Raw genomic sequence first — 72,089 nt, forward strand, 5'->3', positions numbered from 1 at the left:
TCCTGACCCAGGGATTGAACCCGGGTCTCCCACATTCCAGGCAGATTCTTTACCATCTGAGCCACCAGGGAAGCCCCATTGCAGGGGATGTGGGTTAGATCCCTGGAGGAGTAAGATCCTACATGCTGCAGGGCCACTAAGCCCATAGGCCACCACTAAGATCCTGCATGCCCCAACTAAGTTCCCGTGCAGCCAAATAAATATTAATAAATAAGTATTAAAAAAAAAACACACCTAAAATCTATCTACCCATGATTTAGTTTCTGCTCATGTATGCCAACATTGTTCAGCTGGTATTTATAGGACGCTGCTATAAACAAAGCACTGTACTTTATATAGTAAAAAAGTGTAAAAATAAACACAAAACTTGGCAGATGCTCACCCCCAAAACCACAATCTGAGAGCGGAAGGCGAGGTCTGAGTGTCTATGTGTGCCAGGGGCTAAAGGGTCCACTTTCATTTTTGCTGGCTCATTGCATGTTCATACCCAATTTTGTGAAGCAGACTTCATTATTCCTGTTTTACAGATGAGGTTGCCCAGAGAAGTTATTAACTAGCCCCAAGTTGCACAACTACTAAGTGTCAAAGCCAGGAGTTCCCCTCAGGTCTGTCTGACTCCAAAGTCCATGCATGTCTGACTTTCCACACTGCCGTGTTTATGGAAGTCACAAAAACATAAATACTGTAAAATTTCATTTACTCCACACTCTTGGGCATAAGTCATACTGGACAGATGAGTAAGTGAAAGTACGTCCTCTAGGACAAAGGGCATTGCTCCAGGCCTTCCTGGTTAGAGCAGAGAATGCTCCAGGAATCTCTGGGGAAGAGGCTTTTTCTCCCTGTCCTCTTTGTCTTCTTGGACCTCGGTGGGCCTTTGAAGTCCGGCACATGGTGTGTGAATGCATGCTAAGTCGCTTCAGTCATGTCTGACTCTGTGTGACCCCATGGACTGCAGCCCACCAGGCTCCTCTCTCCATGGGATTCTCCAGGCAAGAATACTGGAGTGGGTTGCCATTCCCGTCTCCAGGGGATCTTCCTGACCCAGGGATGGAACATAAGTCTCTACATCTCCTGCATTTGCAGGCGGTTTCTTTACTACCACTGCCACCGGGAAGCCCCCTAACACATGGTAGCTTAGCAGTAAAGAGTCTGCCTGCAATGCAGGAGAGGCAGGAGGCTGGGGTTAGATCCCTGGGTCAGGAAGGTCCCCCTGGAGGAGGAAATGGCAATTCCAGTATTCTTGCCTGGAGAATCCCATGGACAGAGGAACCTGGTGGGCTACAGTCCATGGGGTCACAAAGAGTCGGAGATGACTGAAGTGACTTAGCATACATCCACAAAGGTAGATTCACTGGGGGAAGGGGAATAGGGGGGGATGAGGGGGAGAATACTAAGGATAAGTAACTTCCAAAGTTAGGAAGAAGGAGTTGCATATAGGAGGCTGTGGGTTTTTTTGTTTGTTTGTTGTTTAAGGTCAGTTATACTGCATTGAAACAGTAACTTATAAGTAAAAAGTGAGTATTTTCCCCCATCATTAGGACACTGATTAAGAATGAGAGTTAACAGCAGACAGGGACTGAATTCCAGCAACACTACTTTACTAGCTGTTCGAACTTCTGTGTTTTCTCATCTGTAAACGGGAATGATAATACCTAACATCTAGGGATATTGTTAGGCTTAAGTGAGACAGTATGATTAAGGTGCTTTGTACAGCACCATATATATCACCAGTAAGCAATAAAATACTTTTATTTTTACAACATCACTGTAATGGCTGAAGAGTATCCTGTCTCATGGCTGTGCCAGGATTCATTCAACCAGTCCCATGTTGTTAAACATTTGGACCATTTTCAATATTATCCATAATATAAACAACAGCAAAAATTTCCTATACATTATGGTAAATTCTTTAGGATTAAATCCTGTAAGTGATGTGGTAAAGCAAAGAATGTCAACCCTGTAAGCTTGTGACACACATTATCACATTATTGATCAATATATAGTTTTACCAAGTTATTCTTCTCTATGTTGAAGGTATCTAGTCAACTCTTGCTAATATTGTAGCCCCCCCAAATCATACTGTTATTTTACTCATCTTTTATATGTTTTGATTGCTTCCTTTGTTATACTATAAAGCTCTTAGGTTCTAAATTAATTAAAGTATGAAACTGGCAGTAAAATAGAAAAATAGTGGAATGGGTAGAAATTTTAATGTAGCATATTACAGACATGGTGTTTTAAAGTCATTTATGAGGGGATGAATTACTCCAATGATGTTCAAAATACTCCTTGGAGCCTCCCATATCAGGAGGGTGGCAACAGGTGTAGGCAGTGTTGCCAGGTTGGAATAACTCTCATCCTTCCTCATTTCATCCACATTTAACTATTTTACATATTGAACTTATTGGTAAGTTGATCTGAAGGATTCTGGACCTGAAAACAAAACCAAAAACACACTTAATGCCAGGTTTGGGGACAACTGGTATTCTGCAATATAAAATAAAGAGATAAGTAAAATAAGGTGACTCTTTTGCCCACATCTTATACAAAACCACATATTAACTAGAGCATAGTTAAATGGAAAAAGCCTCCATATCCTAGAAGAAAATATGGGCAAGCAGTTAACTCTTTTTCAAGCACCCAGGTAAAGGTAGACTATAATGAGAGGCAAATTTTGTCTGTGTTGGTTTTTCCTAATGAATGTGCCTCTGACACAGATTCAAAATGTTTTGCAGCCAAAGTAGTGTGGAAACGCTCCATGTCAATAACAGGGTCCCGGTGGCTTAGGCCATTACTTCTTTCACCATCCCCAAATCACCCTTGAAATATACACTCTAAAGAAAACAAACCAAAAAAAGTAAATAAATAAAACTGTGCAAAGAAAGTAAGTGTAACTTAGGATCTTGTGCTGCCAGCAGACTCTGGTCACTAAGTCCTTCCTCTCCCTAGACATTCAGAGCTGTCACCACTGCTCTCTGGAAAGAGTAATGCTGTCATCGGCTTAGAAAGGCTCTGAGAAGTTCTTCGGCAGAAAAAAGAAGACAGATTACTCGACCTTTCCTCAACGTATCTGACTGTAGAACTCCTCCCTGGATAATACCTATTAATAGCCATAGAATTTGGGGAGCACACCTTAGCAAATGCCAGGCTATTTGAAAATAAATATTCAAATGGGAAAATGCTGGCTGAGGTGTCCTTGTCAAGGATATGCTATCCACTTAATCACGCTCTCCATGTTGAGATTTGCTGACATCTAGTGCCGATGCTTTAATTTAGGACATGGGTGTAATTTCTTCAATATATGGCTGCTCACTGGCATAAAAGCCCCCTCCTGCAGACTGCCTTGGATTTAACTTCTTGCCCATCACCATTATGATGCATTTATATCTTGGAATATTATGAATTTACATACATGATGCACAGGGCTAAAAAATGTGTATTGGCTTACACTTTGGCTCTTCCTTGCCTTTTAAAATATGTCTTATGAAACTATACATACGAAAACTGTGTCAAGTACTTCTTGCTCTAACTTTTTGCTCATGAACAGCACGACTGTGTTTAAGGCATGGAGCTAGAAGACTCAGAGAGAGGTCTAACCATTCTACAAAAACTCAAAATTGTTCCTGGAATGAAGATACAAGTTTTTCTTTTAGTAAATTCTTGGACTTTCTTTTACCCTTCAAGTTCTAGATTGAGGGAAAAGAAAAAGAAAGAAGAGGAAACAGTAATATAACCACAGTGATGAACATTCTCCGGCCCCAAGGACAATGGTTACTCGGTCCATCCATTTAAAATTAATGTCAATGTAAATTGTAAAATGTTAGGTTTGTGAGTATAAGACTCAATTTATGATCCACATTATATGTGTCTCTGCATGTTTAATAATGGCAGTGCAAATGATACCTGTTTGCACAAAATATTAATAACTTCCAAGATTTTTGCTACTAGTGCAAGATAATCAGATCTCATATTTTCATAAGAATTCTGATGCTACAAAATCCTGAAATGTCAATTTTGATGAGCATCACTTAATAACTCTGTAATGCAGTCTTATTCACTACAAGATAGGGTTAGTATTTTGAGTGTTTGTAATATGGATTAAATGGTATTTAATCAAATTATTAGGGTTTCCCAGTTGGTAAAGAATCTGTCTGTCAGTGTAGGACCACAAAGGTTAGATCCCTGGGTTGGGAAGAGCCCCTGGAGAAGAAAATGGCAACCCACTCCAATATTCTTGCCTGGGAAATCCCATGGATAGAGGAGCCTGGAGGGCTACAGTCCACGGGGTCACAGAGAGTTGGACACAAGTTAGAGACTACAGAACACAATTTAATTTTTGCTGGGAATCAAAGAGCAGTTCCTCTTTGTGTGTTTAACTAGTTCACTCACAGCTAAAGTTGCTGTGAATATAAGCACGTCTGTGTGTTTTGTGCAATTTCTGCTTCTAACTGGAATGTGGCACTGGCAGTCAACGTGCTGGTTCCATTGTTGAGGTTTCTCTGTGACAAGTGATGACTCAACTCTCAAAATTATATGAAATCTATATTCACACACTTTGTCAGGATGTCCTTTGGTGTTCATCAGATCCAAACAAAACCCTAACTCAGTGTGAACTCAGCACTCGAAATTTCATGTTCTAAGGTGCTCATCTAGAAAAATCATAAATAATATTACTTAGACTAGTATCGAAATAACACAATTTTTTTTAAATTTTGTAGAGAATTTGTGGGTTTTCTATGAACATATACTTGTATCTCAGGCTGAGAAAGTGCCATGGATGATAACCATTCATTCATTCAACAGTATTTATTGAGGCTACTGTGTGCCTGGTACTGGGAATCCAACAATCAACAAACTGCTAGCCTTTATGAACAGCCTTACAGTCTGATGGAGAAGGAGGACAATAGACAAGTAATTATATAATTTCAGATAGTGATTCGTGCTGTAAAGAAAGTGCAAGGGATAATGGAATGGACAGTGACAAGGACAGAAGTGCTGTTGAAGAGAGGTTGGCACGAACGGCATCTTTTTGGACCTGACATTTGAGCAGACACCTAAGTGAATACTGTCTGGGAAGGTTTAGAAGAAGAGCAAATGCAAAAGCCTTGAGACAGGAATGCACATGGAGTGTTTGTTTGAGGACCAATAAGATGGCCAGTTGGGCTTCCTGGGTGGCTCAGTGGTAAAGAATCTGCTGGCCAACGCAGGAGACTCGGGTTCGATTCCTGGGTTGGGAAGATCCCCCGGGGAAGGAAATGGCAATCCACTCCAGTATTTTTGCCTGGGAAATCCCATGGACAGAGGAGCCTGGTGGGTTACAGTCCATGAGGTCACAAATGAGTCAGACACAACTTAGTGACTAAACAACAACAAAAATGGCCAGTGTGGCTGAATCACAAGCCAGGGAAATAATGTCAGGGAAGTAGCCAGGGGTCAGATCACACAAGGTCTTATTATGTCGCAGTAATGACTTTGGGGGCTGTTGGGGAAAAAACTGGGATTGCAGAAGGCATGCTTGAAATAGACAAGAGGTAGAACTCCTGTCTCAGAAAATCTTTTTTTTTTTTCCCCTTTGAAAAATCAACTTTATTGAGGTATAATTTACATGCAAAAATATGTCCCCATGTTAAGAGTACAATCAGATGAGTTTTGGCAAATGTATATATCCATGCCACTATTACCATAATCAAGATGAAGACTATTTACAGTATCCCCCAAAGTTCCCTTGTTCTCTTTTGCAGTCAGGGCTCATCCCCTGACCCCCACCAGAACCAGGAACTCACTGGCCTTGGGGGACTCATTTTTAGTGTGGGCTTTAAGGACCTAGATCTGGGCTGCCCAGTATGGTAGCCACTAGCCGAATGTGGCGGCTTTAATGCAAATCGAATTAAATGAAAAATTCAGCACCTCAGTTGCACTAGCTGTGTTTCAAGTACCTAATAGCCATGTGTGGCTAGTGGCTGCCATATTGGACAGGACGGGTAGGGACTTTTCCATCACTGCAGACAGTTCTATTGGGCAATACTGAGATGTCACCCTGGTGGAATGTGACCTTCACCACATAGAGGTAGGCCAGGCAGCCTGTAAGCTGAGTAAGCTGTACATTTCACATCACCCAGCTGATGTTACTGTGCTTATTACCTTTACTATAAGTAGTCAATAAAGCCATGCTTGGGCTAGGGTGTTTAAGGGTAATGGTATGGTTGTGGTATGACAATGGTAACCGTAACAATGGAGTTGCTCACTCCAAAGAAATTCTTCCTCCATTACTAAGTTTAAGGGATGTCCTATTTTTATTAAGGGAAATGATTTCCCTTATAACTCCTAAGGCACAATCTTAAGTAAAATCAAACCTCAAAATCATAGTCTTACTAAGTCTATGTGTGTGTGTCTTGGGAGTATTCTGATGCAAATATGCTGCAATAGAAACATTTGTTAAACCTAGTAGTGGTTTTTATATTATTTTTCTGTACGTCTTTGAAAGCTTGAAATATTTATTTATTTATTTTTAATTATTTTTTTTTTATTTTTCAGGGGGTTTTGTCATACATTGATGTGAATCAGCCATAGAGTTACACGAATTCCCCATCCTGGTCTCCCATCCCACCTCCCTCTCCACCCGATTCCTCTGGATCTTCCCAGCCCAACAGGCCCGAGCACTTGACTCATGCCTCCCACCTGGGCTGGTGGTCTGTTTCACCACAGATAATATACATGCTGTTCTTTCGAAACATCCCACCCTCCCCTTCTCCCACAGAGTTCAAAAGTCTGTTCTGTACTTCTGCGTCTCTTCTTCTGCCCTGCATATAGGGCCATCGTTACCATCTTTCTAAATTCCGTATATATGTGTTAGTATGCTGTAATGTTCTTTATCTTTCTGGCTCACCTCACTCTGTATAATGGGCTCCAGTTTCATCCATCTCATTAGAACTGATTCAAATGAATTCTTTTTAATGGCTGAGTAATATTCCATGGTGTATATGTACCACAGCTTCCTTATCCATTCATCTGCTGATGGGCATCTAGGTTGTGAAAGCTTGAAATATTTTTTTAAAAGGAGGTGTTCATTTTAAATGTTGGACAAGAATATTTAATGTTACCCAGATTGATCATGACATGAATGCATACAGGTTAAGAACTGTGTGCAGGGGTAGTATAGCACAATGGTCAGAACAGCCTAAGGGTCAGTACAGCACAACAGCTGAGTGTACTCTGGAGCTAGACTGCTGCTGCTGCTGCTGCTGAGTCACTTCAGTCGTGTCCGACTCTGTGTGACCTCATAGACGGCAGCCCACCAGGATCCCCCGTCCCTGGGATTCTCCAGGCAAGAACCCTGGAGTGAGTTGCCATTTCCTTCTCCAATGCACGAAAGTGAAAAGTGAAAGTTGAGTCGCTCAGTTGTGTCTGACTCTTAGCAACCCCATGGATTGCGGCCCACCAGGCTCCTCCGTCCATGGGATTCTCCAGGCGAGAGTACTGGAGCGGGTTGCCATTGCCTTCTCCGCTGGAGCTAGACTACTTAGGTTTTAATCTTAATTATGCCACTTACTGGGCTTCCCTGGTGGCTCAGACAGTAAAGAATCCGCCTGCCAATGCAGGAGACCCGGGTTCGAGAAGATCTACTGAATGTGAAATGTGAAAATCTACTGAAAGTGAATGGCTATCCACTCCAGGATTCTTGCCTGGAGAATCCCATAGACAGAGGAGCCTGGTGGGCTAGTCTACGGGGTGACAAACAGTCGGAAGTGACTGACAGACTAACACTTTCACTTTCATGGCACTCATTAGCAATGGGACATTAAGCAAGTTACTTCTCTGTGCCTCAGTTTCTTCATCTGTAATATGAAAAAGATAATAATAGTACCTGGCTCATAAGGATGTTGTAAGGATTAACTAAATAAATGTAAAGAGTCTGGTGCACAGTAGATGCTCAGTGTTAATAGCTATTATGATAAGGCTGAGAATGATAAATTTTGATTAATTAAAAAAGGATATCCTCCCTCCATATTTTTTTTAAGAAATAAAGGACTTTAATAGTCCATCAAAAATGTTAACAACTGAAAAATCTAATTGATAACAGACTTAATTTTCCTCCTTTAAACATTAATTTTTATTGGAGTAGAATTGCTTTAAATGTTGTTAGTTTCTACTGTACAGTGAAATGAATCAGATATACATACTCATCCTCTCCCTTTTGGACTTCCTTCCCATTCAGGTTCCCCACAGTGCATTACATAGAGTTCCCTGTAATTTTCTTCTTTTTTTACTTATTTTTCTAGACATTCTATGTCAAGTTATTCTTTTTGGACTTAAAACAATAGAAACCAAGACACAAAATCTTGGCTTTGAAACCTTCCCTCAAAGTGCCCTGCAGTCAGGTAAGCAGTGATTTTCCCAGTGTGATCTTTGGATGAGTAGTATCAGCTGTACCAGAGAACTTGCTAGAAATGTAAATTCTCAAGCTCCAGCCCAGATGTATTCATTCTGGAGTAGAGCCCAGCAATTCATATGTTAGCTTTATATTCAATTCTGAAGCTCACTAAAAGTTTGAGAATGACTGTGCTAAGGCATAACATGTGGCCCTATACTTGACCTCTCACATGTTCACACAGTGATAAGTACCGCCAATCACTCTTCCTCAAATACTCTGCAGCTCTTGTGTACAATGTCTACCCTTGGACATACCTTCTTTGGGAGCCTCTTGAGAGCTACTGCTTCTCTGGATCCTCAGTGACTGCCCAGTAATAGAAAATGCAAATGCTTCCTGGAGCCAGGCAGGTAATTTGTCTCAAGAGGGCCTGGTGCATGACCTTAAAGAGTGAATTGCTGGCCACTGCCCAAACATGTCCACATTTTTTGCAAAGTTAAACTGCCTCTGGCCGAACAAAAACACATTTAAGCCAAGTTTGGCTCCTGGCCACCATCTGCACTCTCACGTCTTGGCGAATTCTCTCTCAAATCACTAAGCAGCTATGATGCAGTGGAAAGACTGAGTGCTGAACAAGGAAGAAAACCTTGATTTGAAGCCCAGCTCTGCTACTTGCTAGCAGGGTGGTAATAACGAAAATAATGGTAACTTCTCAGCTTTAAATCTTCTCATCTGTATAATAAGGACAACCCTACTTACTTCACAGGACTGTTTTAAAGATTAAGATAATATACTTAAAACACCTGCCCTATAATAAGTCCTCAGTAAATTTTTCATAGCACTTGTGATTTTTTAATTTTTTGAAATATAATTGATTTGCAATATTGTGCCAATTTGCTGTACAGCAAAGTAAATCAGTTATCCTATTAGTTTTGATTATATTCTTTATTCTGCTTGTATTTGTGAACAATTTAGTTTAGCCTGCTTATTCTCAATGGACGAGTTTGAGCAAACTCTGGTAGATGGTGAAGGGCAGGGAAGCCTGGCATACTGCAGTTCAAGCGGTCACAAAGAGTCAGACATGATTTAGTGGCTGAACAATTCATTCTATTGGGGAAGCCCATGGCTCAGCAGTAAAGATTTCACCTGCCAGTGCAGGAGATGATTTGATCCTGGCACCTGGAAGATCCTCTGCAGAAGGAAATGGCAACCCACTCTAATATTCTTGCCTGGGAGGTCCCATGGACCGAGGAGCCTGGTGGGCTACAGTCCATGGGGTAACAGAGTTAGACATGACTGAGCAATTAAGCAATAACATTCGTTCTATTAGACTTTGAGTTCCTTTGGGATGTTTCTTTGGGACAGGGATTAACTTCTGCAATCTTCTCCTTTTAAGTTCCTATAATACCTACTTCAGTAATTAAGTCCCTCTCACATCTACCCCAAACTTCAATGAAAGCTTGTGAATGTCCAGAGTAGGTATCTGAAGTGACAGAGTCAATTTTCAGTAGAGATGTACCTTTCAGAGGCAAAAACATGAGACCCACTTCTAATAATCCCCAAAGTTATGCTTCCCTTCTTTTTTCCACGTAAAAAACAATGATGATTGTTCTGTTGTCAAGTGGAGGCCTCTTGCTCCTTACATTTACCAGGTTTGTTAAAAGTAATAAAGGAAGTTTAGAAGTGCCATACTAGAAATTATGAAAAGAAAAAAAGAAGAGGGTTTCAGTTTTAATTTTGACAATTCAGCTATAAGTGATGCTGGGATGATGTTGGTAGAAGAGGTGGGTATTATAACAGCTAACATTAGGCGCCCAGCTCATTTTCCTCATCTGGAATACTGAGGCAAGAATAAGAACTATTATGCATCCCACAAAGCAGGTTATTACACAACTATCATGGCATTAGGGGAAATGGGAGGACACATGTGTATTGCCTGCCTATAAGAAGGTTAGATGCTTTCTGCACTCTTATGATATTATGTTTTGTCCTAACAATCTTCTTCTTACTTTATAGGTATCCATGCCTAAGTGCCTGTAAAGAATTCACATATTGGATTTGGCCTGGTTAATATCATTTAATACACAACATATAATAATTTTAATATATTATTTATGCTAGTTTTCTTACCTTCTGAACTTTGCATCTATAGATTCATTAAATAAATGACTTTCAGGTTAAAAGATCGGTTAAAAGTTCTCATTTTAGAATTGCTTGAAAATTTACCTCCTCTCCCTCCCATTAATTATGCTTTAATCCAGGGTATTTCTATTTTTTTCTTTCAAAATTATAACCCTTAAAAGTAGGACAACTATGGTAACAAGTGGGTTTAGATATCAAATTTAGCTTTGGAAGTTTGTTTCTAACTAATCTAGGTTCCATATGGATAAAGAAACACTGGACCAGTCAAATGGATTATGATTGACAAGCTAGTCTTCAGTAAGGAAGAAGTAGTTATTTTGTGAAGGTACAATTTAGAATGAAATATTCAGATGCAATTTTTAAAAATTTCATTTCACTGTTCATATCTATCATCAACAAGGAAAACGTGACTTGGTGATGCTGACATGAAAGTACATGACAATGTTAGAACTGCACACTGGCATTATCTTTCTTGTTCACCTAGGCTTTCATCACGTTGTTGCTCTTTAGTTGCTAAACCATGTCTGACTCCTTGTGACCCCATGAACTGCAGCAGGCCAGGCTTCCCTGTCCTCCACTATCTCCTGAAGTTTGCTCAAACTTACGTCCATTGAGTCAGTGATGATATCCAACCATCTCATCCTCTGTTGTCCCCTTTTCCTCTTGCCCTCAATCCTTCTCGGCATCTGGGTCTTTTCTAATGAGCTGGCTCTTTGCATCAGGTGGCCAAAGTATTGGAGCTTCAGCATTGGTCATAAGAAAAATATAATTTCACCACAGGTATAACTTCTCTGTCGTGGTAGAAAATAATTTCAATTTAAAAGGCATATCTAATTTCTCAACTTAGAACTAAAAATCAGTTCCAAGACCTTTTGTGTAGTGTACCACCAAACTACTGTTAAAATAGAAACAAACACAGTTTCCTGCATGAATCAATTCTTTAAGAAAAACTTTATTGAAGATTATTCCCTTCAAGTTAAGTGACTATCTCTATTATACAAAGATACCATTATTTTTGCACAGGCCAGGTAGAATTGAGCAAGAAAATAATTAACATTTAAAGGATTTCTAAAACGCATTTCTTTAGAAGAAAATTGTAGATAATAATTAGTGAAAGTCAGTACTAATACTTTTTAGGAATGTCTAGTTTATAGACAATTCATTTCAAAGCATCAAATTTTATTTATTCCAAAAAACCTAATCAGGTAAAAATAGCCTTGGCAGCTAAGGAAAACTCCAGTGGGGTCATGGACTATCCTGATGTATCTATTTTGTGTCAAATGTTTCAGAAGTTTTGAGGTGGTGCACTTATCTAAGGTTTCAGAAAGCAAGAGTTTCCAGAATGATAAGGGAAAGGGGCCGACTGTACAGTATTCAAAAAAACACTAGCTTTCAATTAATATATGAAAGTGTTTTGCATGAGGAGACAAGTTTCCTAGCACACAGTAAACATCCTTACAGCCCCTTGAGTCACTAAGAGGAAATCCTGAGGCCTAACAAAAGGTCTGGGCTTAAAATTTTCTTTTTTCTCTGATAAGAAGTGGTATAAAAGCACTCTCTGGGTCTGAGAGATCCTGGTGAATGGACTTTGGACAAGTAACTTAATTCCTTCTAGTCTGTTTCTGTAAATGGAGTCAACAATACCTGGTAGAGGTGTTACAGGAGTGTGGGTGGGATGATCTGTGTGATCATGTTATGTAAACCATAAAGCCATAGTGACTAAAAGTTAGTTACTGTTTTGTACAAGACTAGTCTAACCTTTCCTGCCTATGTCCCTTGTCTGTAAAATGGGTACAGACCAAGGTCTGAGAGCTCCTGAACTTGAGCAAGTCATTTCCCTTCAGGAAGTGTTTCCTAGCAAGGTTATTATAACATTATGAAAATCAAATGTTATCGTGTATGTAAATGCTACGACAAACATATACCAAGAACGTAATAAATGATAGCTGTTATTACTCTCTGAGGGTAAGCAGCAAACAAAACTACTTAAAAGACTTTGGATATGTACTTAAATTCTGTACACATCAAAGGTATTTTTATTTGCACTGTAAACTGCAAAGACGTACATGGAACGAGGAAACAAATGGCGCCTGTGATTCTCAATGGGGGGGAGGGAAGGCAGAAAGGGGGACTCAAGAGCCTCAGCGGCTTGTCATAGAGGCGGGAATGAGAAGAAAGGAGTGTGACAGAAAAAAAATTAAGTAACACTCCGAGAATCAATTCACTATTCTCCCCCCTTTCTCTTATGACCTCCAGCCTTCTTTAGAACATTTCACTCAACTTCCCAGCCCGCCATGTCGCTGGACATTTATTTACTGTACCTTCTTCACTGAGAGCCTTTCATTCCCCTCCCCTTCTAAGAGTCGTGAACTTCAGACCCTCTGCTTCCGACACCCATTCCCTTTAACTCTGTTTTTAACCAAGCTTCCCTGCATCCTTCCCTCCGCCTAAGGGGGAAGTGAGCTTGGTCGCACCGCAGGGCATCCTAGGAAATGTGGTCTCTCACACTCATTTTGCTTGGGCCTTAGGATGGGGACGACGACAAAAGAGATTGAGCTAGAACTACAACTCCCGGAAGGCAACATGAGTGAGTCTCTTCCTGTCTGCCCCCATGCCTATCGTTTTCCTCTTCCTCCTCTCTGAGGGCACCGAACCGCTTTGCCTCACGGTACTTGTAGTTCTTTGTAGACCCAAGCTCCTAGTATTTGATGGCGAGGAGAGAGGCTGAAAGACTCTAATTCCCAGAGGGCAGAGCGAAAGCTGCGCCTGCGCAGTCTCAGGGAGGGCGTGTATGTCTGTGTGTCTGAGGGAGAGCGAGCGAGAGTGAGTGAGTGTGAGTGCGGGGTAGGGTGGTGGCCGTTACGTTCGGGGCAACGGCTACGGCAGTGGAGAAGTAAGAAGAGAAACAACGTCCGGCGCTTCCGCCTTCGCTTAGGAGGAGGAGGAGCTGGTAGGGAAAGGAAAGTGATTCGCCCTGGGCCTGGACGAGACCGAGTCGGGCCGGCGGGGGTCTGGGCTATGAGCCTTTGAGGGTCGCTTGGGACGCGGAGCGAGACTCGAGAGCCGAGAGCTATGTCTCAGCCGCCGCCGCCGCCTCCGCTGCCGCCGCCGCCGCCTCCCCCAGAGGCTCCGCAGACTCCGCCGTCCCTGGCGGCGGCGGCGGCGGCTACTCCGGGGGGGCTCTCGAAGCGGAGAGACCGGAGAATCCTCTCCGGGAGCTGCCCGGATCCGAAGTGCCAGGCGCGTCTGTTCTTCCCGGCCTCCGGTTCCGTCAGCATCGAGTGTACCGAGTGCGGACAGCGGCACGAGCAGCAACAGCTGCTGGGGGTGGAGGAGGTGACCGACCCGGACGTAGTGCTTCACAACCTGCTGCGGAACGCGCTGCTCGGGGTGACAGGGGCACCCAAGAAGAACACGGAACTGGTAAAGGTGATGGGCCTTTCAAACTACCACTGCAAACTACTGTCGCCCATATTAGCGCGCTACGGAATGGACAAACAGACTGGCCGGGCTAAGCTGCTCCGGGACATGAACCAGGGCGAGTTGTTCGATTGCGCTTTGCTGGGTGACCGCGCCTTCCTCATCGAACCGGAGCATGTCAACACGGTGGGCTACGGCAAGGACCGCTCCGGAAGCCTCCTGTATTTGCATGACACCCTCGAGGACATAAAGCGGGCCAATAAAAGTCAGGAATGCCTCATTCCCGTGCATGTGGACGGGGACGGGCACTGCCTGGTGCATGCTGTGTCCCGGGCCCTAGTGGGCCGGGAGCTCTTCTGGCATGCCTTGAGAGAGAATCTTAAACAGCACTTCCAGCAGCACCTGGCCCGGTATCAAGCGCTGTTCCATGACTTCATTGATGCCGCTGAGTGGGAGGACATTATCAACGAGTGTGACCCTCTGTTTGTACCGCCTGAGGGGGTTCCCTTGGGCCTGCGGAACATCCACATATTTGGCCTCGCCAATGTGCTTCATCGCCCTATTATTTTGTTAGATTCGCTCAGTGGCATGAGAAGCTCTGGTGATTATTCAGCCACCTTTCTGCCAGGGCTCATCCCTGCAGAGAAGTGCACCGGCAGAGATGGTCATTTGAACAAACCAATCTGTATCGCTTGGAGTAGCTCTGGTAGAAACCATTATATCCCCTTGGTAGGCATAAAAGGGGCTGCCTTGCCCAAACTGCCTATGAATTTGCTTCCTAAAGCATGGGGTGTGCCTCAGGACCTCATTAAGAAGTACATCAAACTTGAGGAGGATGGTGGTTGTGTTATTGGAGGAGACAGAAGTTTGCAGGATAAATACTTACTTCGGCTTGTTGCTGCTATGGAAGAAGTCTTTATGGACAAGCACGGTATCCATCCTAGTTTGGTGGCTGATGTCCATCAGTATTTCTACAGGAGGACCGGTGTGATAGGAGTTCAGCCTGAAGAAGTCACAGCAGCTGCTAAAAAAGCAGTAATGGATAATCGCCTTCACAAATGTTTGCTCTGTGGTGCCCTTTCTGAACTTCATGTTCCTCCAGAGTGGTTGGCTCCGGGAGGGAAACTGTATAACTTGGCAAAAAGTACTCATGGACAGCTGAGGCCTGACAAAAATTATAGCTTTCCCTTGAACAATTTGGTTTGCTCATATGATTCAATGAAAGATGTCCTGATACCAGACTATGGCTTGAGTAACCTGACAGCTTGTAATTGGTGCCATGGCACATCTGTGCGAAGAGTCAGAGGAGATGGATCTATTGTGTATTTGGATGGGGACAGAACTAATTCCAGGTCCACTGGTGGCAAATGTGGTTGTGGCTTCAAACATTTTTGGGATGGGAAAGAGTATGACAATCTACCAGAAGCTTTTCCTATTACTTTGGAATGGGGTGGAAGAGTGGTCAGAGAAACAGTGTATTGGTTCCAGTATGAAAGTGATGCATCTTTGAATAGCAATGTGTATGATGTTGCGATGAAACTTGTTACCAAGCACTTTCCAGGTGAATTTGGGAGTGAAATCTTAGTTCAGAAAGTTGTCCACACTATATTACATCAGACTGCCAAAAAGAATCCTGACGATTATACTCCTGTAAATATAGATGGTGCTCATGCCCAAAGATTTGGAGATGTACAAGGACAAGAGTCGGAGTCCCCGCTCCCAACTAAAATTATTCTTACTGGACAGAAAGCGAAAACTTTGCACAAGGAGGAGTTAAACATGAGTAAAACTGAAAGAACTATTCAACAGAATATTACGGAACAGGCTTCTGTAATGCAGAAACGGAAAACAGAGAAGTTAAAACAAGAACAGAAGGGGCAGCCCAGGACTGTTTCTCCTAGTACTGTTCGTGACGGCCCATCCTCTGCACCTGCCACCCCTACCAAGGCTGCCTATTCGCCAACCACTTCTAAGGAGAAAAAGATCCGAATCACAACTAATGACGGACGGCAGTCCATGGTTACACTTAAGTCTTCAACAACCTTTTTTGAACTTCAAGAAAGCATAGCCAGAGAATTCAACATTCCGCCATATTTACAGTGTATTCGATACGGCTTTCCTCCTAAAGAGTTAATGCCACCCCAGGCAGGAATGGAAAAGGAGCCAGTTCCTTTACAGCATGGTGACAGAATCACAATCGAGATTCTGAAAAGTAAAGCCGAAGGGGGTCATTCTGCTGCTGCCCACTCGGCCCACACTGTGAAACCAGAAGACAGTGCTGTCACCGGCAGACTGTCATCTAAGGAGCTTCAGGAGCAAGCTGACAAAGAAATGTACTCCTTGTGTCTTTTAGCAACGTTAATGGGTAAGATCAGCTTAACTCAGATGGTGTTTTGTAACTGTGAGTGTGATATACTGAGTTTTTCTCATGTCTTTGTGGGAAAAAATCTGGTCAACGTAAAAACTGATTATATATTTTAAAAGAAAATTCTTTTCTTTCGCTTTTTGACAGTGGATAGACGTTAGTGTGATTATTGCGTAAATACTGGGAAAACATAACTAAGAAAGTGAAAGTAGTCCCTTACTGTCACCAGATTATTGGAGTATAATGTATTGCTTGTCATTTTTTAAAAATCATATTGTAATGGATCCATTTACAACCTTTTTCATTTTTTACCCCTTTGGCTCTACTGAGCGTGCACACCTTGTCCCTTGTCATTTATTTTTAAATTTCATTTTCCTGCGTGTCATGTGATTTCAGGACTTCCTGTTTGATGAATTGCAGTTTCTGGGTTACATGCTCACTGCACTCCCACCTAATAATCTCTCATCCATTTCCTGTTCTCCCTTTCCCAGTTCATCAACTTTTTCTTATTTGTAAATCGGGATTTGTGTTTTAAGTAATTTGATTGGTGACTCTTTGCCATCAGTTACAATGAACTATTATAACTCATGAAAAACATAATAAACAGAGGTAGATGTTAATGGGATTGCTTAAGAAGCATTTCTTTTTAATAATTCAACACAAAGGAAAATATATTGTCAACCAAATAGGTGATTTAAAGCTTTAAATGATTTGGGAAATGATCCAATGGTGTGCTTTTTACATTATTTTTATTAGCTAATCTTTGTTTTTAAATTACTGTTAGTATGCTTTATTGAGGCTTAAAATAGAAGTAAAACTGAAATATATTACATATTAGAGGGGCCTTATTTTTGCTGAGATGAGATCTTTCAAGTAAAAAAGTGATCTGGGTTTTTATTGTGTTTTCTGAGTACTAAATATCAGTGAATTGGGCCTTGACCTTCCAAAATGAAGATAATTTATTTCTGGCTTAAGTTTGGGGGCCTAGTTTAATAGGGGGTCTATTAATAGGGGATCTATCTATGCAAATTTTTAACTTAATATTGCTGACTTTATTTTGTCAGACATAATTGTTGAATTGGAGGATATGTCACGAAATGTACTTACTTTTATATTTTTCTGTCTTTTAAGAGTTTTTAGTTTCTTGGAGACTGTGTGCAGTAAAGGAAAAGACTGTGATTTCTGAAGTCAGAAAATCCTACAATTTGAATTCTGGCTTCAGTACTCAGTGGTTTCAGGCAAGCTGCTTTAACTGCTCAGATCTTCAGGTCTTCAGTTGCCTTCTATACACAGGATTACCCCTTGTAGTTGATAGTTAGGTAACAGTAATGTACTCCCAGAACTCTGTAAATGAAATAATACCAGCACAGATTGGGTAAACTTAGATGTATGCTGAAGGCACGTTTTAAAAAACCGGTAATCTCCAGGTCAGAGATTGGTCAGGATAAGCAGTCTTTCTCGATAGAAGAGGATGTGGCCTTGGATGCTCAGCACCTTGTATAGTGCCCGGCAGGTAGTAGGCACTTTGGAAGGTTTTTTGATTGAATTAAATAGATGACATTAACATAGCTAAAGAAAGGCTGTGTCAGCAGAAATGGAATGGATGGTCAGCATTGAACATTGAAAAACAGTTGAAAAGCAGAATTTGGCACTGTTTATACAGTGCTGTACAAAGGAGAAAGATGTGTCAACTGGGGCTCATGAAAATTCTGGTAACTGAAAGGTAATCTCTGTTGAGGGGCAGGACTATTTGATCAGTCCTCACCATGGCCTGGCTGAAAAATCTGTATCCCTTTCCCGACTCCATAGTCATCAAGCTTCTAGCCTAATCACTCATTTAGCTTCCTGATGTAAGTATTGATGACAGTGAGGTGAGGATTATATTCATTTGGAGGTTGTGTTCTCCATGGAGATTAAAAATGCAGTGGGACCGGTGAGATTATGATCAGTAGTCTAAAATTCTGGCCAGCATAATAATATATTACTATTTCATAATGAAAATTAGTAAAATATAATTCCTGTTTACCATTAGTCACTTTTTGAGTTTGAATTGAGGTTTCTGGACCTTGATGTCTGAGTACAGGACTGTGGACTGTAAGGAATTGACTAAGATGATGTCTTCTTGTTAATGATCTCTTCTCTTTCTACCTCTGGCATTTATGTTGCTGCCCTTAAAAACCCACACATTTCTTTAAATCTCCTACTTCTACTCCTGACACAGAATTTAAGCAGAGTGCTTTGCTAATTTTATGGTGCTGTTACTTGACTTTCTGCTTTAAAGTACAAAGACAGTGCCTGACCGGTATATTAGTCCCTCTGTAAGCATTAGTTTTCTACCTCTAATTCTCTCATAACTGTATTTGAATTATGTAGAAGATACTTTCTTTTTGGGGGCCATGCTGTGGGGCTTGTGGAATCTTAGTTCCCCAACCAGGGAATGAACTTACGCCCTCGGCAGTGGAAGCACGGAGTCCTAACCACATTACTGCTCGGGAATTCCTGGGAAGATTTTCTTAAAAGTGCTATGTTTATAAAAAATCTCAATATGGGGATAGCTAAGTAAGTACACACAACCTTATGTGAATGAGTACTGGGAACTCTTGATGTTTAGATTGGAGAGGGCTGGAAAATGGGAAATGACAGGGTTTACTAAGAAAATTGTAAATTTCAAAGTGCAGAAATTGTGAATTACCAAACGTGAGCTGAGCTGCTGGTGTGTTAGTTTAGCAAATAGCTCATCAAGCTTTCTGCTGTTTGAATAGCTGGCTCCTTCTCATTTAGGTTAAGGCTTTGATACCACTTTCTTAAAAGAGATTTTCTCCTGACCACCTTACCCAGGGGTAAGGGTTTCAGAGACTTTTGCTAAACTACTCCAAGTATGTTCCCTCTGTTATGGCCCCCTGTTCATTTCCCTCATAGCACCTGTTACAAATTTTCCTGATTTTATATGTTGGTTTACTTACTACCCTATCACCTAGCACTGGCCCTGGCACTCATAGGTGTTAAGTACATGCTTGTTGAATGAATGAATGCAGATTCTTTCAGTAAAATGTCTGCTATGAGCTAAAGACTGTGCTGTAGATACAAAGATAAATCACGCATGATCCTTGCCTTCCGTAAATTTACTTGCCGGGAAAAAGAACAGAAAAAAAATTTACTTGCTGGATCTCAACTGAGGACGTCCCATACTTTTATTGCTTTTATTTATAATTTTTATGTATAGAGAAAAAGGAAGCTGGAGACCTGTTGATGAAAGCTATAAAGATATATATATATGTGCGTGTATGAATAATAATTGTGTATTCTCATTAAATAGACTGACTTCTTGATAGCCAGAAACATGTGGTTTCTCTTTCTATTGTTTTTTTAAGTAGGATATTTATTAAATAGAATTTATATCTATTATTTGTATCAAGACAGTGAGTGCATTTAATCTTTTGCTCAGTTCATGGAACGTGTCACTTTGAATCTAATGATGTTAGTTAAAAATGAAATAACAGTGTTCTTACCTGTAATATTTCACAGATTTTAATCTGCTTTATCCAGACCACTTGGACATTATTAAAGAATTTTTACACTGTTCTCTTCATTATTTATACAATATGTGAGTGACTCTAACTCTGGCTTTGCAAAATATGTAATTAAATTTTCTTATAGGCCAGCTTTTTGTGGTAGATATGATAGATAGTACATCATCCAATGTAAATACTAGGCTAATTTCTTTTTTCTTAGTATTATATTCCACAAAACTTTTCATTAATTTTCTTTTTCAAGAGATAAAGACAGATTTGTGAAAAATAGTTGGTCAGTTTTATAAGAGTTTTATACATATGTTATCAGAGTTGCTTTGGTGGAATCAAGCTACTTGTGATATTGACTCCACTTTACTGCAAAGGTTAGCATCCTTTCAGGAGTTGAGAAACTTTACTTTCTATCTTCCTGAAAGAATGGCATGAGTTTTTAATATACAAGTTTAAATTACACAGTTTTTTTTTTTTTTTACATAGTTTTTCATAATTTCATAGTACTGTAGCTGCCTTGGGTATTTTCAGAATCACACATGGTATTCAGACACTTACTTTTAAGATGACTTGTAGTCTGAATATCATTATTGCTTCTTGAATTTTTTTCTTTAAATATTGGGTGAAGGAGACTTTCAAATCTAGATAGTGCTTAATGCATCTATTATTCTTAACATACTATCATAACTTTTCTAATTGATTTATAAACAGCATATTTCATGGGGGAACAGTAATAAAATTGAATAAAAGGAATGCATATAAATGTATTTTAAGGTAAATATTATATTATAAATGGTGATTTTATAATATACTTTGAAGATTAAGTTAAGCATGATTCTATTTCTTTTTTTCTTCATATTTTTTCAATTGTAATATTACTTTTAAAAATTCAAAGAACTCAAGTATATAGGGAGTAGAATACAATAGTTCTCTTAAACACTTGTACTCCCCAGAAAGAATCAGACTCTGTATGTTTGTGTACACATTTCCACACAGTTAGGTTTGTGTGCATGTATGTGTATGATAAGTATATCTTTTAATGCTAATGATTCCTCTGAGAGACGCATAAGGGACTGAGCACAAGGAGAGTAACAAGCATACCTTTCTTAGAAATGGTTTTGACAGTTAGTAAGGTGGATGGTGTCTCAGGTGGTAAAGTGTCTACTTTCAATGCGAGAGACTCAGGTTCAATCCCTGGGTCGAGAATATCCCCTGGGGAAGGAAATGGTAACCCCCTCCAGTATTCTTGCCTGGAAAATCCCATGGACAGAGGAGCCTGGTGGGCTATAGTCCTTGGGGTCGAAGAGTGGGACAGGACTGAGCGACTTCACTTTCACTTTTCTTTCGAGGTAGATACAATTTTAGATGGCAGAATCTGCAGGAAGGGTAGAGAGATGGCAACAATTTTTTCAGCTAATGAACACCTTTAGACTTTTCTAGTAGAAACAGCCCCATGTTCCTAGTTTAAATGTACATTTTGGTCAGTTTATTTTATGGTGATAGGTACTTGAGTTCAGAATTAACTTAGATACTTGGGGGGGAACTCTAAATAATATTTCAAAATTAATTTTGTTTTTCTTTTTTTAATAACTATATTTCACATATATGTTAGATTTTAAAATCTTACTTGCTTTATAAATTGCCAAGTAGAAACTTTAGATTGCCTTTTAAAATATCTAGAGTTAAATAAATAAATAAATATCTAAAGTTAGAAAATTGGAATGATGACCTTTTAGACTCACTTTTAGTCTCATTATTTTATTAGTGATTAGCTGATTTTTTTCTAGATTTTAGGAAAAAATCATATTTAAAAAATAATTTATTTTAACATACTTTAAAAACTTCATTTCTTTTTAAAGAGGAAGAAAATTAGACAACGAAAGGGAAAATCATCCATACTATTAGTGCCGTATAGTAATAACTACTGTCGGGTAGGAGAATCAAAGACTATTAGGAAGGACTCGCGGAAGACAGGGTATGAACAGAGGTTTTCTATGGTTGTATTATAGACTTTTTTGTCCAGTTGTGCACAGCATGTTCAATGTAAGTATTTTACTGTTGTAATATGAAGAAGCAGCTGAATTAAAATAAAATTAAGTGGGGGCTATCAGAAGAATATGAACTAACATCTGGTAGATGCTTTACCAGACTAGGGATTCCCTGGAGGCTCACACGATAAAGCCTATGCCCGCAATGCGGGAGACCCGGGTCTGATCCCTGGGTCTGATCCCCGGGTCGGGAAGATCCCCCTGGAGAAGGAAGTGGCAACCCACTCCAGTACTCTTGCCTAGAAAATTCCATGGATGGAGGAGCCTAGTGGGCTACAGTCCATGGTCACAAAGAGTTGGACACAACTGAGTGACTTCACTTCACTTTACCAGACTAGTCCTCTTCTCTAAGAATTTGCTTTCCAGTGAAATGGTAGAAAGTAATTCTACCCCCTCTCCTTTTTCTTAAAGAGTACTCTTTTAGCAGTTTTCAAATACAGTATTTTTAACTATGGTCACCATGATATACATTACATTACTGTCATTTGTTTATTTTTTAACTCCCAAGTTTTTACCTAAAAGTCTTTACCTTTGTTTTTGCTATTTATTAAATTCATGAAGAGGTATACAGATAGTACCATTAGTTAACATTTTATCCATATAGTATTATAGAACTGTTGTCATTATAGTGCTTCAGCTAAGTTTTTTCATGGACTCCTCTCAGGCATTATTAAAAGAAAAAGCCTCATTTGTACTATTTATTCATTACATGAATTCTAAGTGCTCCTGTTTCTGCAGCATTGTGCCAGGCCCTGGAAGTAGAAAGTCAAATGGGCCGCTGACCTTTTCCTGACTCTGCAAAGCTTCTGGTATAGAAAGGGAAACAGAAAAGTTAACTGAGTCAACCTGCCTTATGATCAAGGCTGTGGTGTTCATAACATAGGAGCAGCAAGGAAGGAACTTCCCTACCCACCTCTGAAGAATCCTAGAGGAAGTAACACCTAAGTTGAGTTTTAAAGAATGCATAGCTATTATTGGCCTTTGGGGAAATGGAGCAGTTTGGTGGTTTGCTTTGTAGAAATCAAGATTTAATGAGATGTGAGGTGAGAGCGAGGACAAGGAATCTTAGGCTGACTTATATGCCATGAAAAGGGACTAGACCTTTTGCCTTATCGTATGTGGGGGAACCATTAAAGGTTTAACTCTGAAGGCTGTGTGGAGGAGGGACTTGGGGAGAAGATTAGAGTGAAAACCAAGGATGAGGCAGTGACAGCCCTTCAGGCAGGAGACAGGCCTAAACCAGGGCAGTTCTAGAAGGGATGGGGAACTGTCTGTGACTGATGGGAGACTTATGCTGTGTCACAGTTCCTGCTTTCTGATCTCTAATCCCTTTCCTTGGTTCTTTTACAACAAACATGCCTTCAGTGGAAGTGTATATATTAACACCAAAGGAAATAATTTGCCTTTCTTTTTTATTCAATCAGTCATTGATGCCGTGGGTTTCTATAAGAAGAGAGTGTGTTATGCCAAATTTGTTCTAACATGATTTGACCTTTAGTAGAGATTTAGTAACTGTGGAAGGGGTTTAAGCTGTATAATGTATCCAGGATTCAAATCCAGGCTTTGCCACTTAATGGCTATTTGATCTTGGGAGAATGATTTACACTCTCTGAGCTTGTCTCTTCTGTGAAATAAGACTCAGTTGTGAGGAGAAAATGAAGCCTTGTGAGGTGCCTGCTCAGAGCTGAGTGGTTGTTGTTGTTTAGTCGCTAAGTCGTGTCCAACTCTTGTGCCCCCATGGACTATAGCCCACCAGGCTTCTCTATCAGTGGAATTTTCCAGGCAAGAATACTGGAGCAGGTTGCCATTTCCTCCTCCAGGGGATCTTCCTGACGCAGGGCTTGAACCAGCAGCTCCTGAGGCTCCTGCATTTCAGGGAGATTCTTTACCACGTGAGCCATCTGGGAGGAATTTAGATGGTATCTATCCTTTCCTTAAAGCAATAGAGTATGCATACTTACTGGGGCCATATAGTCTGAAGGGGGTGAAACTTGGTTCTTGGGGGAGGGTAAAATAAATCTTACTCAGTTTAATGAAACAAGTGTAAGATATACACATAATACATAACCAGATAAACAGTGTGTCTGTAGTATTCAAATGTCATTAGGAAGGCAGATTAGGAAAACAATGTCTAAAAAGAATCCTTAAGGTAGATGACGAAAACACAGGGTTGATAAGCACTTCAGAAGAATTCTTTCTTTTTAGAGTTCTGCCTGCTTAAGTAAGGAATCATCGGGTTTGTAAAGTAGTACTAAGAAACATCATTTTTCTTACCACTATTTGGGTGGTCAGTCCTGAGCAGTTTATTGTTTTGGCACCTGTTTAGATTCTGACCAAATAATTAAGTGCTACCATATAGTTTTTTGATATGCTTTGATATTTTAGATTATTTGACAATTGATATCCTACTTAGTATACTAAGTACATTTAAGATAACGTTGATAATAACTAAATGAAAGGTTACCACCAGAGAAATAATCCAAGTAAAGTTCAATGATAAATCCCGCAGTCAGAACATCTGCCAGAGTTGTTAACGTTCTATATTTAGGGGTTCTTATTAATATTCAAAATTTTAAATTAAACTTCTGTGTTCACCCTTAAATATTGCCATATTCTGGTTGCACTGTATCATTAGTGAATGAAGTGTTTATGTGTAAGTAAATGTTCTAATTAACTGAAACGCTAAGTGCTGAGGCTTCTTATATACTTTAGGCTTTGTTGTACACTTTATACTTTCACCTACTGCCATGCAGATTCATATTCCTGTTTATGAATGTGGGAAGGGGTTAGAGCTCTGAGAAACTGTAGGTATATAATGCTTAACTCACATCATCACAACCTCCATTCAAAGCTCAGATCCAATAGTATCATCTTCTGGTAGAAATCAACTTTAAAAAGTCTTGAGTATAAAAGCAGTACATATACTTTATCAGATTAGAAAATAATGAAACCACACACATACACAAAAAGCCCGTATTCCACAAACCAAAATAACTTATATGTTCCTTCCATTCTTTGTTAACTTCCTGGATAGTGGTTATCATTCTTAACTTCTTATTTAAAACTTCTTATTGATAATAGGCGCTTCAAAGTGTGTTCTTAAAGAATATGTTTCTGTGAAATGGTGGTTTGCTTGTGGCTATTTTGTGGGCTTCTGATATTTATTCCAAATCTCATCATTCCCCCCTCCCCCAAATTTCTATTTTAAAAAGTCAACTTTGGAACAGCAAAATACATTAATTACTTATCTTTAGTCTACCTATTTACTTTACTCCCTAGCCTTTTCCATCTGTTTTTATTAGTTTTAACATAAATATAGAATATATTTTTTATATTCTACTTTGAAAACACAAATATCTTTCTATAACCTTTTCTGTTGTTCTAGTCCATAGTTGTGCACTAGTTTACTTTGAACTGGATTGAGTCTTCATGTATGTTTTGTTTAATATGCCCAGTATTGACTCATGCAGTTTTAAAGACATTTTTGAATTAGTTCCTGTGTTTAAAAACTGGGAGAATTGACATTACAAATTTGGATTTCTGGCTTCTCTTAAAATGCCATTTGTTCTTGAACCATTGGACCTATATTCTTCTGTGACAGCACTTGGCAATGGCTGTCGCATTTAGAGGGGCCATAGTCCCTCATTCCACGTTGCTCCCTAGATGGTATATTACACTAGACTGCATTGCTCATTTAGAATATCTGTCTTACAGTCTCTGTTTGAGGCTCATCCATATTAAAGCAAGCCTGGGTTAACTCTCTGGTTTTCTGCTAATAACTGTATCTTTTTATTTTACAGGAGAAGATGTATGGTCTTATGCAAAAGGTCTTCCTCACATGTTCCAGCAGGGTGGCGTATTCTACAATATTATGAAGAAAACCATGGGTATAGTTGCTTTATGACTTTATTCTTGGATAATATCTCCACTCAAGCTATTATAAGGTTTTAAGAAAGTTCAGATCATGTTCTTCTAAAACGATTTCCAATGTTAGGGTATATATTCTTCACCATCAGTCTGCCTAGTTAGAATGGATTATTGTCCTGATATGGTCAACCATGTTTTCTGCTATAATATTACTAAAAATCTATCACTTTCTTTTTCATATTTTCTCATTTAAATTGTGGAATTAGAGGCCAGTTTGTTGATAGTGCTAGTGTCCATCCCAGAATCAGATCATGCAGCGTTTTATTGTTGTTGTGTTCGACTGTGATTACTTTATAACTCAGTATTTTCTGGAGTCTAGGAAATAATTCACTTTACATTGAACTTCTTTTCACATTGTGTATGTTTTGTTTATAAAGATATGTGCAAGTGTGTAACTGTTATCTTCAGAGTTTTAAGGTGTTAAGAGAGAGATTGCTAGTATGTATGTTTAGACACCATATGTTTTTTCAAAGATTTAATGTAAACGCTTTTGGCTTCTGACTTTTATCAGTCTGGCTTTCTCACTTTTTTACCTACCTGACCTCTTTAGACCAAGAGCATAATCTCTATTTTATGTTTTTTCTTTCTCGTGTACTTTTTTTTCCTTGTTAAACAAAACGCAATTTGGCTGTTGTAGAAATGTTCACACATGTAAAAGTAGCAAGAATAATGTAATGAACCACTACTTACCTACCACCCAGGTTCAGTAATTATTAGTACATTTTTATCCATCCCCTCTCAAGTGTACTGTTTTAGAATAAATCTCAGACATAATTTCATCATATGACTTTAGTATGTATTTCTAAAAGTAAGAACTGTTTTCTTTACCCTTAATACAATTATCACATCTAAAAGATATGAACAATAATTTTTAAAATATCACCAGGCAGTATTTAGGTTTCCTTGATTTTTGATTGTTTAAAAAAAATGTGTTTTTTCTTTTGATTATTGAATCAGGGACCAGAAAATGGCCAGTTGGCTTGCTTCTTTCCTCCCTCCCTCCCTTCCTTTCTTTGACAAGATAATTGAAACATAATTTGCATATAATAAAATTCATCTTTTTTAGGTATACGGGCATGTGAATTTTGACAAACATATATAGTCATGTAACCACTACTGCACTCAAGATATAGAGTATTTCCACCATTCCAAAAAGTTGCCGTATGCCCTTCTTTTTTTTTTTTTGCCTTATGGCCTTCTGATTAATCCCTTACCTCTATCCCTTGGCCCTGACAGCCACCAATTTGATTTCTGACCCTGTATGTTTTCCTTTTTCATATCACCATATAAATAGGGTCATATAGTTTAATCTTTTGTGTCTGGCTTTTTGATTGAACATGGGGGTTGGCAGACTACTGCCTGTGGGCTATTTCAGGCTCACTGCCTATTGTGTATAAAGTTTTATCAAAACACAGCCACCCTTATGCTTACATAGGACTGCTTTCACAGTGCATTGGCAGAGTTGAATAGTTATGACAAAGACTATATAGTCTACAAAACCTAAAATATTTATCATCTTGCCTCTTTACAAAAAATGTTTGTCAATTTCAGTTTTTAATGTAATGCTTGAGATTCATCTGTCTGGTTGCATGTATTAATAGGTTATTCATTTTTGTTTATTTTTTATTGCTGAGTAATATTCCATTGTGTATATATATCATATTTTAAAAATTCTATGACCAGTTGAAGGACATTTAGTTTGTTTTTAGTTTTGGGCTTCTAGGAAGAAAACCACTGAAAACATTTGTGTACAGGTCTTTGTGTGAACAGATGTTTTCAGTTTTCTTTGGTAAATACTGAATACCTAGGAGTGGGATTGCTGAGTCATGTGGTAAGTATATGCTCATCTTTATAAGAAACTTCCAGATCATTTTCCAAAGTGACTGGATCATTTTGTATTCCTTCAGCACTTGGTAGTATTGGTGTTTATATTTAAAACTGTTCTAATAGATTTATATTATTCTCTCATAATGGTTTTAGTTTGCATTTCTCTAATAAGTGATTATATGGAGCATCTTTTTGTGTATTTGCTTGTACAGTGCTGTGCTTAGTCCTCTGTCATGTCTGACTCTGCAACCCCATGGGGATTATTCTCCAGGCAAGAATACTGGAGTAGGCTGCCATGCCGTCCTTCAGAGAATCTTCCGAACCCAGGTCTTCCACATTGCAGGTGGATTCTTTACCATCTGAGCTACCAGGGAAGCCTGTGCTTATGTGTATCTTGCTGTTATTTTTTGGCCCATTTTAAAATTGGTTTGAATTTTTTTTTAATTGAGTTTTGAGAGTTCTTTAGATATTCTGGGTACACATCATTTATCAGATAAGTATTTTGGGTCTATTTTCTCCCAGTTCATAAACTGTCTTTTCATTCTCTCAACATTATCTTTTGAATATCAAAGGTTTATAACTTTGATAACCAATTTAACAGTCTTTTGTGAATCATACTTTTTGTGTCCTAATCAAGAATCTTTGCCTAACCCAAAGTCACAGAAATTTTCTTCTATATTTTCTTACAGGAGTTTTATAGTTTTAATTTTATATGTAGGTATATGATCCATTTTGAATTGATTTTTTAATGTGTTGTAAGGTATGAGGTGAGGTTCACTTTGTGTGTGTGTGTACATATCCAGTAGTTGCTCCAGCACCATTTGTTGGAAAAGGTATGCTTTATACATTGAATTATTGGATACTTGTATCAAAAATCAATCCACCATGAATTAGACACTTGAAAAATCAATTGACCATGAATTAGACACTTTTGAAAAAGGTGAATTATATACAGCATATAATCAGTAAAGTTACCTTTAAAGCCATCAGTTGACCTTATTCATGTGAGTCTATTTCTAGGATCTCTTTTCTATTTTGTTGATCTGTATGTCTCTCCTTCCACCAATACCACAGTCTTGATTACTGTATTTTGAGTTGAGAGTGGATATTCTTGCCTTGTTCCTGGTCTAAGGGGGAAAGCATTCAAACCTGTAGGTTTTTCAGAAATGCCCTTTATCAGTTTATTGATGATTTCTTAGTATTGTGAATGGATATTGAATATTATCAGATGCTCTTTCCCTGCCTCTATTGAAATAATATTTTAAGGATTTTCTCTTTAGTTTGGTGATAGTGTGAATTACATTGATTTATTTTTGAATGTTGAACCATCACATTCTGGATTCCAGCTGCTGGTATTTTGTTGAGTGTTTTTGTGAGCATATTCATGAGGCATACTGGTATGTTGTTTTCTTGTCAGTTCAGTTGCTCAGTTGTGTCCAGCTCTTTGCAGCCCCATGGACTGCAGCACGCCAGGCTTCCCTGTCCATCACCAACTCCTGGAGCTTGCTCAAACTCATGTCCATTGAGTCGGTGATGCCATCTAACCATCTCGTTTTCTTGTTTTCTTGTAATGACTGTTTAATCAGAGTAATGTTAGCTTCAGAAAATAGAGTTGGGAAGTGTTATAGCTTTGATATTATTTTTTTTCTTAAATGGTAGAATTCACCAGTGAAGCCATCTGTTCTTGGAGTCTTCTTTATAGGACAGTTTTTAACTGTGAATTTAATTTCTTTAATAAAGTGCTCTTAAGGTCAGTCCCTTTCTTGAGTAAGCTTTGTTGGTTTTGCCTTTAAGAAATCTGTCCATTTCATCTAAATTAGCAGTCTTATTGGCATGAAGTTGTTTGTAATACTCTCTGTCTTTTTAATGTCTGTAAGGCCTATAGCTCTGTCATTTCTGATACTGGCAGTTTCTGCCTTTCCTGTTTTGCTGACCAGTCCAGCTAATGATTTATCAGTTTATTGATCTTTTCAAAGAAACAGCTTTGGTTTCATAGGTTTTCTCTGTATTTTCCTGATTTCATTTTCATTGATTTCTGCTGTTATGTATACCTTTTCCTTCCTTATGCTTGCTTTGGATTTAATTTGTACTTCCAAGCTTATTTAGGTAGAAGCTTAGATTATTTATTATAATTTTTTTTTCTACTACAAGCATTTAAAGCTATAGATTTCTCTCTGAGCATCCCACTGCCTCCTTCCTTTTTTCTGGCATCCTTTTCTTTTTGACTTTTCACCTGTCACTTCTTTCTTTTTTTTTTTTCCCATTTATTTTTATTAGTTGGAGGCTAATTACTTTACAGTATTGTAGTGGGTTTTGCCATACATTGACATGAAATCAGCCATGGATTTACATGTGTTCCCCATCCCGATCCCCCCTCCCGCCTCCCTCTCCATCCCATCCCTCTGGGTCTTCCCAGTGCACCAGCCCTGAGCACTTGTCTCATGCATCCAACCTGGGCTGGTGATCTGTTTCACCCTTGATAGTATACTTGTTTCAATGCTGTTCTCTCAGAACATCCCACCGTTGCCTTCTCCCACAGAGTCTAAAAGTCTGTTCTGTACATCTGTTTCTCTTTTTTTGTTTTGTATATAGGGTTATCGTTACCATCTTTTTAAATTCCATATATATGTGTTAGTATACTGTATTGGTCTTTATCTTTCTGGCTTACTTCACTCTGTATAATGGACTCCAGTTTCATCCATCTCATTAGAACTGATTCAAATGAATTCTTTTTAATGGCTGAGTAATATTCCATACTGTATATATGCACCACCTTTCTACCTTTTTTTTTTCTTTTTCTTTTTTTCTACCTTTTTCTTCTTTCTACCTTTTGAAATCTATTGATACCAGTTCATGTTTTTTTAAAGTTATTATTTAATTGTAATTCATCATAAGGCTCCCAGTAATTGGGGTCTGTATGCAGTGTCTTTCACAGAACTGAAAATAACTTCCCTCAGTTGTTTTTTGTGTGTAGGAGGGTTGTGGTGGGTGGTATGAGGATGATTATCTTGATTGTTTTCTAAATAGTTTTCTGTTTTCAGTTTGAAATTATTTTAAAAATGTTAGCTGTGATGCTAAGACAATTTAATGGGGGAAAAGAATAGTTTTATCAATAAATGGTGCTGAGGCAGCTGACTATCCACATGTAAAGGAATGAAGTTTGACCTCTGCCTCACACCAAATACAAAATTAACTCAAAATGTATAAAAAACTTGAGTATAAGTGCTAAAACTAGAAAGCTCTTAGAAGAAGACAGAGGCATAAAACATCTTGCTTTTGGATTAGGCAAAATCTTAGATATGACACCAAAAGTACACACAACAAAAGAAAAAAGTACATAAATAAAAAGCAAAGTTTTGTGCTGCAAAGAACACCAACAAGAAAGTGAAATAATCCAGAGTAAGAGAAGATTTTGAATATTGTCTATCAGGTAATAGGTTTGTATCCAAAATATAAAGAACGGAGCAGTAAAAAGACACACAACCTGATTAAAAATGGGCAAAGACTCTGAATAGACATTATTCAGAGAAAGTATATAAATGGCCAATAAGCACATGAACTCATGCTCAACATCATTAACCATAGGGAATTGCAAATCACAGCCACAATGAGCTAGTACTTTACACTCACTAGAAAGGCTGTGGTCAAAAAGACAGATGATAAGAACTATTGGCAAGGAAGTTGTGGTGGAAATGTAAAATGGTATAGTCACTTGGGGAGAAAGTCTGGCAGTTTCTTCAAAAGATTTAAGATGGAGTTACTGTACACCCCAGCAGTTCACTTTCACCTGTGAACCCAAGAGAAACGAACACTGTCCACACAAAACGGGTACACAGATGTTTGTGATAGCGTTATTCACCATAGTCAGAAGTGGGAAGCATGCAGATGTCTATCAGCTGATGACGGGATGAGTAAAATGTGGCATATACATACAATGAAATATTACTTGACAATAGAAAGAATGAAGTATTGGTACAGTCTACATGGATGAACCTTAAAAATATGCTACATGAAACAAGCCAGAAACAAAAGGCCGTATACTGTATTATTTCACGTACACAAAAAGTCATATAAATGACAGAATAGGCCCACTTAGAGAATATATCAGTGGTTGCCTGGAGCCAGGAATGGGATGGGGGAAGGAAATGGGAGGGACTGCTAATGTGTTCAGGGTTTCTTTCTGGGGTGATGAAAATATTCTAAAAGTGATTGTGGTGATGGTTACACGACTCTGAATATACTAAAAAACATTCAACTGTACACTTAAAAATGGGTGAATTGTGTGTGGGTTAGATGTCAGTAGAGTCATTATGTTTTTCAAATGTTACCTGTGGTGTTTATTTTTATTAGGAGGTAGTTTAGAGCTCTGGAGTAAGAACATCTAATGTCAAATTTTGGCTCTACTGCTTAGTCCAGTGTGATTTCTAAGCCTCAGTATCTTTGTTTGCACAGTGGGTGTCATAATCTTGGGATTGTTACTAGGATGAAATGAGGTTGTGCACATAAAGCAGTTAACCAACGGCCTGGTACCTAATAATTACTTAGCTAATCCCAGCTGTAATTTGCAGAATTATTTAAAAATTTTTTGACCATCATGTAGCCATTTGAAATGGGCCACCATCAGAAAATTATTTTACCTCTCAAATATAATTTCATCTGATATTTGTGGTAAAATGTTATCTGTATTTTTAGGGCAGATTCATTTGGCAGATCATTATCCTCATCCCATGAGCAAAGACTCAAAGTGTAACATGCCCTCCTCACCCCCGAAACATACACCCCTTCCCTCCAAAAGCTGGAAAAGAGCGTCATTCTCTTACTTTCAGATTCACTCTTAACAGATAGATGGTTGTATCTATGTTTGAACAGACATATTGCCTAATATAACAAATCAGCTTTTAATATTCCTAGTCTTTATGTTTGGAAAGGTGTTTTAAAATTAATTTGCTTAAACTGTAGTAAGTTTCCTTGCAGATGTTTATACAGAGATAAATGCAGAGATGAATGGCAAATTTAGTTTTAATACTTTTATAGATATCTAACCTTGCAGTATTTAGTGCTTTGTTTGGACTTTATAAACATGGAGTTATGCTGTGTACATTCTCTGTGACTTTCTCTTATGCAGCTCTTTTTTCAGATTCATTCAAATTCATGGGCTCAACTAGTTTGTTCATTTTCACTGCTGCACAATATTCTATTATCACTTTAATATAATTCATCCATTGTTCTGATTCACTTTAGGTAGTCTCCAGTTTTTTGATGTAAGAAAGAATGTAGCTATAAATATTATTATACATGTCTGTTGGTATATATGTCCAATGGAATTGTTGACATAAGATACAGAAATTTTAATGTACCTTGATTCTTAAAATTCAGAGGACTGTATAAGTTATGTAAAGCTTAAATGATTATGTTTAATCACAACACAGTATTTGCATTGATTTTTTGATATGTATTTTAAAGTTTTTTAACAGTGTAAGAGGCCTAGAAAGTATAGAAATGGGGAACATGACCTAAAATTGCTAAATATTCCTCTTATACATACATTTTTTGGCATGATTATAATTACAGTACTTTCCTATTTTACTATCATGCATATTTTACCGTCCATCTGAGGCATCATAGGTTACTTATTTATATCAGTATTAGTAGCTGCATATTACTTTTGTTAGGTAGGTAGATCGCAGTTCTCTTAACCCCTCTCTTCTTGTTGAAAGCTTAGATTGTTTCCATTGTTTCATTGTTAAGTAATACTGTGATAAATGTGTTGGGGCTATGATTCTCTCCAGGAATAGCCAAGGGAAAGCTTCACAGTAGAAACCTGGAAGCAATTACAAAACCTTTTGATCTAAGAGAAATTAAAACTATTGACTGCTTGATGTATTTTAGGCACTGTGGTATGTACTTTGCATGAGTTATATAATCCTCAAGTAATTAGTGAATTAAGTACTGTCATTGTTATACTTACCTGATTGTGTTATAATTATCTATTTATATCCATCTCCTAAGAATTATCTTATTTTTTAATCTTCAGGGTCTGCTTTAGTTCCTGGCACATAGTGAGACTCAGTAGCTGTTATCTGTTGAAATAATTGTGTAAAACCTTTGCCTTGGGGAATCCTTGGCCTTACCATTCAAAAGTCTTTCTTCTTTGCTACCTTTGTTTCCTGGGCCAAGGTTTACAGATCTCTGAGGTAGGGGATTGGTAGAAGGTAAAATTGATTTCAGGGTTTTACTCTGAAAGGTATGATTTAGACATCTCTGATTTTAAAGTTTGTCCATCTATTTTTGTCAGTTCTCTCTGCCAAAAATGTTCTGCTAAGAGGAAATTCTCGTTGGATCTTTAACTTACCGCCAAAATGAATGTTTATTTGAACTTACTCTCATTCTGTAGCTTTTTTAAGAAAGGAAGAAACTATTCTTAATACTTCTAAGACCACCTAATACCCACAAAGCATTCCAGATATCACTCATCCTTCCCTTCTCTGAATTTCCATAGTACTTGCTAACAGTCTCCTTCATTTTAAACTAGTTTGCTTTTGGCTTTATATTTTGCCATATATTATTATAAATTCTCTATTTCATTTTTTTATACATAGAAAAATCTATGGTTTCATAAAATTTGAAAACCCTGATTTTTGCATATTTGGAGTATACTTACAGTGTACAAACTTAACATGTAAAAAGATACTGGATAGCTTAAAACACACATGCAGTTTTTTTATCCCAGGCTGGATAAAGTGTAAACATTTGAAATACCACGTAGTGAGACCAAACTCTTCAGCTGGAAAATGAAGGGAAGCCTGCTTTAAAGTTCTTACCCTCTCCTGCTGCATCAGTTGACTGTGAGAAAGGATATCACACTGGGCCATTTGAGGTGCATCAACAACTCACTCTTATTTTGGTGGTTCTCATCTGCCAGAGAAGAATAAGGGTTGTAACATGGAATACAGCTATTTCAAAGGAGTTGAAGAAGATATTATTAATTTATTGTGACCAGATGTCAATTCTTGCAGTTATACTTAAGTCTTTGCAATTATACTTAAGCCTTAATGTTAACTTTCCTAAATGTGCCCCCACATCGACTACTTTAATTATGGAATATTTTATTTTGAAAGTTCATACTTTTTATATTTGTGAAAAATACATATATACACACAGAGGAAACTTTCTATTCTGGTATTCTGTAATTTAATAGAATTACTATGATTTTTAATTCAGTATTATGCAACATGTGTATATAACACTTTGCCCTTAATGGAATTTTTAAAGTTTATAATTTGAATTTTATTAAATGAAAGTCCATTTTCTTATTGCTTTACTATAAACAAATGCCTTACTAACACTATTGCTAGTGTTTTTTTTTTTATTGAACTCATCTGTTTGTTTCAAGACTAACTTTCCTAACTTTGTAATAGGTTAATGATATATATTTTTCAAACCCGCTGGGGAACTACTTTAAGGTTTATGGTGGTATTTCTTTTTTTTTTTTTGGTAATGTGTTAAATTCTGTTAATAAGTATAATAAATTATTTGCTAATTAATTTTGTTTTGAAAGCTGTTACCTGTAAATTATTATTGGAGGTTTACTCTTTCAATTTTAATTGTCTTTACTCCACCTTTAAAGTAAGATTTTAATGTGTTAAATTCTTTTTCCTTTCTTAAGGTATGATTGATGGCAAGCATTGTACTTTCCCACATCTGCCTGGCAAAACCTTTGTCTATAATGCTTCTGAAGATAGACTGGAGTTGTGTGTGGATGCTGCAGGACATTTTCCCATCGGTCCTGATGTTGAAGATTTAGTTAAAGAGGCTGTAAGTCAGGTTCGAGCAGAGGCTACTACAAGAAGTAGGGAATCAAGCCCCTCACATGGGTTATTAAAACTAGGTAGTGGTGGAGTAGTGAAAAAGAAATCCGAGCAACTTCACAATGTAACGGCCTTTCAGGGGAAAGGGCATTCCCTCGGAACTGCATCCGGTACCCCACACCTTGACCCAAGAGCCAGGGAGACTCCAGTTGTAAGGAAGCATACGACAGGGACAGACTTTAGTCGTAGTTCCATTAAAACAGAGCCTTCTGTATTCACAGCTGCTCCTAGTAACAGTGAGCTCATTCGCATAGCTCCTGGAGTAGCTACAATGAGAGACAGCAGGCAGCTTGATCCTGATATGGTTGAGGCCCAGCGGAAAAAATTGCAGGAAATGGTGTCTTCTATTCAAGCGTCGATGGACAAGCACTTGCGGGATCAAAGTACAGAGCAGTCACCATCTGATCCTCCTCAAAGGAAAGTGGAAGCTGTGAGTTCTTCTGTGAAGTCTGGGAGTCTTCAGACTGGCTTACCTGAATCTTTTCCTCTAACTGGTGACACTGAAAATTTGAATATAGAAACAGCTGATGGCTGTGTGGCAGAGGCACTGGAAGCAGCATTCGCTGCAAGGTCAGAAGCACAAAAGGGAAGTTCCGTGGAGGAGCCCGAAGAGATGGATAGTCAAGATGCTGAGATGACAAACACAACTGAGCCAATGGATCACTCTTGATTTAATTAGAGGCTAATAAAGGCAGAATGTTTATTGTGAATATGTAATATTTGTTGGCTGGGCCACATAACTTGATTAGTCATTAAAAAATCTTGTACGTATATAATTCAAAGATTATATCTTGTTATTCAGTGCATGATAGCAAGTGTGTGATTGGCAATAGCTTTTAATATACTGCTGCCCAGGCTGGCTCTGAATTCCTGTAAAATAGTTATTAGATCTGCTTATATGAGTTACTTCCATATATGTGGTTCATTGGAAGTTGTTTGTAATTTTAATTCCATGAAAGTCTTAATGTTGCAAACTTGAAGATTCTCTTCCTATATCTGTTTGATTTCTGAAAAGGCTAGAACTGGGGGAAAATAAGATTTTGCTAATGTTGATGTCATCAGGATAACCATTCCACATACTTATTAGTGTGTCAAAGGATTTATGTAAATTTGAAGGTTATCTGAACTAAATTGTATCTTGAAATTCATAAAGGATATGTTAGACACTGGGATCCTGACATTTCTGTGAACGTAAACACATTCATAGAGATATGTATTCTTGGTGAAAATATCTTGAAAATGTAGTGTAATGATATATAACATTTTGCTGATTTGAGCAAGCTTGGGGGAAAGTGTCTATTCTAGAATGATAAAGTCAATGTGATTCAGTAATGTTGCTGTCTGAGCCAACACAGCCAATTGTGTGCTCTGGTGTTGATAATATCTTACCATTATTTTGAATCCTGGCCTGGTCAAGTACCACCAAATTTTTGTTCTTTAATCTTGCAGAAAAGTTGATTGCAAAGTGTGGTAGAAAAATAATAAAAAAAATAATGGTAGCAGTAGTTAATCTCTAATTTTCAGAGTTTGTCAGATTCACAGAGAATTTATAAATAAGAATTTATCTTTACGAATGGGTTACATTGTTCTACAATTTTGATCAATGGTATTTAAGCTTGTATATGCTAAATGTCTTTGAACCCCTCTGAACCAAAAATGTTTCCTTTTTTTTTCTTAGAATCCATTAGATTTTCTTCATTTGTTAGCTTCACTTGAATTTGGATTGCAAATTTGACTGCATCATACCCTGATCAACTGGGCATTTGCTTAAATAGTTTATTCATCAAACCTTTAGTGCCTGTTTCCTCAAAAGCAGCTTTCATGTTTACTACTTAAAGAATGTTTATCCTGAGATTGGCATCGCACTATTTTATCCTATTCTGCAAATCTGTATTCTGAAATGTACACGTTAATCCATCTTTTTCCTCTGTTCACTGAAATTAAGTTGAATTTGAATGGATGAAAGACAAAATGTATGTTAATACAATCTCTTATCTAGAGCATTCAAAGCCTGGCTGTCTCTGTTTGCTCGTGTGATAGATGCAGGACCGTTTGCATTTTAAGAAAATGTACATCAGAAAGTAAATTATTGGGTGTTTAATAATCTCAGCCTATTGACTCATAAGGAATATAGACAGTACTTGTGTTTCCAAATAAGGGAGGTTTTGGCTTCTTTCTATGAAAGTATCTCTGCCTGAATCCACTTATTAAACGAACTACTCCATTTTGAATAGGGAAAGAATGGAAACTCTATAGACATTTTGCAGGTGATATCTGAGCAAGATACACATTTGGGTTAGTTTTATCACATTATCACCTGTTAAAATCACATTTTACTCCATTCTTCTAAATTTACTTTCAAATACCTTTCTCTATGTCTATAAATAGAAGGAACGTTTAGAACTTTTATATTGTGTATTAGTTTTACGTAAAGAACTGTGGCTACCAAGTAGTATTTCCCATTTAGTTAATGCAGGTGACTTCTCTGTATTAAATTTAAAAATTACAGATATCACTAACCACTATAATTACTTTTGACTTTTTCAGCCACTGAACACCGCCCCCCCCCCCTTTTTTTTTTAGTTTAAATACAGGAAAACTGTTTCACAAACAAATGCATTGCTTCCAGGTAAATGACATAATCACCTTTTCTTTAACAAATATTTTCTTCACCTGTGGCTCAGTATGTTTGATAGCTGACAAATACATTTTATAGCATAAAATTAAAAACATCAGCTACACATTTTATCTCCCTATTAAATCTCCCTTTAGTCAAGTTAGAGTGCACCTGTGGACAGTAGAAGGCGGGCTCAATCTCTGACAACAGTATTAATTTCTCTTGCTACGACAGTGCTGTTTAGAAGCTGGTTTAGGTGTGAATACTTTAATAATAGTTTGGGTTCTCCCTTGATAAAGAATAAAAGGCTTGATGCTGAGAATGGTCAGGTTTCTTGACATTATTTTAAGTCAACCAAGATATGGTTGCAGGAATTAATGGATTTGAGAAGTGGGCCAGGAATCATCTTCACAAAAAAGTCTTAGAATTTCTTTAAGTTCTAGACTATCATTATTTGTCCTTCCATATGGTTACCATCATCAAATACATAAATTACAGGAATGATTTTTAGAACTACTGTTTGTGATTGCCACAATTTTGAGTCTAAACTGGGGATCATAAATTAGTTAAAATATTTTCTTAGCTCTCCATGTAACATAATAACTCTAATTCAATCCTATAGTTAAATTATATTTGCAGTGTTTAACTGAAAGTTGAAGTGTAACTGTAAAGTTTGTTCTTCAGTAATTCATTTTATAGTTAGTCATACGAAGATTGAATTGATGACCCACAGCCCAGGTAGAGTTGAAGATGATGTGTCTCTAGAATACTGATGTGAGAAACTGGTTGAAATTAAAGAAAACAAGACACTGTCAAATATTATGAGCTAGAATATGATGAACACCCAGGGAAGGGTTACTCAGGAACTAAAGAGCAAGTCTAAGGCCCATTTCCCCTCCTTTCACTGTATTTCAGGTATTTTATTGGAAAAGTTAAGCTAAAGACCTGAGACGTTTAACAAATGCTGTTGACTGTGAAATTTGCTTTAAATCTTCTGATGAGTTTTAGTTTGGTTTTTTGCAATCAAGAGTCTACTGCTTGCAATTAAGATATCAGTCTGAAATGCATCTATGGTTCCCAGCCACACAGGTCCTTATTGCCATTATTTTTAAGAATCTAACTTTATTGGAAATTAGCAGACTTTTGCATATGATCTCTTACCTCAGGGAAGATCACTTGCTAGCAACTCACTACTAATGACAGGTTTTTGAGAATTGTACTGACATCACATGTTAGCTACTAAATGCAGAATTTATAACAGTATTATTTTATGTAGTTACTAACTGGCTGCTAGTGAACATTTCTTTAAAAAATTTAGACCTCACTAATAACTAACCTTTAGGTATGAAATAAACTTGTAATTTCTGTCTTTAATTAAACTTTGGTCAATACAGTGACAATATAAAACATTTATTTCAGAATATCAGTACCATTTTGTTTTTATTTTTCAACAAGAATTTTAATTGGCCCATACATAAAATACCACACAGCAGAATTTTAAGATTCATGGTTCTCAGAACAAAGTTTCCATATTAAGATTTTCATAAAAGCTTTTGCAGAACTGAATTAAACTCCACTCATCTTAATATGACTTTAAAATCACCTTTTATAAGAGTAATAGATACATACTCTAAAGTAAGCTGGGATATGGATACACCCTACATTTCAAGGTTATCATGTAATTTAACAAAATTGCATAACCTCAGGCTCTTCACAATAGAATTTTTCAAACCAGAAGTATTCACTTGAAAACACCACAGTAGAAATGTTTACTTAACAAAATGGGAGCTATATTACCAATGTAAGATTTATAGTTAATTGTAAGTTCTGCCATTCTTAATAATTCTTTGGGATGTTAAGTGTTTAAATTCATATTAATGATACTTAAATCGTGGGAATTTTAACATTTGTTCCAAAATAGCAGAAATTGTAAAAATTGTGAATTATTGGAGAAAATGCCATTACTTGTATATCTGACATTTAATTTTTTTAAATTATGGAATCTACATGTTTTTGTAGTATAATATTAATATGATTATTCTCTTGTAAAAGAAAAGGAAAACTAGTAAAAAGTTTTAGTTGATGTTATGTGCTTGTGAGTATCAATTACTTAGTATTTGAAATTTTAAGGTATTGCATACTTTCCTTTAGAATGCACAAGTCCCTTCCTGAGCTTTTATGCCTGTGGTGGAGCAATAAAAGCCTGAAAAGGTTGTCAGTATTTTTAGGTTCATTTGACTTTGAGAATTAGTGCCAAGAGCTGGAGGATCTGCTTTTCGGAGGGAAATGTTATTTAGAATATGTAAAAATAAGTGTAATAGTGTAAATATTTAGAAAAAATTAAGTAGCAAGTGCTTTAACTGCTGAATAAAATAGTATAGATGTTCTACCATCCCTAAGGCACTGGCTGTTATCCATTATTTTCTGATTTTGTGATTGCTATATATATTACACTTGAGTAATAATTGGTAATAGTGTATCATATCTATATAGAGTTCTACAACACACCTCACTGTACAGTATTTGAAAGTTTTATATCAGTAATAAAACTATAAGTTAATACATACTGATTTCCCCCTCAACTTCTCCGTATTAACTTTTTAAACTAATTTTTTTATTCTTTAGTTTCCTGGAATCATATCTAATTATTAAAATGCATGAAAATATAGTTCAGTTTTATAAAGGAATTCTTAGTGTAAAAAAGTTTTTTTTAAAAAAATCTTCTTTCAATGGAATATCATACAGGGACAGTGATTTCTCCCCTTAATGCAGATTTCAGTGCAAATGAAATAGATCCAACTAGAAAAAAGCAAGCAAAGTTTCCTTAGACATATACATAATTGGGTCATGTGATGCTTACTGAATCACATGATTAATAAATCACATGATTTAACAAATCACATTTGTTAAAGAGTTCTAATAGAGAACTTGTTTTTGTGTTTTTTAATGCTAGAGATAATGAAGGAAAATATAGAAAATAGTATTAAATAACACTTGTATAGCTTAACAATCAACACAACTGATATTTTAAATTTTAAGGTATATGCTTAATGTCCATTTTGTTAGATTGTTTAATTTAGTAGTCAGTGAATAGCCTTATAGATTTGAGCCCTGGCAACTCTTTACTATGTGACCCTTGTGCTTCAGTTTCATCTCTGGGAGGAGGATAATAACATCTGCTCCCGGCGTTTTTGTGAGGATAAAACCAGTGGACACATATCAGATGATTAGAATAGTTTTCTTGACTTACAGTAAGGGTTTCCCTGGTGGCTCAGCTGGTAAAGAATCTGCCTGCAATGTGGGAGACCTGGGTTTGATCCCTGGGTTGGGAAGATCCCCTGGAGAAGAAACGGCTACCCCACTCCAGTATTCTGGCCTGGAGAATTCCAAGGACTGTATAGTCCATGGGGTTGAAGAGGCGCACAACTGAGTGACTCACAGACATATAGTCAACTGTAAAATGTTTGCTACTACTGTTATTTATTCATCAATGTAACTCAAGAACTCAGTTGCCATTTAAATGGGATAAATCATACCTAGGGCTTCCCTGGTGGCTCAGACAGTAGAGTCTGCCTGCAATTCAGAAGACCCGAGTTTGATCCCTGGGTTGGGAAGATCTCCTGGAGAAGGAAATAGCAACCCACTCCAGTACTCTTGCCTGGAAAATGCTATGGACAGCAGAGCCTGGTAGGCTACAGTCGATGGGGGTCACAAAAGAGGTGGACAAGACAGTGAATTCACTTTCACTTTCAGAGCATAACATTATTTTAAACCTTGCTTTATTTGTGGTATATAATTAATGAGCTAAAAACTGAATGGTTGTGTGTTCCAGTTTTTAGGCAAGAGCTTTATGACCACACCAACACTGGAAATCTGAACTGATAGTCTGTGCTCTGTGACTAACACATTCTGACCTAAGTTGAGTCATGGAGCCTCTGAAGACCTCCATTTCTACTACAAGCTGTTAACAGTTGTTAGTGTCTTGTTCTGGTGACTGGGTCATCATGGTCTCACTCACTGACAGCATGTGCTGATGACACAAATGACTTGGGTGTGAGCCCATCCTTTCCAAAGTTTCAAGCAAAAGGGAGTAATGATGTCAAATCCTATAGAAAGTTCAGGCAAAACAGATTTCTTCCTCCAAGTGTCCATTGGTTTTAACAGGGGTTGGTGACTTTTACAGCCACAATTTCAATGGTGTGATGGTGGTAAAGGTTAGATTGTGAAAAGACTTAAGACTAATTGGGTAGTGAAGTTGAAACACCTTTTAAGAAATATGAGCTTCCCATCCCCACCACAAAATGTTTGACTGAAAGAACAAAATACTGCAGATACAGAGAGGAATATGGATGGATTTCAGATAATATTTAGATCAATATTTTCAGCCCTCCTGGAGCCACTATCCCCCTTGTATAATAATATATTCTAGTCCTTATATCCTATTGAAATTCAGATAATTTAAAAAGCCAATTGAATGCTCTACCTATAATATGAGAAACAGAAGAGATTTATAATAAAATCTCTCTGAAGCACAACTAACCCAACTGATATATATGTAGACAATAGCTGCAAATAGATATCGGTGGGCTGTATTAGTGTCTTAAAATCTTGAGTGTCTTAATACCTTCATTGGTGTGATTTTCTAAAATAGGCCAACAACTCTTAAGTCTGAATAAAGTAAAATACAGTCTTGCCCTGGTTTACATAGTAGTTATGCTTCTGGATATAGTCGGTATATTTTAAAAGAGTGCAAAATCCCCCGATACTTTGAATACTTGTGTTTATAAGTAAAAAGGAGTTGGTTCCAGGCTTAAATAATTATCAGGTTTTTCACTTAACTGCCTGTTTGAACTTTGACCGGAACTCAACATAATTTTTCCTTGTGCACTGTCTCATTTTTCTGTTTCTAGGCCTGGCAGTCTGAATGGCGGTAATGACCTTCAATCACCACAAATTTCCAGAATTTTCTAAATTCACTTCCTTTTGCGAAGTACCCTCTCCCTTATCTTGGATTCCTAACTTTTATTTAAAAACCTCAGCTAGTAGGCTCATTTGCTGTAAGTAAGGGCTAAAATTTACACACTGTGAAAGATTACTTTTTGAAGAGAAACCACTATTTTTATTATACCGGGTCAAAAATGTTGACAATTTCAGAGCAGGTAGTTTCCTATTTCTCTTATTGTATTACTGCTGCTGTAACACATCACCACAAATTTAGTGGCTTAAAACAATACAAATTTATTATTCTGAAGTTCTGGAGATCAGAGGTACAGACAGCATGTCCCTGGACTAAGATCAAGGTGTCAGCGGGCTGTGTTCCTTTCTGGAGGCTTGAGGAGAATCTGTTTCCCTGACTTTCTAGTTCCTAGAAGCTGTCTGCATGCCTGGGCTCATGACCCTTTTCTTCATTTTTAAAGCTAACAGCATAACATCTTCAATTTCTCAGATTCTTCTGTTTACCTCCTCCACTCTTAAAGGACATTTGTGATTACACTGGGTCCATGTAGATATTCCAAACTCTGTCAAGATCATTAATTACATCTGCAAAGTCTCTTTTGCCATTAAGGTAATATGATCACAGGTTCTGGGAGTTAGGAAGTGGACATATTTGGAGGGTTCAGTTCAGTTCAGTCGCTCAGTCATGTTTGACTCTCTGCGACCCCATGAACCGCTGCATTCCAGGCCTCCCTGTCCATCACCAACTCCCAGAGTTCACCCAAACCCACGTCGATTGAGTTGGTGATGCCATCCAACCATCTCATCCTCTGTCGTCCCCTTCTCCTTCCGCCCTCAATTTTTCCCAGCATCAGGATCTTTTCAAATGAGTCAGCTCTTCGCATCAGGTGGCCAAAGTATTGGAGTTTCAGCTTCAACATCAGTCCTTCCAATGAACACCCAGGACTGATCTCCTTTAGGATGGACTGGTTGGATCTCCTTGCAGTCCAAGGGACTCTCAAGAGTCTTCTCCAACACAACAGTTCAAAAGCATCAATTCTTCGGGGGGTGGGGGGGGCATTATTCTATCTACCAGAAAAGGATAGAAGCAATGAATACGGAGTTGAAGCTGGGATACTTTAAAATATTTTTTTTCTTATAGTATTTCTTTCTTGCAGTTCAACCACCCTTATTTTTTGCCTTTAAAAGCCAAACTAAGAATTCTCTAGCTGCTTATGTTTGGATGGTTTCTATTTATAACTTCCATTAAATTTAAAATAGCACCCTAAATGTACAGTAGAGATTTGTTATGTAAATGTAAAGTGGGGAGACAGACATTGTACAGAATATATTTACATATTAAAAACATTTATTTTAAAAAATATTTGGTGGTACCAGGTCTTAAGTTGCTGTTCATGGATTCTTAGTTGTGGCATGTGGGATCTAGTTCCCCGAGCAGGGATCAAACCTAGGCCCCTGCATTAGGAATACATAGTATTAGCCACTGGACCACCAGGGAGGTCCCTCAAAATAGAATTCTAAACCTGATTTGGTTTTCATATTGAATACATAATATATGGTTTCATTATTCTGCCAAAGCTTGCTTGTTTGGCATTATCAATACTGGAACAAGTTTTATATACCATATGTGTTTTATTTCTTTCTAGGATTTTCAGCAATTTTTAGAGTTTATCATAAAGTAATTTTTTAATTAAAAAAGAAACATGGAATTTATGATTAAAAGCAAAGTCAAACCATACAAAAGTATATGTGGTAAAAAGTTAAAGCCTGTTCTGTTCCCGTCTCATTCCTCTCTGCAAAATAAAACACTGTTCAACAGTTTGGAATGATTTCCATAGAGCTCCACAGATTGCCTTCTAGACTATTAGGCACATCTTCACATATATACTCCCCTGAGTTTTTGTTACATAAATGACATCATACAAATTATACAGTTCTGCTATTTCTTTGCACTATATCACACTGTTTCTACACCTACACTATACTTATAGTTGAATGCCCATAGATATTAAGGTAGTAGAGTGATTTACAGTTTGGGTTCTAATTTAAATCTTGGTTCTGTTAAGGTATGTCCCTGGACAAATTAACCTTTTGGTACCTGATTTTCCTCACTTATAAAGTGGATGAAAATAACAGTAACTATCTCATAGGGTTGTTCCGATTATAGCAGTTGTGGTGTTACCTAAGACTAAGGCATGTGAAGCACCAAGGAGGGCCTAGTAGTGTAATAGCCATTTAATGGCATTGCCTTAATATTATACTATTTTTTTACTGGCTATACAACTTTTTTCCCCCCTGCTGACGAACCATTTAAACTAGTCTAAAAACGTGAATGCTTCCAAACTGGGGTTCTAATGGAATATACTACTATTAGCATTGAAGCCCATTTTTTTTGCTTGTATTGAATTGTATTTCTAAAGCTAAATTGTTGTCACAGGCTGTGCACACATTTATGGCTTTTGCTCTGTATTGCTTTCCAAAAGGGTTACACCAGTTTCAATACTAACATCAAAGATTTATTCAGACTTTGTTGGCAGGATTTAGAAAAATTTTGCTACCTTAGTAGTCATAAAATGGTATTTCAAATCTGGTTTAATTTGTACTTTTTGCATCCCTGTAAGCAGATCCAACCAGTCCATCCTAAAGGAGATCAGTCCTGGGTGTTCACTGGAAGGACTGATGTTGAAGCTGAAACTCTAATACTTTGGCTACCTGATGGCCATATGGCTGACTCATATGAAAAGACCCTGATGCTGGGAAGGATTGAGGGCAGGAGGAGAAGGGGATGACAGAGGATGAGATGGTTGGATGGCATCACCGACACAATGGACATGGGTTTTGGTGGACTGGGAGTTAGTGATGGACAGGGAGGCCTGGCGTGCTGCGGATCATGGGGTCGCAAAGAGTCGGACACGACTGAGTGACTGAACTGAACTGAACTAAGCATATTTACTTATGTACTTACTTTTATTTTTCCATTCATTTTGCAGTTATATTGTGCATCTGAGTGCATCACTATTCTAGGGGCTGGACAATCTAATAATAGATAGACAAAATCTAATCATGGAAGTGGTTTATACAGCTCTATTGAAACTACACTGTATTAGGTACTATATTAAACCAGCGTAAGCTTTTCACACTAACACTGGCAAATCTTTGGAGTACTTGGCCTTTCTAGGATAAGAAGCTGGTACAGTCATCTGAAAGATAAGCATGGTGTACCTTCTGCTTATTTATTTACTGTTAGTAATAATGAGGTGATTTATTTAAAGATTTGGAGTGAGAAAGTAAATCAGTACATAATTAAAACTCATTTTTATAGTTACAAATGAGTTTTTAAAACTAAGACAGTTTTCAAGGAAATTTCCAGCACTCGTCCCCAGCCTTTGCCCCTGTTTGGTATTTCCCCCTCTATTTCTGTGGAAAGACTTGGGAAGCATTTACAGACTATTCAAAATAAACCCCTGGAGTGCTGAGGAGTACATGTGTGACAATGTTCCTTGTGTTTTCAGCTTTTGGTGATTACAAATAAGGCCACTGTAAACATCTGTTTTCCAAAGTGGCTGTTTCATTTGCCTTCCTATCAGCAATGTATGAAAGTTATATTTGCTTGGCCTCTTCATTTCCACCAACACTAGTACAGTATTCCCCCTCCCATTCTAAAAGCTGTTCAGTGGTACCTCCAGTGCTTTTACTTTGCATTTCTCTAATGATTAATGATGTGGAGCACCTACATGCTACTTATTTGCCATTTGTATATCTTTTTTGGTGAAGTGTCTGCCCTAATCTTTTGCCCATTTTTTATTGCTTTTCTCATTACTGAGTTTTGAGAAATAAAATTTATTTATTAAAGATATGTTTTGATTTAAAAAAAAAAAACCAAGTCACAGGTTATGGTATCTTTGAGTATGTGTACTCAAATAACTATGAACCACTTGCCCACATTTTTTTTTTCACATTTTGTTTTTTTGTAAGTAATTTAAATGAATCTGCAATGTTATCTTTCTGAGGAATCATTTTCTCTATCTCTAAAATGAAAAGAATTCGCTTCGCTGTCAAAATCTAAAATAACTCTCTTCAAGCTCTAAAATAGTATTCTGTATAAAACCGACTACAGCCTAAAATATAGCAGAATCTCTGCCTCTTGTTAGGATGTAAATAAGCGGAGCAATGCATGGCCCAGGAGTAAAGAAAACATTGTTTTCAAAAGACATTACTTTCTAAATTAGGTTTTCTTTTTTAAGTGAACTAGCGACATAGTAAGGAATGATTTGAAAGAAAGGCTGTTTTACCTTACCAGAATCCATACCTTGAGAAAAAGGAACTATAAAAAGGCAGGTGTTTTAAGTTTTGAAAGTAGTGCATGCAAGCTCTTCTTAGTACACATTTGCACCTGCATCTCTGATTTGCAAAAACTGATGCGTAAAATTTCAAAATAGCAAAATATAAGTCTGTTACAATATTAACGTGGTTTCGTGCTCTATGCAGTAGAGCATGTTACCTTGCAAATTTGCATCCTTTACCATTTCTAATCGTTACTGTAGTTAATCTATTTCCATGCTGCTTGAACTGAGCATTTCGTAGGTATTAGTCTTGAAACCTCTAGAGTAGTAACTGCCAGAAGGTCCTGGAGTGCGGTTCCCCCCTTCCTCCCGTCTTTCTTGCGAGAGAAGGTCACCTTCTACCGTTGACTACTCATTTATCTGGGCGAAATTCCCAGTCTGCTTCTGCCTTTCTGCATTCTCCTTCTGGACCAGGGCTCCTTCACCGAGCGCAGCAGTTATTTCCCGAAGAGTCGGATAGGAGATTAAATACTTTGAAGGCCAGCTGTAGACCCGGATTATCTCCCTTTCCCGTTCCATGTGTCTAACTAAAAACTTTTTCACCTGTCACACTCCTGCTCCTTCCCGCTACAGAGTCGTCGCTAGATCAGTAGTTATGATGTCTGGGGAAAAAAAAAAAAAAGCTCGCATTTTTGCTTAAACAGTAACGGCCGCGCAAATTTTATGGTTAGGTTTGTCTCAAATCCAAAGACTGAGCCTCCCAACTAGTGAGGAGGGATGCCCCCGAGAACTGATGCGCTGTGGCCGAGAGAAGGCTGCGGTGGACGGGACAGCTCAAGCCCCAGAGACACCCTCCCTCCGTGCTCCGGGAGAAGCTTGGACTCTAGCCGCCGCTTCCGGACACGCCTCTCGGAGAGTCTGGAACTCACTTTCCCAGCAGGCCCCGCGCGGCCCTTGGCGCCCCGCCCCCTCGGGTGTGGCGCTCGGGGCGCTCCGGGTCCTGTCACAGCAAGACCTGTGAGCCGGGCCTGTGGCCACACCCCCTGGCTCCCAGCTCCTTCCCGGACTCCCGCGAGTTCCAGTCCCGGCTTCCAGCTCCCCAGCCCCGCCCTCAGTCGCGCGCGCTCTCCCCACCCCGCCCTCGTTCCCCCGCGTGCGGCCGCCACAGCCAATGAGGTTTGGGGCAGCGTGCGCAGATTCAAACGGCGGCTCTTGAGGGAGGCTGGGCGCGAGATTCGGCGGTGCGGACAAAACCCTGCAGGAGGCTAAGAGCCCTGCAGAGCTGCCCGCTGCGGGGAGAGGGCGGGGGTCGGCGCCCGCGGCAGAGCCGCGCAGGGACCGAGGCGAGGAGGCTAAGAGACGGCAGAAGGGGCCAGGAGAGAGAGGGAGCGCGCCTGCTGACATGTTGGGGGCACCCCTGACCGGGCCGGGCCGGGGCTAAGGAGCGGTGCTGCGGGCCGGGGGCGGGTCGCGGTCCGCCCCTGCCTCCCTCCGTCCTGCCCTGCCGGGGACCTGCGTTCCGCACTCGGTCGGCCTCGGAGCGGGAGCGAGGGAAGCGGCGGGGGAGGGTCGGGGAGAAGGAGCATTCGCCCGAGGCTGGAGGAGGCTGACCCGCGTCCCCGCCCAGCCCGCGCCTATGCGGTATTTGAAGGATGGCGAAGAGGTCGCGCAGGTGGGTGACATCCCTTTCGCCCAGGCCTTTGGGCACAGCCTCGGCCCAGATTCCCTTTCCATTCCCGCTGAGTTTTCCCCCCGCGCCTACCCGGGCCCTCCAAGGCCGGGGCAGAAGTTTTCCTTCCCGCTGCCCTACAGCCGCCTCGGCCCACTGGCCAGAGCGCAGCCGTGACGTGTGGAGAGTTGGGGACCAGGGCATTTCGGACTCTAAAAGTGAGTAATAGATGCCCTGGCGACTCCTTGGAGTCGATTCTCCCCACAGCGCACGTCCAGCCTCCCACTGTCCCACAGCCGCTTCTTGGGATTTGTTGGCAGGTAAGTCGGTGCGCTTTCAGGGAATACGCTCCGCACCGGAAGGTGGTGGTGTCCTGCCCGGGCCTGAAAATGCTGTTTCTAGGACCTCTCTCTCTGAATTCCTGAGCCAGTTACAAACAGGGGCTCTGTGATACACGTGGGTTGGGGACCCCTCTGCTACCCTGAAAGATGTGGAAGTCCTCTGAGGAATAGCTGAGGAGAGAGTACTTTTTTTGATGTTTACTGTGATTACCATACCCATGGTCACAGTTTCCTTCTACTGGGAAGATGTCACACTGTTAACACCAGTAGCTTGATCTTAAAGTAAAACAATGTTTGATTCGCTTAATATTTTGTGTGTGCCTTGAACTCTGACTGTACCTGAGGGCTGCATAGAGGTAGGGCATTTCTTTGGTGGTGGTGGTTTTTGGAAAACTTGCTAGGGTGTATTTATGCATTTCGGTTTTATTTAAAGGTCACTCTAGTAGCTACTCCTAAACTGAGTGTGTAGGAATCACTCATATGACAAAAAACACCAGGGTGTCTTTTAGTTGTCAGTGTTATTCAATAAATATGAAAAGTTGTTTGACAGAGTTTCCAAATGGTTTTATTTATCTGGATCCACAACTTCAAAGTCTCAATTAGAGGTGTATTTCCCAAGTTGAAATTTAGTAGTAACTTCATTCATTTCAGATGTCTGTTAAAAATTGTCAACAATCAGTCACACCATAGTATTTGTTGCGCTATTCATTTATTAAGCATCTACTATATGTAAGGTATTTTTGCAGAAATCAGCATAGAATGTAATTAAGTCCCTGTTAGATTAGTATTTTGTACCAACTACAGAATAGATCAAACTTTTGAAGTGGAACAAATACACACACACACACTTGAAGAGGATTTTCAACCTAGGTGCTGTTAATATTTGGGATCAGATAATTCTTTGTATTGGGAAGGCAGTGGTGGGGGCAGTGGGGATTGCTGTCCTGTGCTTTGTAGAATGTATAGCAGCATCCCTGGCCTCTGTCCCATGGATGCCAGTAACACCTCACTTCCCCAGGTGTGACAATCAGAAAAATGTCTTCATATATTACCACCAAATGTCTGTTGGGGGGTAGAATCACCCAGGTGAGAATTACTGCTCTAGAACATCAAGGACCTGACTTGTCCATCTTCAGAAAAGATAGATATTAAAAGCTCCTGTAACTATAATTACTGAGGTATTAATTTAGGCCTTTTCTTTTGAATTTTTAAACATCCTTCTTTAAGCAAGATGACAGATGAATATGTCAACTCGGTAACAGGAGTTTGTATCAGTGTGCAGCATTATCTACTTGTCCGTATTGATGTTAATCTTATTTGAAACAGTTTCTTGGCTAGTGCTGTCATCAACAGTTAGTTATGGTTAGACATGGATACTTGAATGTCAGAAACCTGCCTTCTTCAGTTAGTTTTTCGTCCATAATTTGTGTATGCTTCATAATAATAGGCTAAGAAGAAAGTGATTTCATGATTAATTTGCTAGTGTAAGTTATTTTGTTTTATTGACAATATTGTGAGCTTTGAGATCTAAATATTAATGGTACTATTGACTTTTATTCCTGTCAGCTGTATAAGTTAATTGAAATTATTATAGAATGATTGGAAGAGTCATAAGTCTGGAGTAATTAAATGTAGTGAAACTACACTCCCTATGTGAATATATGGGTAGATATGAGAAACTGTCATCTCTGAATGGTGTATTTCTTAGGGTCTTCATCCTTGAATGTGTTTTGTTCTCTAAATTCTATTTCTTGTATATGTAAATATGACTTATTTGCCCTAGAAAATAATAGAATATGAAATGTTTTGAAGGATAAATAATCTTTATTCAGCGAAGCCTAGTCTCATGCCTTTAACTAAGCATTTTACTAATAAATGTGAATCTAATTTATAGTTGAATGAGAAAAGACATGAGTCAGTCACTTTGAAGTCTCCACTAAACAATCATTGAACTGTTTGACTGAAAACTCTATACTTTGCTGTATAAAAGTTTTGCATAAGACTACAGGCATAAATCCTGTAATAACCCTTCCTGTATGATCTGAAAAAAAAAAAAGTAAAAAAACTGTTACCTCAGGGAGAAACAGCTGAGGATATTAGCTCTTTTGATCATTGTTTAAGATAGCTGTAGTATCTCTGACCTCGATTTACATAGAGGAAAAAGTTTATTTAGTGTTGTGACTTTAAATAGTTTTAGGTCCCATTGGGGGACCTAATTTATGTCCCATTTTAATGACATAATTTACAGGCAGTACTAAAATTGGTATATATGTTATTAATGTGTACTTGATATTTAACCATACTTATGTATTAAGTAAGTAAGTTTAGATTTTAAAAGCCAGTTCCACTCTTAAAAATTAGCTTTAAAAATGTCATTTAGAAGCTAGAAGATGTTTTTAAGTAGTAACAGATTCAGGTATTTACCCTTGAGATGACTGGCAACTACATTAAACTGGAAAGACAAAAGCCAACTCTTGAATTAGAATATGTTTTTCCATGGGGTATGTGTGTGCATAGGAAGCAATTTTACTGTGTTGCTTCTAGTGAGATGGGTGTCGTGGGTGAAAGAATACTGGAATATGAGAACTGATATGTTTAATCAGCTTTGTAATTAGCAGTATTATTTGGAGAAAGCAAGTAAACTCTATATCCCAGTTTTTTGTCTCTTAATATAAAAAGTTTGGATTTTGTGGTCTATAAGTCTTTTAATATATTTCCTATTTTGAACTCTTTGTAAAAATCACCTTTCCTCATTTAAAAATATACACATACTAATGGAATAAAATAGAAATGTTCTCACATTGTTTTTGTTTACCGATCTCTAGGTAGATCTCTCTTCAGTATGTATTTCATTATTGCTATTCAGGTCAGATGAAGTCCAATTTGTCTTAATGGGCTGCAGTCTAGATTTGAAAGTGATATTCATGTATGCAGTACATCATGTTAACCACTGGGTGGCCTGATTTCACTTTATTAAATCAAGCTGGTAAATTTTCATGCGTTGAATTTGATTGAACTTAAAAAATGCAAATGCACAGTTATCCTGTCAAGACAGTATAATAAAGATGTATTCTTTGATTATAATAAAAATATTTAGGCTTGATGCAGTTTAATTTAAAATACTGTCAAGTTGAAGTGGTTTTGCTAGAACAAATTTTGTAGAACTACTGATAATTCTCTAATTTCAAATCTATAGTTTCTATTCAAATAAATTTTAAACAATTTCAAATTCTTTGGCACACCTCATTTTAATCTTTTCAGGTGGAATTATTGATGTCCTTTAAAATTGAACTTCTCTTGAATGTTTTATCTTGATATTGCCAAGTGTGAATAGTTTTTGTATTATTTCACAGGGAAAGTTCTGAGTATCACATCCTATTAGCTTAACCCCAGTGTAGAATTACTTTTACACAATTTTCCTGGTCTGTTGAGTCATAATATTTGTGTGTGTGTGTGTGTGTGTCTGTGCTTCCTTTTGTTGTTTCATAGTTACCCTAATCGCTTTGTTCATAATCTACAAAAGTTTTTGAACATAGTATTTAGGTTATATATTAGACAGTTACAGAATAAATATTTTCTTTGACTTAAAAAATAAAACTGGCAGAATGATTCTGGAAACCAGTTCTTGGAGAGAGATTCAGAAACCAAATTCCTCTTCTGTTTTTGCCTTGTGACTGGAGAAATAATTTCACCTATTTTTACTGTCTTCTAGATTAGTCACTCTAGGCTAGAAATGGTTTATCTATTTATAGATAGATAGTAGAAAGTTGACTTTATTTAGCTATTAGATATTGCCAGCATTGATTGCTACAATACAGAAATACTAAAAAATGAAATAAAAAGCAGAAAAATAAGGCAAATAAAGCAAATGAAATATGATTTGTTTTGGTGGTGTTTAATGTTTTGATGGTGTCTAACCATTATTAAGGCTTCCCTGATAGGCTCAGTTGGTAAAGAGTCCACCTGCAATGAACCTGGGTTGGGAAGATCCCCTGGAGAAGGGAAGGGCTACCCACTCCGGTATTCTGGCCTGGAGAATTCCAGGGACTGTATAGTCCATGGTGTTGCAAAGAGTCGGACTTGACTGAGTGACTTTGACTTCACTTCACTTCAACAATTATTAAGCAATGAAACTTTTTCACTGTTAAGTGGTAAAAGTAGAACATTGGTGAGGTTATTCGTGGGTTTTATCCCTTCCCATTTTTCTTTGCAAAACGTAGGCATCCTTAGGCATCTTTATGTTGTTCAGTTAAGTTCAGTCACTCAGTTGTGTCTGACTCTTTGTGACCCCGTGAACCGCAGCATGCCAGGCCTCCCTGTCCATCACCAACTCCCAGAGTCAACCAAAACCCATGTCCATTGTGTCGATGATGCCATCCAACTACCTCACCCTCTGTTATCCCCTTCTCTTCCTGCCCTCAATCTTTCCCAGCATCAGGGTCTTTTCAGATGAGTCAGCTCTTTGCATTAGGTGGTCAAAGTATTGGAGTTTCAGCTTCAACATCAGTCCTTCCAGTGAACACCCAGGACTGATCTCCTTTAGGATGGACTGGTTGGATCTCCTTGCAGTCCGAGGGACTCTCAAGAGTCTTCTCCAGCACCACAGTTCAAAAGCATCAATTCTTTGGCGCTCAGCTTTCTTTATAGTCCCAACACTCACATCCATATGTGACCACTGGAAAAACCATAGCCTTGACTAGACGAACCTTTGTTGACAAAGTGATGTCTCTGCTTTTTAATATGCTGTCTAGGTTGGCCATAACTTTCCTTCCAAGGAGTAGCTAGTGATAATTTTCTAGGATCTTTTCTGTCACGCTTACTTGAAAGTTTTATCATCCTTTTAACAATTGCGTAAATAATACAGAAATAACTAAATGCTCGCACCAAGAAGTAGTTAGGTAGATAGATTCTAGGAAAGTCCCAGTGGTAGAGAGATGGATTCTAAGAATTCTGCTTTAATCCTCCCTCACACTCAACCACTCAAAAAACCCAGCTTCCTGAACATGATGGCCATGCTCTTGCAAAACAGATAATGAAACCTCTTGTAGAAATAGAAATTTCTCACAAATCAAGTATGTGGTTAAAAAATAAGGCAGATTTTTAAAGTTAAAATGAACAGGTTTTCAGGAAGATCATTCCTTGGAAACTAGTCTTTTGACCAAAACAACATTTCTGGACACATTATCTTTAAAATGTTTTGATAAGAACCTTATGGTGAATTTTGTACAGATTAATGTAGGTATTTCTGTGAATAATCAAAGTTTATATGAATGAGTCCCTAAATTTAAAGTTATTTTCAAATAACCTAATTTTTAAAGCATAATTTTAAAATATGCTGTTGGGGAAGCTGTTGGGGTGTGAGAAAAGGGAATAAAAGAGGGAACCTGTAAAAACCATAACTGACGGCTATTTGAGAAGGCTGGAAGTGTTAATGTTGTGGGGAACAGTGGTAGGAAAGGTTAGGCTGTATTGGTAGATACGTCAAAGAACACCTTCTGTACTGAATATTTTCTTTACATTTGTTTCAGCAGGTTTATGCTTCTTAAAATTCTACCACTTGGCGGTGCATTTGGATTTTGAAAGTTCTTTTTATGGGAGTATTTTTCACCTCCTCTTGGAGGTATTTTAATTTGTTTAACAAAAAAGTTTTTTTTTTCTCATATCAATTTGAGATCATCTATATTGAGGGAGGTGGAAGTTTTGATTGGGTTGGTAAAGAGTGAGGTAATTTTGGAATACAGAATAGTTGGAGGAGGTGAAAGAGTAAGTAAGATCGTTCAGTAATTATACACACATTTGAATGGTCAAGTCCTGGGCTTGGTGCAGAGAGGTGAACGTATTAGACATGGTCTTTGCACTCCTGAGTTGTTTGGTTGGGAAGCATAGATGCCATGAGTGCATGTAGTGGACAGTAAGCTTTGGTGTGGCGTTTTATCAGGTTTAATAGCTGCCTTAGAAATTTTGATGTCGTTGCATCCTGAACCGTCTCCAACTTAGCAATTTAATCATAGTTAATCAGGTGATATTTCTGATAGCTGAAGATGGCTGCAAATAACAGGTATTTCTTTAATTAAACCTGTGCTTTTATTTTCAGCATAGTTTATCAAAACAATCATATATTAGAAATGAAGGACTGGCAGATTATTAAGTAAACATTGGCTTTAGGGGAGAAAGCATTGGAATACTGAAGTGCATTGAACTAGAGAAGCAATTAGGTGTCACAGATAGTTGGGTGGGGGATTTTGGTGTCGTCAGATAATAATTTTTGGTCAGATGGAATTGACAAATCAAGGAAATTAGAAGTTCCTGCAAAGGCTCTGTAAAAAATATATATTAAATCTAGGCCTTCATTTTCCACAATGTCTGTTACTCAGAAAGGTTAAATAAATACTAGCTCATGTTATTTTCAGATGTTCATATCTTGATTCAGTCCACTGACTACTCAGAATTCTCTAATTCAGTTTATCGTTAAGACCTGCTCTCTTTTCTAGGGTTTTGTGCTCTCGTGGCTTTAACTTTTGTCTGCGTGCTAGTGATTGCCAAAACTAAGTCTCCCCTAGAGCTGGAGATGAGCAGAAGATCCACATGCCCAGTTGTCTTTAAGATCTGCTCTGCCCAATAGGAGAGCCACTGGTCACATGTGGCTGTTGAGCTCTTCATGTATGACTAGTCTGAATTGCTGTGTACTTTTTATTTTATTACATCTAAAAAATTTTATTTTTATTTTCCTGGTTAGCTGTGTCTGTAGCTAGGAATTTACTTTGTTGCTTCCGGGCTGTTTCTGTCAGCTTCATCTTCTTGTTATTTTTCTATTTTGCCTTTGGCTCTCTTTTCTCCTGGACGATGCCATGCCAGATTTCAAAGACTTAAGTAAGAAGAAAAGAATGTAAAACATTTGTGATTATGTTGATTACATGTTGAATCGATCACTTAAAAATAGATTGGGTTAAATATTATTTATTATTAAAATTAATTTCACCTGTTTTTTAAACTGTGGTTGCTAATAAATTACTTAAGTGGCTTGCATTATGTTTCTACTGGACAATGCTTTGTAGGTATATCTAGTATTCACCTGTGTATTTCTCAGGTACCTTGAAATCAGTCCAGGCTACTTACTCTCCTCATTCCCTTCTCCTTCCCAAAGTTCTTTTCCTCCTTCTATTCCTTATCTCAGTGGATAGCTCTATGTTTCCAAAGCCAAAATTTTGGAGTTGTCCTTGAATCTTCTTTCCATGTCTCTCATATTCATGAGTTGAACAAAATCCTTTTGTTTCTACTTTTTTTTCGGTTTTATGTGTGTCTTTCTGTTGCTACTGCCATGACTTTAGTTGATTTATTCTTTTATGGTTTCTCGATTTTTGTCCATTTAGATCTCTTCTACTCAAGGATATTAATAGGGCTTCCCTGGTAGTTCCAACGGTAAAGATTCTGCCTGCAATGCAGGAGACCCGGGTTTGATCCCTGGATCGGAAAGATCCCCTGGAGAAGGAAATGGCAACCCACTCCAGTATTCTTGCCTGGAGAATTCATGGACAAAGGGGCCTGCCAGGCTCCAATCCATTGGGTTGCAAAGAGTCGGGACAGGACTGAGCAGTTAACACTTTCACTTTCACCGTAATAGGTACTTGTTATGCTTTCATTTTTTAAAGTGTAGAATATTTGCTTCATCTGAATCCTTTTATTTCTTTTTTTTAAAATTCTTTTATTTTAAAGTAGGACTTTAGCTTTATTTTTTAAAATAACTACCCACTGTCTTACCCTTTGTTGAAAAGTCCATCTTTACTACACTGATTGATATTATAATTGATGAAATTCCCATGTAAGTTTTTTTTTCTGAATATTCTATTCTGTTCCATTGATTTGAGTATTATTGTTCTCTGCAGTATTTTCTGGTATTTGGTAGTGCTAGTTCTATCTCTCTCTCCTTTTAGATTTTTTCTGGGTATTACTGCTTGTTTTTCTATATGAACTATAGAATCAGCTTAAGTTCCTCTGAAAATCTATTGGTATTTTTATTCGTTTAATTTAAATTTATGAATTAATTTATAGAGAATGGACATCTGTAATATTGTTTTCATGCCCAAGAATGTGGTCTGATTGTTTTTTCATTTGTTCTTCTTTGTCTCCTGATAGTGTTTTGTAGTTTACTGTATTTTGATCTTGTATATTCAAATTATTTCCCTACATATTTTAACTTTTTTGTTGTTGGTGTTGTAAATGGCTCCTTTCTTACATTATGTCTTTTAACTGACTGTGTTTTGTATTTTACCATTAGCGTTGCCAGGTCCTAATAATTCCTTACTTGGATTCTTGTGAAAGATTACTTCCATCTTGTGGAAGATCTTCCTCCATCTCTCCACATTCCTGCCAGTGTTTTTTTTTTGAAACACAAGATATTTGCCTTTTACTCCTTTACTTAAATTCCTTTAACTCTGTAGGGTAAAGATCAGATTAAGAATAAAGGCCAAACTCCTTAGCATGACGTAAAGGTTATCACTTGGCCCTTGCTGACATATCTAGCTTCATTCCTCTAGTATCAGTAAGCACTATAGCTCCCGTCCATTATGTGGCTGTTAATATTTTTATACTTTGAGTAATCTCATTGGACATATGTCTGCTAGTCTGAGTGGCTTATTTAGTTGTAACTATGTGTTCAGATCCGGTGATTGAATTCACATATTTAAATAAAATTCTTGATTTCAAATTGTGTTGTTTTCAGTGAGGATGAGGATGATGACCTTCAGTATGCTGATCATGATTATGAAATACCACAACAAAAAGGGTTGAAGAAACTCTGGAACAGAGTAAAATGGACAAGAGACGAGGTGATTATGTGTAATAAGGTTTACTAATTCCATACTTGTATTTGTTGAGTAATAAGATATTTATTAAAGATACTTAAAAACACAACATGAGAAAAGTTACCTTCAACTAACATGCACATTTTTCTTTTTCAACCATACATGAAGAGCAGGTTGATGTTGAGACTGACAGAATCAGTTCAGTAAATGGGAGAACATGTGTGATAATGGCTTCAGTGCTTCTAAAAATGGCCACCAGATATGACATGAAAGAATGGGACAGTATATTCAGAAATAGGGGAATAGGGTGAGGGGAAGCGGTTTCATTTTCATAAACCTGTTTTAATAGGACGACAAGTTAAAGAAGTTGGTTGAACAACATGGAACTGATGATTGGACTCTAATTGCTAGTCACCTTCAAGTAAGTGAAACACTATCTTATACTGCCAACGCAAATGATTTAGGCCATGGGGTTGCATTTGCTGTTTTTCAGAAGTGTGTATACGTTATTTTAGATTTAGGTTCCCGTCCTAAAAACAGCTGTTTCGTTCTGCTCTTCCTACAGTTGGAAACTTAGAAAAAGTTTGGTTTTTTTTTTTTTTTTAGTAATTAGCTTATTCGGGGATCTAAAAAGATAACTGACATAAAGAGAGGACAGACCTAAAAAGATGACTGACCTAAAGCAAAAACAATACCAAGTTTGGATAGGGCTTTATAAGTATTTGCTAATCAATGTTAAAACATTTTGAGAGAAGTTAAATCTATTGAAATAGTTTGATAACTAATAAAACCAGAAGAAGCTATGTTGCTGTGAGAATTAGAAGTAACGTAGAGGATGTTTGGCACAGTGCCTTATATTTAGCACATGTTCAATAAATAGAATCTAAATTAGAAAAGCTGCTTACATTAGCTTTATCAGTTTAACTTCAGTGGTATAACAGCAAATGTAGTCAACAGAGAAGTGCTATAAGGACATCCAAGAACAACATGCTTATTTTGAGGAAATGATAACCTTAAAGTGGATCAGCATTGATGTACCGAAGCTGTATATGAAGATGCTCAGTATGAATAAAAACAGGTCCACTAGGCACCAGGAGAGAGCTATGGTTAAATACAGTATTTGTATTTGTGTCCTTCTAAATTATCTGTAATCCTGTATATGAACTAATATCTTTAGAAACCAAATCACTAAAGGAAAAGTTGTGTTATTAGTATTATCCTTGTAATACACAGGACTTACTAGGTCATGAATTGACTAAAAATAAGTCTTTACTTATTAATCATTTTTCGAGTTTGACATGCTTCTACATAAGGCTTTACCCTGGTAAATTTCATTTTCCTTTTGAACTTCATTGCTTAAATATTTAACTGATATATAATGTATATCAATCTGGATATATTTAGTTTTTTCTTGATAACTTGGAGTTATCATTTATAAACATCCTTTAAATACCATGCAGTAGTCTAGTAATGGGTTTTTTTTTAATTGTGGAGAGTTAGATACTGCTATACTCTATGAATCCAGGCTGCTATGCTGTTTGAGTTTGTACGTCTGCATTGTTTAATTGTCTGTTTACTCCCTTTTATTCATCAGTACATGTCTTTATGTTAGTATCTGTGTTGTTTTGCTTTTTTTGCTGTGTTATCAGGCAGGGTATAGAGATAAAAAATTTTAATTTCAAATATATAATTTTTATTTATACTCTAAGCAGTGCTGATAACTTTAATTAAAAATGAATTGGGATACAGACATATAAAATAAATACTGCATTTTTAGAGAATGCTATTGAATGTATTATTACTGGAAATGTTCTTCTTAAGGTTGTGAAAGTTTGGAAGACAATTGTTCTTTAACAAAATCATCTAAATTCTTTCAGAATCGTTCTGATTTTCAGTGCCAGCATCGATGGCAGAAAGTTTTAAATCCAGAATTGATAAAGGGTCCCTGGACTAAAGAAGAAGATCAGAGGGTAACATGTTCATATTCTTTATTTTCACTGTGTAGGTGGACTTGCTTTTTTTCTTACTAATACATTGTTTTTTTTTGTCACATAAATATATGTTTAAATCACCTGGATTTGTTCTCTGAGTACTGCTTGCACTAGAATTGAAAATTGAGTATTTTGAGATGTAGTTTTTTCATAATTGGGTCAAACCAAGTGTAATATAATACAGCTTTTGCTGTCTGAAAGTTTGGTTTGTAGAATAAAAAATATTGTCAGCTTGGCACCTTTTTAGAACTTAGGTTAGTGACATTTAGGGCATAGTTTCTTACTGAAAAGTCGGTTAGCATTTTAAAAACAGAATTTAATTTTATTCTTATTTTATATGAAAACATGAGGTATAAGGAAGTTATTCTTTAACTTTCCCTCTTAACCTAAAATGGGCTCCCATGTAAGACAGATATCTTATCATCGTTTTCCCAGAGAACTGGAGCATTCACAACCAAGGTAATTCTTTGTGTTATGAAAGTGTGAGAAGAATGGGAGAGTTACTGTCCTCTTCTGAGAATTGCCCTTTAGTTCATGCTCTTTATGGCATCATGTTATTAATGTAGTTGGGAAATTAGAGCATTTTTACTGCCACTCAAAAAAAAAATTCACTAGGCTCAGAACTGATATGATTTACTTGGTGGCCAATGGTAAGTTTTAAAATGTGTGATTTGTATCTTTCAGTTTGAGAAAGAAAGTAATGAATAGACAGTAACTATAAATCCTTCCTGTTTCCAAAATGATTTATTTGGCTTTCAGCTAAAGCATTAAAAAAAATGTAAGAGTAGAAAATCTTTAAGTCTTAACATTTTACTGTTATTTCATATTAATTTTGTATGAAACAATTTAACTTATGGGTCACTTTAATACCTTGTATTTAGATAAGTTTGGGATCAATTTTTGAACTTGGCAAATGCTGAAGGAATATTTTTAGTAAAATTGTTTTTTTAAATTATACTTGTGGTTTGGATTTAATGCATTAAAAATAGATTCTTGAATTATGTTTTAAGATTCTATCAAGGTAGTGCTTTTTAAAAATTGAGATATATGGGACTTCCCTGGCGATCCAGTGGTTGAGACTCCACACTCCCAATGTGCGGGGCACTGGTTTGATCCCTGGTTTGGTAGCTAAGATCCTACATGCCATAGGTGGTGGCCTAAAAAAATAGATAAATAAAAATTGGGATATAATTTTGTATTAGTTTCTGGAGAAGGAAATGGCAGCCCACTCCAGTATTCTTGCCTGGAAAATCCCACAGATGGAGGAGCCTGGCAGGCTACAGTCCATGGGGTCGCAAAGAGTGGGACATGACTGAGTGACTTCACTTTCACTTATGTATTAGTTTCAGATGTGCAACATTATATATATATATATATATTATGACAGTCAGTTCAGTTGTTCAGTTGTGTCCAACTTTGTGAGACCCCATGGACTGCAGCACACCAGGCTTCCCTGTCCATCACCAGCTCACAGAGCGTACTCAAACTCATGTCCATCACCTCGGTGATGCCATCCAACCATCTCATCCTCTTTGATTCCATTCTCTTCCCGCCTTCAGTCTTTCCCAGCATCAGGGTCTTTTCCAGTGAGTTGGTTCTTTGCATCAGGTGGCCAAAGTATTGGAGTTTCAGCTTCAGCATCAGTCCTTCTAATGAATATTCAGGGTTGATTTCCTTTAGGATGGACTGGTTGGATCTCCTTACAGTCCAAGGGACTCTCAAGAGTTTTCTCCAACACCACACAGTTCAAAGCATCAATTCTTTGGTGCTCAGCTTTATAGTCCAACTCTCACATCCATACATGACTACTGGAAAAACCATAGCTTTGATTAGACAGACCTTTTTTGGTAAAGTAATGTCTTTGCTTTTTAATATGCTGTCTAGGTTGGTCATAGCTTTTCTGCCAAGGAGCAAGCGTCTTTTAATTTCATGGCTGCAGTCACAGTCTGCAGTGATTTTGGAGCCCCAAAGATAAAGTCTGTCACTGTTTCCATTGTTTCCCCATCTATTTGCCATGAAGTGATGGGGCTAGATACTATGATCTTAGTTTTCTGAATGTTGAGTTTTAAGCCAGATTCTTTGCTCTCCTCTTTCACTTTCATCAAGAGGCTCTTTAGTTCCTCTTCACTTTCTGCCATAAGTGTGGTGTCATCTGCTTGTCTGAGGTTGTCGATGTTTCTCCCAGCAATCTTGATTCCATCTTGTGCTTCAACCAGCCCAGCATTTCTCATGATGTAATCTGCATATAAGTTAAATAAGCAGGGTGACAGTATACAGCCTTGACATACTCCTTTCCCCATTTGGAACCAGTCTGTTGTTCCATGTCTAGTTCTAACTGTTGCTTCTTGACCTGCATACAGATTTCTTAGGAGGCAGGTCAGGTGGTCTGGTATTCCCACCTCTTTAAGAATTTTCCACAGTTTGTTGTGATCCACACAGTCAAAGGCTTTGGTGTAGTCAATAAAGCAAAAGTAGATGTTTTTCTGGAACTCTCTTGCTTTTTCGATGATCCAACAAATATTGGCAGTTTGATCTCTAGTTCCTCTGCCTTTTCTAAATCCAGCTTGAACATCTGGAAGTTCATGGTTCACCTACTGTTGAAGCCTGGCTTGGAGAATTTTGAGCATTACTTTGTTAGCGTTGTGAGATGAATGCAATTGTGTGGTAGTTTGAACATTCTTTGGGATTTTCTTTCTTTGGGATTGAATGTTAACTGACCTTTTCCAGTCCTATGGCCACTGCTGAGTTTTCTAGACCACTGCAAATCTCGTAAATATCTATCTCCGTACATAGTTACTCATATTTTTTCTTGTGGTGAGAACTTTTCAGATCTCTTGTCTTAGCAGCTTTCAAATATGCAATACAGTATTACTAACTATAGCCACTGTACTATACAGTATATCCACATGATTTATTTATTTGTAAAAAAATCATACTTTTTAAACTTTTTCTATTTCTTAGGTTATTGAATTAGTTCAGAAATATGGGCCAAAAAGATGGTCTTTAATTGCAAAACATTTAAAAGGAAGAATAGGCAAACAGTGTAGAGAAAGATGGCATAATCATCTGAATCCTGAGGTAAAGAAGTCGTCCTGGACAGAAGAGGAGGACAGGATTATCTATGAAGCACATAAGCGGTTGGGAAATCGTTGGGCAGAAATTGCCAAACTACTTCCTGGAAGGTACTTACGCTAATGAATATATATTTTCCTGTACTTTAAACTTGATCTTTATTATGGTTACTATTAAATATATTTATAGGTACCCATGACTTTTATTTATAATTAAAATTTAGACTGCAGAGTACAAGCAGCCCTTTGCAATATTTGTAGTACATTTTGTGGGAAGGGATGTAATTATTTTTTTAACAAAATATTTTATAGCAGTAATTTGTGCAACAAAATGATAGACCTTTAGATTATGTAAACATTTAATGCACACCCCCAAATTATGGTTACATATCAGTGCCAATCAAGCAGTCTTGGTACAGACTAAGCTGTAATGGAATCTAAGTTGAAGAGATTTCTTTCATATTGGATTCTTTGCATAAGACCAGAGAATAACAGATACACTGGCTGAAATAAATTGCTCTGAAAGTACATTAGAGAAAATTTAGTTCTTAATTAATGCTTTAGATCCTGAGTAGTATATATATATCCATGTGGCTAAAATATGGAGTTTCCATCAGGAGCAGTGATGGGCTACGAATACACTATACATTACTTTGGTTCAGATGTTTCCTAGCCATTGGTAGTACAGTAGACCAGCAAATTTGGGAAAATCCATTCCTCACTCAGAAGGTGTGCACTTGTTTTTTTATTGTTGTAGTCTCTATATAGTACATAGTAGTTAATTAAATGCATTTACATGTATCCTTTTTTTTTTTAGAGAAATAAAACACTTTTATTATTGAATAAACTTTAACTCAGAATGTGATGCCCATCATAGGCAATTTGATAAGAGACTGGAAAAAAAAAAGAGAGAAATCTCACCTTTCACCCACATGACCAAGCAGATATGATCCATTACATGTAGGTTCTCAAGATAATATTTAGTCCTAAGTCAGAAAACTTGACAGCACCATTTTATTTCATGTAGTTCATCCTATATTTACCTAGCAATTGGAGTGCCCATCTGTTGTCAGTTATTGACTTTATGTAAAGGAAAAACAAACTTCTCATATCTTTTTGTTAGAAGGTAGTTTTACAACTTGTAACCAGGTCAGCTAAAGTTGAGCTCTTTTCCTGATGAAACTTGGAGATAGAGCACTATATTCTATATATTCTTAATTAATCTTCATATACTTGTGAAATAATGCAGAGCAACATTGCTGTATTTGTCTTATAGATAGAGAAATTAAAGCTTAGTGTTAAGTTTTTTTATCCAAGTTATTGAACCTGGTTTAGGAACTTCTGATGTATTCAGTCTTTGATACATCTTTTCACTGTCCATAGAATGTAGCTTAGTCTTAGCATAAAGTAGGTTCTCAGTAAATGTGTATTTTTAAAAATGTATACTATAAGTAGCTGTAGGTTGAAGGCTTCCATTTTTATAAGGGGGACCTTAGGTAAAAGGGGAGCCAATGAACTTTTTCTTCCATAGGTGTTTTGGTGATAAGAAGTGAAGATGAATACTGGGATTCTGTCTTTTTATGACCATATTTGATTTTGGCTTCAAGGCTTTTGCCCTTGTTATGCTCTTTATCTGGAATGTTCTTTTTTTTTTTTTTCTGTTCTTGTATTACTAGTTCATTCTTGTCCTTCAGATTTTAGCTTCACTATCCCCTCAAAATTGCTAAAAATCAAAATTACTGTAGTTACTCACTTTCTCTTATTACTTTAAATGATCTGCTTTGCACTGTTTTTCTTATTTATTTTTTTGTTTTTCTCTTCTTCCGTCCTTCCCTGCTCCCATGCTTCCTCTGAAGATGTAAGCCCCACGAGAACTGGGACTTTTATCTTATTGCCTTATCTCCAGTGTTTAGAAGTGTATTTGACATACAGACATACAGTATATTTTTTTAATTAAAAAAAGTATCTAATTTTACCAGTTGTAAAAATTTAAGTACTTTGTATACTTTTTATGGTGTTAAAAATTTATGGAGTCCTCTTTTTCTTTTTTAAATATACACCTTAATTTCTTAGGACTGATAATTCTATCAAAAATCATTGGAATTCTACTATGCGAAGAAAAGTGGAGCAGGAAGGCTACTTACAAGATGGAATAAAATCAGAACGATCTTCATCTAAACTTCAACACAAACCTTGTGCAACTATGGACCATTTGCAAACCCAGAATCAGTTTTACATACCTGTTCAGGCACATATTTTTAATTCTTTTTTTGTTTAAAAATCTTCTTTAGTTGCTGTATGGGGAGGTGTTTAGTTTCTTAGTAGGATAAAAACAAGATATATTAAGAGAAATAGACATTTAAATTTCCAAAATGAAAAAATATGCCATTACCAGCTGTCTAACCATTGTTGTTGTTTAGTCGCTATCATGTCCGACTCTTTGAAACCCCATGGACTGTAGCCCGCCAGACCTCTCTGTCCATGGGATTTTCCAGGCAGGAATACTGGAGCGGGTTGCCATTTCCTTCTCCATTAGTGGAAGTTTATCTCTGCTTGTTTTGATTGATAAATATTTTGGGAACAAATTCATTAAAATATTTCCTTTTATATATTATTTTTACAGTATCCAGTTACAAAACTTAGTATGTACATTTCCTGTCATTCTCTGAATCTTCATGATTCAAAGCTAATGATCAGTTGTGCTTTAATATCGATTATAGTTTTCTTTAAAAAATTTTTTTTTGTGTTATTGTAGTATAGCTTGCCTCTAAGAAGTGAGTGTATATAAATAATGGTTTGAAGGAGAAAACAGTCAAAAATATTTCAAGCCATCATTTAGGGGTGTGTGGTAAATCACTGGTTCTTTGGCATTCAACTTTGCTGTTTCCTTATCACTTAGCTGAGTGAGTGAATTCAGCCTTTGTTCAGACAGGTTCATTGCAGATTACCCACATTGATCATAGGGCAGGCTCTGTTTTCCTTTCAAAGCATTTTCCTACCTGCAAGAAATTAGGCGTTTTCATGAGTTTTGTTTTACCTTTTCCCTGTCAACTTGTCTGTTGTGCCATTTTTCATGTTGAGCAGTTCTTAATTTTTGTCACATAGAAAGTAAAGATTAAATCAGGGCTTAAAAGTATCTACTGCAAGGTAAAGTTTGGCTTGTGGTTAACAATCTGTGCTTAGTATACCTCAGATTTAATTTTATACCACTAAATGGACATTATTTTTTTAGACATAATTTCCAAAGAACCTCTTTAAAAAGGTCGTGACATCTTAATTTACAAATAGGAAAACTTGCAAAGACAGTACAGTTATCTGCTGATACTTAATATCTTAAGATTTCTGTTGTCTGTTTCTTTACATTTTTCTTTAGAGTCCTAGATTTCAGCAGCATAAACTGAAACATTCTGCTTTTGCATTAAAGGTTATCTTTAAATTTATTTCTTTTAACTCATAGGATAATTTCTTAAATTATTTGGGGCCAATTGAGTGTTTAATACTCTCAATCAGAATATATTGGAAAGTGAGAGTATTTCTTATACTTTAAGAATTATTTACCTTTTAATGATTCTTCAAAGATTTGTGTATTCATAGTTCAAATCATTTGAAAAGCTAATTCTAATTTTGACTTGAAAGAAAAAAATGGATTGGTATGAGGTACTGTCACAGGTTGAAATGAAAAGTTTGAGAAAAATGTTTGTAATTCATTGGAAATTGAGCAATAACTGATATTAATCAAATGTAAAAATTAAGTTCTATGTTAGAAGTTATACATAATGCTTCTGCATTAGTGATTTACATAGGCCATTTTGGAAGATAGACAATTTCCTATTTATATTTACTAGATTTTAAGGTTTTAAAAGATCTTAATGAGGTTCTTCTCAAATTTATCCCTACCACTGCACGCTAAATTTGCATGCAACTTCAAAAATTTTATTACAGATTCTTTAGAAAAGAGAATAATTCTCTGTCTATTGTCAAAGTATTAAAAATACATGAATGATTCTGATTGTTTTTCTGAGACAAATAATAGAAGCAGCCTCTGTTTTCATATCTGTCTATACAGAGATTGGCATGGGGCGGGGGCTGATGGTAGGAGTAGGAGATGTGAATATTGAAGACTTGCTTTAGTCTCCAGCTGCATAAATGCTTGATATGGACCAATCAGTCCATTCCTTTGAACGATAGAAACACAGTTAGTTTGTCTTCTCCAGGAGATAGAGCAATCTTTTAATAGCAGATTTTAAAAAACACTTGGTAGATATTGTAGATAATAAGTAGACTGATTGGGTGAATCTAGCCCAAGTAATTCTCATAGTTCATTTAGGGGAAAATAGATCTTTGCTAAGAGTTGTGCCTTATAGTCAATCGATTTTAAGAATAAGATGTAGCTATTAAGAAATTATTATATGTGTAAATACCCAAAGTTAACAGATACTGACTTTTCCATGTTGATATTTTATTCAGTTTTTGTGCTTTGCCTCAGATTTTTAAAAATTTATAGTGTTATATGTATGATATTAATGATATTAATTTTAAATTACTTTTTTAGATCCCAGGCTATCAGTATGTATCACCTGAAGGCAATTGTGTAGAACATGTTCAGGCTTCTTCTGCCTTTATTCAGGTAACTTTTTATTTATTAAAAAGCAAAACCCCAAAGGAAGCACTCAAACATTTTCAAATTCTAATAGTGCCTATTTGCTCATCTATAAAATTTCGGCAAAAGCAGTACTATCTGATCTACTTATTTTGAGTATTATAACATTAAAGGAGAAAGTTTGTAAGTGTGTTTGAGAAATACAAACTGTACCAATGTAAAGTAGTTCACAACACCAGTGAGGTGGTTCTTTCATTCTTCTAACTTAGAACATTCAAGTTATGAATGAACATATTTTTGCTAAACTGAATAGAATGTATGTATTCAGATTCAGTAATTTAAAACAAACTCCACACATAAGTTTTTAAATTGATTAGATGATACAGTATAAGTTTTTTCATGCATTTAAATTTCCCAAGTCTTTTCTGTTAAATTGAAAGTATTTACCAGCACCTCTTTAGGTCCCAGAAGAATTGTGATACTGAGTATTTGGGATTTTGTAGTATTAAGCTTTATTAGAGAGAATAGACTTTATGTTGCATAGAAGAAAATAAAACTTAGAACATTAATAATAACAAAAAAGCAATTTTGTAAATAACCTGTTTTTTCTCTTTTGTTTAACTTATTTTAGCAACCCTTTGTAGATGAAGATCCTGATAAGGAAAAAAAAATAAAGGAACTTGAGTTGCTTCTTATGTCGGCTGAGAATGAAGTTAGAAGAAAACGACTTCCATCAGTAAGAAATAATCTAATGTGTTTAGATTTTATTGTTAGAATCTTTTATGTGCTTTATATGCTTTTATAGTTTTAATCAACACTGACTTTTGTATGCCAGCAAGTGGAAAGCATATTCATTGTGATTTTAGATTTTAAAAACTGAAAATAGTTTTTCTAATTTGCAACTTTGAAGTTGCTTGTTTTTGATATGCATCTCTTGGAACATACTTTACAGTGTTTTGTATTAAGATGCTTCTTGAATAATATCAAACAAACTTAAGGTATAATCTTCAATATGTATATTTGTGAAAATGTGTGGATTAGATTGGGCTTTGTTTTCTATTAGACATTCCATGTGATGATGGTCTTAATAAAAAAAAAAAACTTAAGGAATTTAATTAGATATGTGGAGAGATTTCTGTGCTCCAAAATTATTTTTATTCTCCCTTTGAAAATGTTTTCTTATTTACTGTATTAGAACACAAATTCAGTAAATTGGGAAAAGTAGTAATGTTTTAAACATAGGAAAGGGGAACATTTAGGTTTTGTGCTGTCTAAAGAAATCTTTCAATGGAAGTGCATTTTGGTTATCAGGTATGAAAAGTATTGTCTGAGATTTGGTTGGTGAGAACAACTGTGAGTATTAAATCAGGATAAATGATAATGATTCTAGCTAAGTTAAACAGGCTATGCTAGGAAGAAAAAAAATTTGTATTTCAATGACAATTTTGAAAGTTTAATACCCTGGGATTTTTTACATTTAGGAAAGTGTTTTTCTTGATCTGGGGCTGAGTCAGGGGACAATATATTTAGAGTGACTGGGAACTAATACAAAATTACTAAATAGAATAACCTCAGGGCTTCAAATTGTATTATGAGGCAACTGGTGATATCTTTAAATCATTTCAGAGAGTATTAGTAAAAATGACATTTGTTAATTATAGTGGATGAGATAAATACCATGGGAAAAGTAATTTTTGTTTTGAAACTACAAATACCATGGGCAAATAGGGATACCTGAAGTATACTTAAAGTTAATTTCAGTTTTATTAAAAAACTGCAAATAAATAACCATGATTAGAGAGTCCATATTTATAGATAGTATAGACACATTTAAAATTTTTTATAATAGTGTAATTTTGTAATTTAATAGGAAAATATAATTAAAAGAATTGCTATTTTGCATTAAAAAGGGAGAAAGTTACTAATTATTTTTTTTCAAACTTGCTATCTAAAATCCACTGTCATAAAGATCTGGTTGAATAAGGAGATTGGCGATTTTAGAGGGAAATTGCTGCACCCAGGATAACAGATTCTATACTCATATAGAATTATTTATTTTAGACAATTATGTGGTAATAATGATTGCCATTTTTCCGAGTATTCATTTTGTTCCACTCTTGTAGATGTGCTAGATGTATTTCTGATAATCCTTGTATTAACTCTGCAAATTAATTGCTAGGCATTCAAAATCAGATGTATGCGATTACAAAAAATCTATGGTTTTGCCAGTGGGCCTAGTAAGCTCCCTCTTTGAGTCTTTTTCCTGCCTGAAAACTAACTTGAAATGTATATGGTTTGAAAGTTATCTCCAAAAAGTGATTGTAAACTCAGAAGGTGTCTATGCTAGTGAAATAAGATTGCTTTAATTTCTTTTATTTATAGGAATCTTTAAAATAGATGGAACTTGTTTTGAAACAGTGTTGGAAAGTTATTTTTTCACCTTAACTGGAGACTTAACATTTTGCTATTGTAAATATCTACTACATTCTGGTGATTTTTAATTTTAATAGTAATAGGTACTGTTTATTGAGTGCTTCCAGTGGGCTGAGCAAAATGTTCTGTAGGCTGTGGCAGCTATCAGCCACATTTAATTCAGAGTTTAAAATTCAGCTCCTCAGTTGCGCTAGCCACATTGTTGTTGCTCTTATGGCTGGTGGTGCCCATGTCGAGCAGCCTCTAGTACAGAACATTTTCATCGTCTCAGAGGGTTCTTTGGACCATGCTGTACACTTTACATCCTGTTGCTTCTTCTTTTTTCCCTATTTTTTTTTTTTTGGAGATATAATTAATGTATGTACAAAGTACAAAGTGAAGTCATTCAGTTTTGTCCGACTCTTTGCGACCCCATGGACGGTAGCCTACCAGGCTCCAGATCCATGGGATTTTCCAGGCAAGAATACTGGAGTGGGCTGCCATTTCCTCCTCCAGGGGTTCTTCCCAACCCAGGGATTGAACCTGGGTCTCCTGCATTGCAGACAGATGCTTTATCATCTCAGCCACTAGGGAAGCCCTGTATAAGTTTAATGTGTACAGCATCATGATTTTACTTACATATTGTTAAGTTTAGTGAACATCCATTGTCTAATATAGATACCAAAAGAAAAGAAAAAGACAAAGGAAAAAAAACCTTTTTTTTTCCTAATGGTGGAAGCTCTTAGAATCTGCCATTCTTAACAGTTCTCAGATGCTGTATTGTTTCTTAACCATGAGTCTTCAAGATCTCGCTTCTTGTTTTTCTTTATGAGACACTATAAAACTAGTGGGGAAACAGTGTGATAAAATAATTCACAGAGTTTTTTATGGGAATTCATAGAAAATTGAGATTTTGGTAGTCAAAAGTGTTCCCTGGAAGAATTCCTATTTGAGCTTAGTCTTGAAAGACAGGTGGTGAGTATATATGAGCAAAAGAGATGAACCTGGACGTTATTATAAACAGAACAGTTAATAGTGTATAATAGGATGGAGTACTTCCCAATATTTGAACTGTATGTTGAATGAGGAATAGGAATTTTTCCTGGTCAGTGGGTTGAGCCTTCTAGATAAAGAGATTGCTCCCTTTTTCTAGGGTAAAAGACCAAAACTCACCGGGAACTGCAGGTACTACAGTTGGGTATTCATTATTCCCTGGGAAGAGGGCTTGTGTTGGGAGATGAAGTTTGAAAGGTAGAGAAAAGTCAGATTCTAGGAGTTTGGACCTTATTTTGTAGTATATACATACTAGTTTTATCTCATCATGACTTTATAGGTTTAAAAAAAAAATGTGAGTTAGACAAAAGAAATATAGTCAACCTGAGGTTTAATGAAAAAAATTTTTGCATCAATTTTAAGGGAAAATGGTATATTTGCTACTATATTTTTAGCTGAAGTGTTGCAAAGTATGTTGTCCTAGAAAAACTCATACTTAAAATCCACATTTTTGCTTAGGTTGGGAATGACAAGTAATGTTCAAATTTCTTTTGTACTTTTAGCAACCTGGAAGCTTTTCTACCTGGCCTGGTAGTTTCCTCATGGATGACAGCATGTCTAATACTCTAAATAGCCTTGAGGAGCACGCTAGTGAGTTTTACAGTGTGGATGAAAATCAGACTGTGTCTGCTCAGCAGAACTCACCTACAAAGTTCCTGGCCGTGGAGGCAAACGCTGTGCTGTCCTCTCTACAGACGATCCCAGAATTTGCAGAAACTCTCGAACTTATTGAATCTGTAAGTTTGAAATTGTGAGATTATCAAAAAGCTCAATTTTAGTATGTGGTTTCATATTCAGAAACAGTTTAA

General features: G+C 37.2%; 2 protein-coding genes and 1 long non-coding RNA gene across 7 annotated transcripts in view; 2 read left to right on the plus strand and 1 right to left on the minus strand.

The window, feature by feature from the left end:
* Positions 1 to 2,223: 2,223 nt before the first annotated feature.
* Positions 2,224 to 12,910, minus strand: LOC136145216 (uncharacterized). Its single transcript, XR_010658719.1, has 3 exons — positions 12,832 to 12,910; positions 11,116 to 11,301; positions 2,224 to 2,433 (listed from the first exon to the last, which is right to left on the minus strand). It is a non-coding gene; the product is annotated as an uncharacterized lncRNA (long non-coding RNA).
* A 399-nt stretch (positions 12,911 to 13,309) lies between these two features.
* VCPIP1 (valosin containing protein interacting protein 1) lies at positions 13,310 to 40,191 on the plus strand. Its single transcript, XM_065902577.1, has 3 exons — positions 13,310 to 16,295; positions 25,665 to 25,751; positions 35,285 to 40,191. Exons 1-3 carry the CDS (start codon positions 13,583 to 13,585, stop codon positions 36,154 to 36,156), a joined length of 3,672 nt encoding a protein of 1,223 aa, XP_065758649.1. The 5' UTR covers positions 13,310 to 13,582; the 3' UTR covers positions 36,157 to 40,191.
* Positions 40,192 to 48,571: 8,380 nt separating this feature from the next.
* MYBL1 (MYB proto-oncogene like 1) overlaps positions 48,572 to 72,089 on the plus strand; it is a 36,492-nt gene continuing 12,974 nt past the window's right edge. For 3 of the 5 annotated variants that reach the window (XM_065903133.1, XM_065903135.1, XM_065903138.1), the window contains exons 1-10: positions 48,572 to 49,014; positions 58,072 to 58,177; positions 58,503 to 58,574; positions 60,031 to 60,123; positions 63,106 to 63,326; positions 65,289 to 65,463; positions 66,589 to 66,639; positions 67,768 to 67,842; positions 68,447 to 68,551; positions 71,784 to 72,017. In XM_065903133.1, the coding sequence (XP_065759205.1) occupies positions 48,995 to 49,014; positions 58,072 to 58,177; positions 58,503 to 58,574; positions 60,031 to 60,123; positions 63,106 to 63,326; positions 65,289 to 65,463; positions 66,589 to 66,639; positions 67,768 to 67,842; positions 68,447 to 68,551; positions 71,784 to 72,017 (1,152 nt within the window). In that variant the 5' untranslated portion in view covers positions 48,572 to 48,994. The remainder of the gene's footprint in view (positions 49,015 to 58,071; positions 58,178 to 58,502; positions 58,575 to 60,030; positions 60,124 to 63,105; positions 63,327 to 65,288; positions 65,464 to 66,588; positions 66,640 to 67,767; positions 67,843 to 68,446; positions 68,552 to 71,783; positions 72,018 to 72,089) is intronic. The other 2 variants (XM_065903134.1, XM_065903137.1) reach the window with 1 other exon arrangement.

Source organism: Muntiacus reevesi, chromosome 12, assembly GCF_963930625.1.
Source record: "Muntiacus reevesi chromosome 12, mMunRee1.1, whole genome shotgun sequence".
NCBI classification, from domain to species: Eukaryota; Metazoa; Chordata; class Mammalia; order Artiodactyla; family Cervidae; genus Muntiacus; species Muntiacus reevesi.

Excerpts from the sequence above, each read along its gene's own strand:
- VCPIP1 (XM_065902577.1), top strand. The coding sequence starts at position 13,583 with ATGTCTCAGCCGCCGCCGCCGCCTCCGCTGCCGCCGCCGCCGCCTCCC. Across the intron at positions 16,296-25,664 it reads TCTTTTAGCAACGTTAATGG|GAGAAGATGTATGGTCTTAT; the intron begins GTAAGATCAGCT and ends TTTATTTTACAG. Across the intron at positions 25,752-35,284 it reads TATTATGAAGAAAACCATGG|GTATGATTGATGGCAAGCAT; the intron begins GTATAGTTGCTT and ends TCCTTTCTTAAG.